Source organism: Empidonax traillii, unplaced genomic scaffold (assembly GCF_003031625.1).
Source record: "Empidonax traillii isolate 1590-97213 ecotype Southwest subspecies unplaced genomic scaffold, ASM303162v1 scaffold1583:size99017, whole genome shotgun sequence".
In the NCBI taxonomy this organism is placed as follows: domain Eukaryota; kingdom Metazoa; phylum Chordata; class Aves; order Passeriformes; family Tyrannidae; genus Empidonax; species Empidonax traillii.
The window spans coordinates 6,038-76,008 of NW_020956776.1; the positions used below are offsets into that span (position 1 = coordinate 6,038).

Below are 69,971 nucleotides of genomic sequence, written 5' to 3' on the forward strand. Positions count from 1 at the left end.
CCCTCTCTATACACCCTACTTATGTTGCCTGAAGGTTTTCAAGTCAGAGAGGCTTGCCTAAGCATGCTGCAATAAAAGCTGCTATAGCCAGCTGTCTTAGTAAAGGGGGTTCGCAGCAATCCTGTCGATTAACCCTGAGGCTAACCGCCACCAAGGAAAACAAAATATTAAGATAAAAAGATTCTTTAGGTTGTTTCCTTATTGCTTTAAGTAGGAAGTCTCAGAGGGCAGTTTGAACTGGTTGCTTGAGTGTTCAGACAATGATCACTCCCAGATGGCCTTGACAGGATGAACTGACTCTTAAGAAACTATTAGGTGGGACCTACTGGAAATGAATGCACAGGTAGCTTTCTGCTAAAAAGAATAAATTACTTGTTCTTCTTGCCATTAAAATCATCAATATTGACATCTGTTTTAAATATATGCTTCAGAACTGACACTTCACACCTTAAATCGATCAGCTATTTAGATGTTCTCAGTTTTAGTCACACAGATAGCCTCACGGACTATTTTTTTCCTGTTAAGAGACTGCCATTTATTTAGCTTCAGAACAACTCCTCCTTTTGACCGTGTTTCAGGTGACCTTTTTACTTTTACAACTCAAACACTATGTACAGCTGAGGTTGGAGGCAATTGCTCTTGATCCGAAGACTTTGCAAACTTCTACCTAAAACAAAGAAGAAAATCTTCCAACAGCAAGTTGCTGCCTGAGTTAGTACTTGTAAGATAACTGCTCAGCCAACTCTAGGCAATCTCACATAGTCTGTTTTTCACCAGCAGATTATTCTTTTTCCTCCCCCACACTTAAACCCCTTGAAGCCAGATTTCCCAAGCCACAATGCACCAGAGGCAACTGATTTCTCGACCCCAGATACTGTCTAAAGGCTATGCTTTGAAAAGTTATTTTTATTTATCTATTTAACCTAGAGTAGCAAAGAAAATACAAAGCAAAAGCCTGAGAAGAAATCAAGCTACTTAATATATAATTTTAATTATTATAGCTATCATTTAAATGTATAGTATAGTTAAATACAATAGCTATTATATTTATTTTTAAAAGTGATCTAAAAATGTTTTCAACTTGAGGATTTCAAAGTTTCAGGTTCTACATTTCCCTTTACCATTCACAAAGAATTTGAAGAGCATCAGTTTAAAAAGCATTCAGAGGCCCACTGTAAAATAAGTAAAGGAAAGTAAAACTAACTTTGAATTCAAATTTCATTGCATGTTTCAGAAGTTATCAACTAGAAATATTCATTTATATTTTGTTTTATTATTAAGAATTTGGGTATTCACAGAATCTGTAAGTTTGGAAGGGATCACTGGAGGTCATCCAGTCCAACCTCTGCTCAAACAAGTAACACAGTAGTACAGGAAGTACAGGATGGAACAGAAACTAAAAGTTTGACTGTGAAATCATCATCAGCAAAACAAACTACCTTCTTTATAGAAACAATTAAAGTTTTAAGTTATTTCATTAAATCATCATAATAAATACCAACAGTTTAGCATTTCTGTATTTGATTTGCAGTAATTTAATTAGCTTTCTGAGTATCTTTTGGTATGGAGGGAATTAGAAATAATGATTATAAAATGTGTTAAGCACATGATGATATTTAAAAGCATATGACTTAAATAACTAACAGTTCTTAAAGTACTAACAGTTTAGTCAAAACAGATCACAAAGCAAAAATCACAAATTTACAAATTTCACTAAATTTCAGCAGGAGATTTATAATTAGAGTTGGAGTTCCAAAGAAATCCTAAATAACTTAAAATTATCACCTTAACTTAGCATAAGTTAATTCCAAATTTATAGTCACTATTGTCTTCATCTACTAGCTATGAAAATCAGCATTCAGGCACTGGGGGAGGAGGGAGTGGTGAAGGGGCTATGCTGCTGCCATGAGAGATGGGGAAAAACATTACTTTTTGGCATACATTTTTAAAAAACACGTACTCATCAAATATATGTCTAGCATTTAAAATCATGCTTAGTAATCATACTAGTAACAGGCTGCCCTAAAGATAAGAGCATATCCTGTCCATACAAGAGATCAGACTACAGTTCACACACTACGCAGCACTAACATCTGTTCCAGAAGTCAGTTGTGTGTCTTTTTTAACGGCTAACATGATTATAATCAAACTTTTCTTCTAGCACAGTCCCTCCCCACTTTCTAACAGTATTGAGATTTCGCCAGCCCAAATTTTATGCTTGAATAGTATGGGATTTATTTTCTTTAGGAAGTGAGGTCAATTCTTAATACCCAAACTCCTTTACAGTGTTTGCTGACCATTAGTCAGCACTTCCCTATGACTCATCCCTTTCCTCCACTCCCTTTCAGTTCCAAATGCTGCCGCCATTATAAGCTTCCAGCTTTTCCTTTTCTCTTGCCTGCAAAATTCACAAACTATTTTAGAAACTCTCTTGAGGGTGAAGCAGCTTTTTTCCATGCGTATTAAGTCACTTTGAGCTCTCGGACAAACTGAGTTCCTTTAATCTTTGCATAATATAGAGGTTTCCTATAGCCAAATCTTCTTATCACCATCCTACAGGACTACTTTTTCCCAACAACTAGGCAGCCAAAATTGTTTTAAAACTTTCAATTCAAACAAAATTGTAAGTGCAAGCTCTGAAGGTTGTCTAGATTTTGCCTATTTGCTTGGGTTTAACTCATTCACAGTAGCTAACATACAAAATTCCAAAGACAAAACATATTTGTTTCCTAACCCATATTTGGAAAATATAATGTTACTGATCTCCGAAGAGCCAATATGCGCTATCACATATCAGTAATTTCAACATCTGAGTAACAAGACAAAGCTTTTCTGAAATTTAAGCATTAAATTAGTAAACACAGCTAATGGAACAATATTCATCCTAGTTCCATGTCAACTTCTCACTAAGCAAGCTTTTATATAGGCTACCTGATACACACCTGCTGGTGCACGGTGCCCAAACTGCACAAGAACACACAGTTACAACATGGTTCCTTCACACTGACTCACTGTCACTGCAAACTTCAGAATATATCCACTCTTGCCCTTTAAATTCTGTAATCTAGACTGTAATCTTCAGATCAGAAGATGTAAATCAGTATCTGCAGGCAAAAAAAGAAGGATATACCGAGAGAAGAATGAAACTCCCCATACCTTTTTTAATTAATAACCCTTGATAGTCACCCACAATTAGGTTGCTAAAACGGAACACTGAGTTAATATAATCCTTCTGGTCTGGCCCCCTCCAGTAATTTTCAACATTCCCATAAAATGTCTGATCTGTATTTAGCCATCTAAATCAATTGTTTCTAGTCACCATGTACAGAAAGCCTTTGTAGCAGATGTCTTTTTTTCACATCAGTTTTACATTCGGAATTATGGAAGAAGGAAAGAAACAAACCACTCTGTTCTTCAGCTGAATTTCTTAGTTTTACATTAAGATGCTTGAATAAACCAAAAAAGTAAACATTTCCTTGGTTAATGCTTTCTAAGTTGTGGTTTAACACTTTGTAGTTCCAGGTACTTACTCAGCAACTTCCTTCCAGAATTTATCACTCAAAATTCAGTAGCAAACATGCACTGTTTAGTGTTATCTTAAAATTTATTCTGCAATCACGTCATATCACTACACAGGTTATAATTTTAAACTTTATCTCAAAACATTTTAAAAGTAAACTGTACATTTAAAAAGAAATAAATCTATTCCTAGATACCATGACTGTAGTTGTATAAACTGGGACATTAAACCTCCTAGTCACGCTTCTCTGATATCTTGTTATCCTTTAAGTATATTTTCAAAAATCTACTTCTTCAGAAAATTGTTGCAAAATATTTATGTTCAAAAGAGAACTGAAAAGGACTGTTACAGGTCTGACAATGTAATGTGCTTCTCTACAAGAAATCTATTTACATTTTCATGTATATCAAGAAAAACAAAATTTAAGAGTATAACAAGGGCAAAAAATATGCTGCAGAAGACAGTCAAAATATCTAATATGAAACAAAGAAGCTCGACAAGGCCCTGGAGTTGAGTGGCTCTATTTCACAGTGCCCATTTCTTTGTGCTACATTTCTCCTCACCATTGACTTGACTACTTATGTGCTGAGCTCGTCAGGACTGCAGTCTTACTTAACTAACTTGCAGTAGGTCGGAAGTCTAGCAGTCTATCTGATAACTCTCCTACTCTACTACAGGGAACAGCTGCTTGGACAGCAAGCATCATCCAAGCAGCCAAATACCACCTTCTGTGCTAGAGCATGCACAGAGTTGACTGGAAGCTGCTGCTGCTGCCAACACTGCTTCCACATGGGAGAGGAGGGCCTGGAGGCATCACTCCTCCAGCTTACAGAGCAGGCCAGAACTGCTCTTTGCTGATTTTGTTGATGCAATCGATGGGGGAGGCGGTAGGCAGATGTTGGATTTATCTCTTAAATACAGTAATTGCATTGAGACCATATCACACTGTTAATGCACACAAGACAAGTGAATCTGCTGATGGAATCACTATACTATAATATGCTTAGAAAATCATTGGTGATGAGGGACTTCAAACAAATCTGTTTCCTGGATATCTTCATCAAATGCTAAGTTAGTTATCTGGCATCTTATCTGAAAATCCCTGTATATGTTATAGTAACAGTGTCCTGCACATGAAAGCTGCTGAAGAAAAATTTGCACAAAAATAAATCTTGTCCATTGAAAATTAATTTGTATCCTATCCAGAACTGTGCAAAAATCTAATAAACTGTTTAATTACTGAACACCTGTAGCTATTTTGTGAGATAATGAAACGCATGTAAATTTCTGTACTTTCATAAAAGTGAACGGCGCTACACTTCAAAACTGCAGATGTGAAAACATGGTTTACCTGACTCCACAGTTTGTTTATTTTCAGTCAAGTAAAAAAAATAAAATCACTGTGAACCACTTCAGCACAGTACTAGGGGTGATTAATTAGGGAGTGGCAGAGGAAAGGATGAAACATCAAAAGAAAGTTAATAGTGTAAGTGTAAAAGAAGAAACATGTTTCAGAGGGATCTGGCAATCTTGTAATATCAACATCTCCCAAGGAGTCAAGCTGCATGAAGAGAAGTTGAAGTAGCGAAGGGGGAAGGTCGAAATCTGCAAATTTACAAAGCACAGGAAGCATTCTAGCCGAGAATGAACGAACTGTTGAGTTCACTGGACAGAAATATATTGGTCTGGGAGATTAAACTGGGAGGCAGACTCTCACTGGACTGGAAGGAAGTATGAATAAAAACATTATGAATCCTCTCCTACTCTCACGCAGAGGAAGAACACAGAGCACTTCAGCTCAGGGGGAGAACTAACTCAATCTGTTGAGCAGAGAACTATCACAGAGGAGGAACACAACTTATCAGAGACTAGCAATGGTAACAGAAGGATACAGGCATTTGTATATCAGCAGCTCAAGAACAGTAAAAGAACATAATGAAGGAGAAAATAAACTAAAAGCTGATATGTTAAGAACAGATTTTGTCTGGTTTTGAATCTGCACAAGCCAAAAAACCAACTTTACATACTTGCAAGGCAAAACTACTGTTCTTTCTTTAAGCATGCATCTGAAATGCACTGTAGACATCAACTGAGAAACAGAAAAAAATCATCAAAAACTGCAAAGCAATAAGTCTTACAGTAAAAAATACATGCCAGTTGGATACAAGAAATGACTACTTCTCAATGCTAGAATTATTTTTAAAGTGTTGTGCAATTCCTTCTCTTTTGAAAATCTTGCCCAAAAAAGTAAGAAAGGAAAAATCTCACTCTCACGTAGCAAATTATTAGATGAAACATTTTTACTTCACCCTAACTGGTAGCAACAAAGATTTTCCCTTAGTTTTGAACTGAAGGATTTTCTAAATGTGCAATAAATACCCCAGTACCCTATAGAAATGTACTCTATGTAAGGTGGTACCGCTGTTCTCAGCAGAGAAAATGCCAGCACTGACTTAGCAGTTTTGTGCACAAAGCTGCCCATTTGATCCTTGCTCTCCTTGTTTTTGCTTTGCTGATCAAAGGAGTTGCCAAGTTTTTTCTTTACCATTACAAGGCAGGAAAAATGGGTCTCCTCAGAGAGGACCCTTGTGAAGGTCACAAAGGTTAGCTCCACAAGCCCCAGAGTCTGCTCTGATGCTGGAGTGATTGGCTGGCTTCCCTGCAGTTACCCTGCATTTCCCCTCCTTCACAACAGTGCACTGGTTATGGAAACTAAATATGAAAGAACGTGGTGGGGGAGGAAAGAATTTCTATGGAGACATTCTAAAACCCTCAGAAGTTCTACTTGTTTGAGCAGCCTGAATATCTAGCATGATAAAATATCTGATTTCTTTCTGAAAAACTCCTAATAAAAATTTCAGCCTGTAATCCCTTCTTAACAAAAATTTGAAAGGCAAAAAAACCCCGAGTTTGCTTTCCCTTTGCAAACAAACAGATCGACACTGGTCTGCCCTGGTTTGAAAAAAGTTTAAGATCTTTATATGCCCCATCCCTGGACTTAATCAACTGGAACCTACAGGTCAGACCATCTTAATGAAGACTGAAATGAAGCCAACTAATCAGGATCCAGATTTGTAGCATCTTCCAGCTCCAAAGCACTATCACACCAGAGACATTTAAACAAAACTTACAGAGTATATGAAAGTTTATTTATAGGCATCAGACTCCTTATTTTCAGGTCTTAAAGTTAAGTAATAAAGATATCTTGGAATATCCAGCAAAACAATCATTGTACTTCAGATGGCTCTTTATATACACTAATTTAATTTTTTAAGTACACACATTTTCTATACATTCAAACCTACCAATCCACAGGCAGCCACAACTATTCAGATTTTTCTCATACATAAAAAAGTTAAGCTGTAGTGTATACACTGAAAGCTCTAGACACTTTGAAGCATCTACTCCTACAAAATGGATTCAATGTTGGTTCAAACAGGAGAAAGTAGCATAAATTTTGTACACTGAAGAAGAAATTTTTTGAGGCTTCATATTTAGGGGCCATAATTTCATATCACTTTACAAATAAAACGGATTCTCAGCATTGCTCAAAAAGCTTTCTTACCACCCTGAAAGTCAAGTCAGCTCTTTCTCTCAATATAACTGTAAGTGTCAAGTTCTGCCTCCAGTGCCATTACCCATATGTTTGGACAGATGAAGCCAATTAAAACTCAGCCATTGGTGCATTTGATGATGAACCCACCTGTACAGCTGTTCGAGTCAAAAGTACTTCCAGAATAGTTAATTGTACAGCCTTACTAACTAGGTATTTCAATCAGTTTAAGTACTCTCAAGATTTAATAATACCCAGTAAGAGAGAGGCTCATACTACAGCTTTTTCTTCCTAGGTAGAATCAACAGGCTTCCTCTTCTTAACCAGTTGCCTCTGATCACAAAACACTAAGGAGAACATACCCCCTGTATTGGCAGACAGCAATAAATTACTTAGAATGCCAGAACCTTAAATTGAAAACAATAAAATACATCATTAAAGAAGGAATATCATAGTTCATATAAAAGCACAGAAGTGCAAGTGGAATTTTGATCCAGTGACTTCGATGTATTCACCTGTAAAAAGATATAACTAAAAGTACAGACCTTTCAAGGGGCCTTCAAAACTACTTCACCTACAAGTCCAGATGCGAATACAGGGAGAAATCCACACAATAGCTAAATCGTAACAAAAAGCAAAGAGTATATAGAAAAGAGCTGCACCTGATAATGGTTAATATTTAATGGAGAAACTTGTAAAAAAGCACAAAAACACAATACCAAATTCCTCTTTTCTTCTTTTGCAGGAGAGCTTTTATCACCAACACTTGCCTTTTTTTTTTTTTTTTTAAGTTGGTATAATAAGGGAGAGCACTTCTGACTGAAAACCTTATCAAACTTCTCAAGCCCCTTTAGGGGTGGCCACAAAGGCCAGCACACGTAACATCTACCAAACCCAAGCCCTGCTCCACTCCAATACAAATGTTGGGTACACAATGTGCTGGCCAGCACAAAGCACAGACACCACATTACCTGAAACATTTACAACACCAACAGATCACTTATCTTTCAAATTTGCCATGACAATAAAACCCAAGAGGAGAAAGGACTCAGTCAAGACTCAATAACACATGCTGTTTTGCTACCAGGCACGTCTTTGCTCACCTTGGTATAGGACAGAAATTTTCATCCTTCTGGCTGATGTTGCTGCGCAGGCAAACAAGCCTCCCATATATGCTGTGATAACACTAAGGCATTTCTCCTGCTTTTGTTACTCAGATGATACTTCTTTATGCCAACACCTACCCAAACCACACTGAGGGGCTCTGCTGACGTAATCACATTTTCTGACAGGTACTTACTTTACGACTACATTAACCCACTTCTGTCTAAGGAATTAAATTCAGTATGTAAAATATGTGGAGCAACATCAGCTTACCACAGCTTCTGTATTCTTACAGACACCACAGTTAAAAGAAAGAAAAAAATCTCCAAAATACTTAAATACCCCAAAGTAACAAAACCAACAGTGGACATTAATAAATTAACAAAAAACTCTCCATAAGCAGCAGTAAGGCCAAGATACCACGCAAACCTGTAACACGAGAAAAGGCCAAAGTTTAGGACTACGGTTTTGTAAGTTTTTATGTTAAAGGTCCAGATTGCTGTAATGTTTTAAGGATGACACAACTGGGCCAAGGAATAGATGCACTGTAACCAGCCTCTTCTTTCTGCTGTACATAATGTAATGCAGGAAGAACATCCAAGACCGCTTAGGAAAGCAACACTCATTTTAAGAAAAAGCTAATTCCCTGATACAAAACTCAAGCAATGGAAGAATCTGTCCAGTGGATGTAGAACCAAATGCCCTATATCAATCCTGAAACTGTACAGAAGAAAGATGTTCAGAGCTATTGCCTTTTTTTGATCAAGTTACAGAAAAATTAGTAAAAACAGCCTAAACACCTATCTTCCTTAAAATGTGAATTGAAAAGAGTTTTATTTATGGCAAAACCTTAGACATTTCATTAGAACCTCAGTTAATCTCATTTTAGGACTTATGATGTAACCAACAGGTCAGTAAGTTTATAATTTCTAAATTAACAAAAAAATTATTAAATTAACAGAAAACATAAAAGGAGAAGCATATAAACAAAAACGAGGATGCAGATCAAAATAATTTAGCTTTCACACTTTCCATTTCAGCAATATGGATGGCTCATCAAATATCACATGACCTCCAAAGTTAAGTTTTTAGCTTAAACTGTGACAGGTTTTATTTTTTATATTTAGCCTATAAACACCAGTAAACCTAACACTATGTTATTTAAAAGTGTCCCACAGTTCTTGGAATTTTAAATTCTGACATCATATATAAGTGCAACTTCAAAAATTTTTACACCAGAGCAACTGAACCAAAACAATCTTACCAATCTTTACTTGTTCGTACCAGACAACCTCATATATGCACACAGAGGTAAACCTGATCTATTAAAAATAAACTGAAAAATGCTTCATTCCCACTGTTTTAAAGTTATAAGAGAATACAGAGGTTTTCCAATAGGAAAGGAGAGCAGGACAAAGAACTAAACAAAAACATACAGTTGACTAAAAAACCCTGCTAAAGTGGTAGGGGAAATTATGGCCCACTTACTAAGCTCACATTTGTTATGCGAGAGCGCTATTTATAATGTCACATGCTAGAACTTGTTCCCAAGCTAGCTAAACCTACATGCTTAATTGACTCAATAGACAATGCTGCATTGTCAAGACTAATCTTTTCCTACAGGCTACAGTTTCTAAACCATGAAAGCTTTCATACATTTTAATTTTTTCAGCAGTTCTGAAATCAGAAAACTTTAAAATACACATCCACATAACAGACACACATGTATTGGGGTAGCTACTAAAATACACATATCCACATGCAAATCGAGTCTTTAAGTCCAACTATTTTAAAGAACATATGAGCTAGAAGGTTCTTTAAGTTCCTATTTCAGACATCCTAGACAGAAGGGACTAAGGAAGAAAAAGCGTAGGAACAGGTTCATGTCACCAATGTACAGCACATGATGCATGGAGCAGCAGCTCTCACATCGTACTAGATTTTGACTAAGCCACCTTATAAAGTATTTGTTTCTAGTTACTTCCCAAGAGTAAGGTTTCGGGAACTTCTAATTAGTTTAAAGTCTGACAAGTTCACAATTAAGAACCAATTTAAATAAAAGTTACCCTGAATGCTGCAGAGAGACTGGATTGCCAATTCCTGCAGATTAACTTAGTTTTGCACAATAAACAAGTTTCATGAATTAATTCAACAGTGAAACAGAGGTTAAGTTTTTAAACATTTGCATACCAACTATCAAAATAACTGCTGAATTTTAGAAATTGAAGCGATTCAACTACTAATTATTTGAAACAGCAAATTGGTTCAATCTCTTCTATAACCAGATTCAGAAAGCTGACTTTTGGTACTTAGGATCCACCAAGCCATTTTGATTTTTTAATATTACCTCTGCTCCTCCCTCCCCTCAAATTGATGAAAAGAAACACCTTTGAGAACAACACTATTAAATGTCAAAAACTCTTGAGCAGCTTTAGGAAAAAATAACAAAGGAGAAAAATAATTAAACTATGCCTTCTCAAACTATTGCCAGATGTAAGCGATTAGCAGAACTGAAGTATTCATAATACCACCATGCAACTCTGACAGGAGCACTGGAGTTCCTTAAGTCAATCGTGATCAGCTGGTCTAAATGCCTATAAACCACAGAACTACATACTCCTAACAATTACTAAAATACAGAGACTAAAAGTCAAGATAAACATTAAAGACATTGGTGTACAGATGTGCATATATTTTTCTGTACAGACTTGCCATTTAATGAGCTTACCTTTCAAATTTTTATAGTTAATATAATGCAGATTGTATTTGAACTCACTCTTTTTGTAGCTAGTATCTCGACAAGATAGCAACTCATCTACAAGAACAATCATCCCCTTTAAACAGCAATGCTTCACGTAAACACAGCCTTCAGGAGGATATATTTACATACATGCAACATTTTTAGAATAACATGACAGCATGAATGACATTGCTGAGAATGCTGTATGCAGCACACTGCTGATAAAGCTGTTTTAGACAGTCTCCCATATCTCATGCTTCATTGACTCAAGCTGAAAACAGCCTTCTGAAACATAGGAGGATTAAATTAACAACCATCATGTCTTTCCTCTATAATGCATCTTCTTCTAATTTTCCCACACCAAGAAGCCACCAGGTTTATACTGTAGGAGGATAAAACAGCTTCGCAAAAACAATGTACGACTCCCTTTAATAACATGCTGAAGGGCATCTGGTCCCATTTGTTTCACTTTTTTCTGATCTTCACAAAACCACCATTATTCTACTCAACTGCAAAAATTAAAAGATGTAGATAGAACACTGCTAAATTACTTAAAGCATAAAAAATAGAGTCCAAAAAGTCATGCCATGTTGGAGAGACACTCTTTCAATTGCCACAGGGTCTAATGATATTTTGACAAGACTGCAATTATGTTTCTGTTATAAGAGCAGATCCTGTTCTCCATGTCTTGCCAGGATAATACTGCTTTTAATTAATGCTTTCGTTGTGAAGTGTTCCCTCAGGCAGTAATAAGTTTTATAACAATTTCAGTATGTAGCATGTATTTCCCCACACCATGAATTCAAAATTTCTCATCATTTGGCCTCACAGATAATGCCCAAGCCCTTGCTTCCCAGAAGGCTTCAAAACATGGCTAACTACTGCTGTGCTGAACAAGACACTGTTAAAACATGTCTTTATATGATTGTTTTCCTGTACTTCCCTTGAGAAGAAAGAAACATTACATGCCTATCAAACTGGCACAACTACAAGAGAACCAAATTTTCCTTTAAACATCAGTCCCAATTTCACTTTCAGGAAGTGGCACAGACCTCATTCTTCTTTTCATATAGTTGATACATGCTTTTAGTTTATTATCTTTTATACAAAGTTGCCAACATTGCCAAAGTCTCAATTACGTTTACTGATCACTAAACCTGGGTAAAACAATACGAGTGCAGCTTTACTTCCTACAAGCCACTTCCCACCCCACCTCTTGAACTTGTAAAGTTGCACTAAGGGAAGCTACAAACCAGAGCCTCAGCAAACAGGTCATTACTGAAGACATGGAACTATAGACACACACTTCTCCGAAGCCTGAGACAAGTACAGTACTGTGTGGGAAATGTTATGAAATCCCTGTCAAGAAAACTAGGCTTCACATTTAATCCACTCATTGCCTCTCTCTACCACAAACAGCTATGAAGTAACTAACTTGGTTTTGGTTTAAATGTTATTAATTAACTCCACAAGAAATTGGGAAGTCTCAAACTAATTCCTATATGCCGATTAAAATGGGCTTTACAAGGTGTTTAGATAGATTCATTTGACTTTGAAAAGCAAAGTCAATACACAAACTGCTGTCTTTACAGACTGCAGGGATTCATTTTTATCTGTCACATATTCTCTGATCATTTTCAATAAAATTAAATAAAATATTAAATCTCAATTTCATTTAAGTATTCAAGCTTTATGTTTCCTTTTTTTTTTCTTATTAAAGTGGTCTCTGTATTTTAGTAGACTTAGTTCTCCAAAGTTTGAGGACTAAAAGCAATATAGTATGTTTATACCTTCAAAAGAGGGAGGAGTTAATGTTAAACATTATTTCCAATTATTTTCCATTACTTTTTTATTTTTCTAATAAAACAAATACAATATTCTGTCTGATCTCTCAAAAGTTAAAATAATTTCAGAATTCTGTCCCCTCATGCATGGTCTTTGCATGACTTCATTGGAAGTAAATATTTAAATTGACCTGTATTTCTTAATAAGAAATGTACATACCATCAACAGCAAAATTCATGAATTACATTATCTGGCCTTTATCAAGAAGATCAAACTAGGTGATAGACATCTCCACTGTTTCCAAATTCTCTGGCTGCAGTTGGAAAGTGCATCTGTCTAAAAGAGCATCATTTAATTTTTTAGCCAGGTTGGATTTGTTTGTGCAGTCTAAAATCCGATGAACTAGTAAAAACAACAGTAGGTTGATCTCCAAGTTGTGTGATTGTGATTTGCAAAAGCAACCAGTAAAGAGTTCCAAGGCTTGCAATGTTAAAAAAAAAATTATTTAGTATGAACTCTATTTAAACAGTTTAACAGACGTGAGACCACTCACACACAGAACCAAACAATTGTGATTACTTAACTACTTTTAGAATCAAACCTACCACAACTTTGAGCTTTTGCAATCTTAACTGCCAATTTCTTCTACACTGCTGACATATTTGCCCAGAAAATAACTACTGATGAACTTAATAAGGGGTCAAACTCAAACCAATAATAAACTTAGGCTTTCTTTATAAGGGGTTGAATTCCCCCAATCAATTGAAATTCATTGGTTGCATCTAAACAGCATGCTGTAAGCATCGAATAAAGAAATTATCCTTTCGACCCTTCCCCTTTTCTTTCAGAGGAAGCATTACTGCATTATTATGTTCCCAATATGTTTCTCACAATGAAGCAAAACATTACCTTGGAATTAAAATGGATTCACCAAACGGGAGCAGATTGAATAAAGAGTTAAAATACTAGACTTCTGGTAACCAATCTTAATAGTATTAATAGCAAATCGTTCATTAAAGAAGGCAGTATTGAGTGTCTAAAAACCTGGAAACTGCCTTCATTGGACCATACAATCAAAAAGCCTGTATCCTGAAACAGAGAAGTATTACAAAAAAGGAAATTAATTTTTACTGTCTCTCTCTTACCATTACTGACTCACATTACCACTAATGGCATACGTATTGATACTAGAAACAAAAAATAGCTCAGAACCAAACGTAAAAAGTGCATAAAACTCATGACTGAGATTTATTCTCTCTCCTTCTGGTTTTGTCACACTGGTTAAGATGCATAGTTACTCTGTAAAAACTATTAAAAACCTGAAATAATTTTAAATTTAAAAAATTCCCTAAATTAGAACTACCACCTTTAGATTTCAGGCACATCTGATAATTTCTACTTTGAAAGAACAGAGATTTCATGCTATAAAAAGTCCTTGACTGGATTTACGCAAAATATCTAACACTGCTATGCTTTTTCATTCCAAGGATGTGTCAGCCATTGACATTCTGTATTGAACACTGCCCTGAGAATTTTAATGGCATTTGTTTCCTAAAGCGTGTTTGTGTGTTACAATTTTGACTTCTGGTTAAAATCAAATTGTGTATTCTTGATCTATGTATCTAATTATATACGTATGGGAGTATAAAAGGTTCACAGACAAGTTGAATACATCTTTCTATAATGAACACATACACTGAAACTATTTGCTATATCATCATATGGTAGGACAGTTAATTAAAGCATTCAAAGTTTACTTTAGTTTTACACAGCACAGCAGTCAAACCAAGCTGGTCAACTGGAAGAACAGGTCATAAATCAAAGAGAAGCCATGTGTAGCAAAAGGAACAACTTCATTTTTCATTCTAATGTTTGAGACAAACCACAACTGCAGAACTATTTAAATAAGGAACGAAAGAAGAGATTTTAGAAAAGTACTGAGCTTCAGAAAATTTAAAAAAATACTACTGTTTACTCACACTTTTAAATGTTTAGTAGAATACCTTAAGACAATGGTACAGGCTTGAATTCTTTGTTAGTATCAGTTCCTCCAAGAACAAACCATGAGAAATTCTTTTAGTAGCAGACCTGTAGAGACGTGTTTCTTGTTTCCCTACATCAACTCCTGCTGGTCAGACACTCAGTATTCTTCATTGCCCTGCTTTGCCTATGGCAAACAAAACATCCACCTGTATTTTCTGAGAAAAAAACACAGCAAAGAAACAGCCTATCCCTCCTCTTAGGCTTCCATATGAAGCCTAATTTACTATAGGACATAAGGCAGTAGCATGCTAATTTTGTCACTAAAAAGCATACTACACTGTATCGTATAGGCGTGCAATTATAATTTCAAACTGTCATTACTCTTTAAAACCAAGCTAAATCATTACTTGTTTTATTGCTCTTGTTGAACAACTTTTCTTCAACACAACAGAGAAACAAAGAAATGCCAATTCTGCATAATTTTTCAGATCTTTTCTATTTCAATCTTGCTCTAAGCCCTGACTCAAATTACCTGCTATATGAATTTGTACCTTGCTCTACACTAGAATTTTGCTGGTAGATGTGCTTCAAGAGATTGCAAGATGTTCAACAACAACAAAACTGCCCAAAAAAAACCCACCAAAAAAATAAGAGTGTGGTGTGGATACAGTTATGAACAAAATTACATGTTCACTTTTCTTAATAAAGCTTGCCCTTTCTGTGATTTATTCTACTGACACTGACCATCAGAACATCTGAGACTCTTGCTTGCACGTGTGTACTTACAAAACTTTGGAGAACAGAAAATAGTCATTCTGCTTTTACCTAGGCCAGGAGCAGTCAGAGTTGCAACAGACCTAAGTCTTGCTTAAGTACAATAGTTTCACTGTTAAATACTCCACTTAGCACTAGAACAACTCAAACTATTTATCAATACCTCACTTTAGATCTAAACCACTCTGCTTCTGTAGAAGCTTTTATTTCCCCCCACCATTTTATTTTTAGTATGTTTTGATCAAATTAGTAATGAATACGGTTTCATGCCAACAAGGCAGATATCATGGTGGGAGTCTGCCATAGACCACCCAACCAGGACGAAGACGCAAATGAAATATTCTGTAAGCAGCTGGGATTGGTCTCACCATCGCCGGCCCTTGTTCAACTTATGTCTGCTGGAAATACAACACAGCAGAGAGGAAACAGTCCAGGAGGTTCCTGGTGTATGTGGAAGAGACTTTCCTGACACAGCTGGTGAGGGAGCCAACTAGGCAAGGCTGGAGTGCTGTTTGTGAGCAGAGAAGGACTGATGTGGTAGTCAGGGGCTGTCTTGGGCACAGAAGTCACAAAATGCCAGCTTTCAGTTCTCATAGTAAGGATGGGCATCAGCAGAACCGCCACTTTGAACTTACACAAGGCAGACTTTGGCCTGTTTAGGAGCCTGCCTGAGAAAGTCCCTTGGAAGGCCATCCTGAAGTGCAAAGGAATACAGGAAAGCTGGACATTCTTCAGGAAAGAAATCTGAAAGGTATGGGAACAGGCCCTCCCCATGTGGTAAAAAGATGAGCCGCTGGGGAAAACCAGCCTGGCTGAATAGAGAAATTTGGCCAGAAGACATGATAAAAGGGAGTTTATAACCTTTAGAAGAAGGGGTAGGTAAATCATGAGGACTGCAAGGGTGTTGTGAGGTTATGCAGGGAGAAAATTAGGACTTAAGCACAATTAGAACTTAATTTGGCTACTGCTGCTAAAGACAATAAAAATGTTTCTATAAATGGATTAGCAACAAAAGGAGGACTAAGGAGAATGTCCATCCTTTACTGGAAACAGGGAGAAGCATAGTGACAAAGGATGAGGAAAAGGCACTTAATGCCTTCTTTGCCTCAATTACTCCAAATAGTAAGATCAATTGTTCTCTAGATACCCAGTCCCCCAGGATGGAAGACTGGGATGGGGAGCAGAATATAACTCCCATAATTCAAGGAGAAACAATCAGCAACCTGCTACGCCTCTTAGACAGACACAAATTTGTGGGGCCAAATGGGAACCATCCAAAGGTCCTGAAGGAGCCAGTGGAAGTGCTCCCCAAGCCACTTTCTATCATTTACCAGCAGCCCTGGCTAACCTGGGAGGTCCCAGTTGACTGGAGGTCAGCAAATTTGATGTCCATCTACAAGAAGGGATGAAAGACAATGCATGGAAGTACAGGCCTGTCAGCCTGACTTGGTGCTGAGAAGGAATGGAAGAGATCATCTTAAGTGCCAACACACCACATGCAGGACAAATAGGAGATCAGGCCCAGACAGCATGGGTTTTAGAAAGGCAGGTCCTGACTGACCAAACTGATCTCCTTCTGTGATAAAGTAACTCACTCAGTGGATGAGGAAAAGGCTGCAGATGTGTCTACCTGGACTTCAGTAAAGCCTTTAAAAGCCTTGCTGTATGTATCAGCAACAGTGTGGCCAGCAGGACCAGGGCAGTGATTGTCCCCCTGTACTTGGCACAGCTGAGGCTACACCTCAAATCCTGTGCTCAGTTTTGGGCCCCTCACTACAAGAAAGACGCTGAGGTGCTGGAGCATGTACAGAGAACAGCAACAGAGGTGGGGAAGGGTCTGGAACATAAAACTTATGAGGAGCAGCTGAGGAGACTGCGGTGGTTTAGCGTGGAGAAAAGGAGGCTCAGGGGGGACCATATCCCTCTCTAAAACTACTTGAAAAGATGTTTTAGACAGATGGGGGTCAGTCTCTTCTCCCAGGTGATAAGTAACAGGACAAGAGGAAATGGCCTCAAGTTGTGCCAGGTGAAGTTTATACTGGATATTAGGAAAAATTTATTCACTGAAAAAAGGGCTATCAAACATTAGAACGGACTGTCCAGGGAAGAGATGGAATTACCATCCCTGGAGGTATTTAAAAGACATATTAAAAGACATGTGGATATGGCACTTTGCGATAACCTGATACCACTGTGTTCACTCTAACAGTTAGACTTGATGACCTTAGAGGTCCTTTCCAACTTTAATGATTCCATGATTAAAAGTCACCTTTAGGTCAGTCATTAGTTCAGCTCATATGTTTTTCTTACACTAACTTTCTAATACCACATGTATAAAATTTACATGGTTAATAAAATAAAATTAATATTCTGATCTCTCACTGAAAGTTAACTACAGTAAAATGCTTGTTTTGTGAAGATTTTAGACTCTGTTAAAGGCTTGAATGGACTTTCAGTCTTGAACTATGTTAAACGCTTGTAGGCTTAAAGATTAACACTTATATGCAGTGACAAGAATCCAAGTTGTCTTCCTGCCAGCACTCCTCCCAAATCCCACAGTATTCCAGATCTTCCAGTTAAGCTCGAAGTTTTTCACTCTAATAAATTACAAGGAAACAGAAGATTCAATACAAAGGCAGCACTGTTTTATTTCAGAACAGCTTTATTAGCATATTAACTAAGATAGCATGACACATCATCGAGCTAACAGCTCAATTCAATGTGCAAGTTTTAAATAAAAAAACAAAAAAAACACAACCAAAAACCTCAAAACCACAAACCAAAAAAAAAAAAAAAAAAAAAATCCAACCACAAAACCACCACACACCCCTTGTTGATTTCAGCTGAATTAAGATCACACATCGAATCTGTAACTGCAGCAAAGCCAAGTTTACGCATACTGTTAGAATAAAACCGAGTTCAGACCTCAATGTATCAGCTACAGAATGCATCCTGGATGCCAGCCAAGTATAATACTTATCAAGCATTAAAGTATGTCTATTTTTCTGGATTGAGGGTTTTTTTGAGTTGCCAAAAGTAACTAAGTAACTAAGATGTGTATTTGTGGAAGAACCAATGTGTCACCCTAGTCCAGTTTCTTTGCAAAAGGGAGGTGGTAACTCTATACACAAGGCTACAAAAAAACTTGAAGTTTACAAACCAGACAAACACAAATGCTTTTTAGTTGGTTTTTCTTTTTCCATATGGCTTACTAAGAACTCCTTTTCCCCATTATTTTTTTGCTGCTTGTGAAGTTCATACTAAGCTACACATTAATGCATGGGTTTATTTACTAAAAAGAAACCAAACAAAAAACCCAACAACGACCAGCCCCCCAAAATCCCCATCTAAACCGAAGATTTGTTATACCAACCTATCTGTACTTTTTCCTCAAAAAATGTGCATGTACCACATATTCAGAGCAGAAGACTGGCAATTTCAGACCATCTTACACGTTTACTACTCCAATGAGATCTGTGCTTCCATAAAGAGCACAAGACTGTGCATTCCACAACAGAAGAAAATGCTGACCACATATCTACAGGAGCTCAAACACAGGAGTTTTTTTTGTTTTGTTTGGGGTTTTTTTTAACCAAATACCTCAAATTGTAATTTTAAGAGTGAAATTCTGTATACTTGTTAAGCCAACTTCTTGAGGACTGCAGTCAATCAGCTCTCTGAATTTTAGATTAAGAACTGTTATATTTGTTACGCATCTACATAGCTAATATGATATACATAAAGATTAACTGAAAAACCTCAAGGCCCTCTTTTCTGTAGGTTCCTAATAGAATCTGGATTCAGGAAAGACAAGAATGACTTATTAATGGTTTACTCTTGGAATGACTTTAATATTCACAGTGAACTGCTTAGAAAATTCAGTCAAGAATCAAAAAGTAACATTTCAATAAAGCTTTTAAAAAATGTTTATATTGTCTCTCCTTTAAATGTAGGTTTATCATTCAACTCAGTCACTATAAGATTCATCAAAATATTGTTTGAGTACATCACAGTATAAGAATAAAAACAGGCATCAGTTAAATCTAAAATATATTTATTGCAGACAAAACGAATAGGTCAAATCCTGTCTGAAGCTGCCCAGAACAGAGCAATACAAAATCCACCTATTTGTCTACAGGAAATGGCAACCATGTAATTTTGAACTAAAGAGAATGGTATTGACAGTAAATGTAAAAAATAAACAAATTATACAAATTATACAAAAAACACGCAACAGACACTCTCCCCCAAAAACCTCTAACCAAAAACCACAGCCTACCACACAACCTATAAGCCACTCCTCTAAATCCCCAATCCCCTTCAGTATATCCCAAGTATAAATGAAAAAGGAAATTAAAAGAGCTCCAAAATTGTATTTGGTCTTCTAGTAAAATATTACTAAAAATGTGGAGGGATAAATAAATAATATTTATTAACTGATTGCATAATTTACTAGTTCTGCTCAAAGTCAGAAATGTTGTACAAATTATTTTAAAGGTTCTAAGAACATAAAATATTTGATTTATGATTATATTGAATTTTAGATAAGCAATACTAAAACCCATCAGAAATGCTTCATAGAATAGTGGCTTGTTTTGACAAAAAAGTAAAAACAGATTCTGACGTCAGATGGAATAACATGCAACTCTCTTTAGTGGCATCACTGAATTAAGGTTTAATTAATTCCCAGAAAGTGTCTATCTCTACTTCCTCCTCTGAGCAGTCACACCATGACCTGGATCAGAGAACAAATCCATTGGAAAACATACTCACAGAAAAAAAACTGATGTGTGGCTTATGACATAACTACATCAGGAACTATGCCAGCGAAGCTTCAGCTACAAAACCAAGAGAGGCTGCCTCAAAGTCTATAAACAAAGCTTGCTTTTACTCTTCAAATGCAACTTATTCTAACATCTTTACCCTCATCATGCTCTGCTGCCTTCCCATGACTTTACTTATTCACATTCCATGTGCCATGACAAGTTCTCCAACAACTGACTTACAGGGAAAAATTAAGAATAACTGCAGCAATAAGAGCCAGGGAGTACCACTGCTGACAAAAGTATCTGTGTATCAGCTCATGTTATAGGCACGAAAATACTGGAAATCAGCTGGGAAGTCAGCCCTGTAAGACTTCTTTTCAAAACCACACTACATTAAAAGACACACTTTCCCAATGGAAATATGTTTTCCTCTGTTCTATCTAGCTCTCTCCTTTCATTCTATCCTGTTCAGAAACCTGTAATTACAGTACACTGAGAGTACAAATATGGAGGATGACTTCATAGACAAGCAGCAATTTCTTCTATTTTGAATAGGATTCCCTCCTATTACAACTTAACACAGTGTACAGATCATTTAAGGAACCATGTCACGTGCTAGCTGAAAAGTAGTTACTGTACTGCACATCCAGTAGCCTGTCAGAGCTTCATGCAAGTTAAAAGAAATTGCATAAATATGATCACAACTGCAAGCAAGCAATAATCTAGAAAACTAATATACATCAACTAGGTATTCCAGGAAGGCAAATCCTTGGATGAATTACTGAATACATGCAAGACTGAAGAGTACAGCACAGTCATTTGGAGAACTTACTCAGTGTAACATGGATCACGGGATGTCACAACACAGGACTAACTTATGCATATGAAACAGATGGAGAAACTCTGGTAGGTTGACCCTGGCTGGCTGCCAGGTGCCCACCAAAGTCACTCTATCACTCCCCTCCTTAGCTGGGAGTGGGAGAGAAAACATAACAAAACGCTCATGGGTTGAGGAGAGATCACTCACCAGTTACTGCCACAGGCAAAACACACTTGACGCCGGGAAACAAGTTTAATTTACTGCCGATCAAATCAGAGTGGGACAACGAGAAATAAAAACAAAATCTAAAAAACACCTTTCCCTCATCCTTCCTTCTTCCTGGGCTCAACTTCACTTCCGATTTCTCTGCTTCCTCCTTGACAGTAGTGCAAGGGCACAGGGAGTGGAGGCTGCAGTCAGTTTATCACATACTGTCTCTGCTGCTCCTTCTTCCTCAGGCGGAGAACTCCTGCTCCAGTGTGAGGTCCTTCCCATGGAACACAGTCCTTCACTCACTCCTCCCATGTGAGTCCTTTCCATAGGCTGCAGTTCTTCATGAACTGCTCCAGTGTGAGTCCTTCCCACAGTTCTCCAGGAATAGGCTGCTCCAGCATGAGTCCCCCACATGGTCTCAAGTCCTGCCAGAAGCCTGCTCCAGCACAGGCTTCCCACAGGGCCACAGCCTCATTCAGGCATCCACTTGCTCTGGTGTGAGATCCTGCAGGGGCTGCAGGTCGGTCTCTGCTCCACCACTGACTTCCTTGGGCTGCAGGGGCACAGTTGCCTCACCATGGTCCACACCATGCGCTGCAGGGGAATCTCAGCTCCAGTGCTTGAGGCACCTCCAACCCCTCCTTCTTCACTGACCTTTGGGTCAGCGTAGTTGTTTCTGTCACATAGTCTCACTCCTCTCTCCACCTACTGTTTTCTGCAGCAGTTTTTCCCCTCTTCTAAAATACATTACCAAGAAGCGCTACCACTGTCACTGACGAGCTCAGCCTTTGCCAGCAGCAGGTCCACCTTAGAGCCGGCTGGCATTGGCTCTGTGAGACATGGGGAAAGTTTCTTGTAACTTCTCATGGAAGCCACCCCTGTAGTCCCCCCATGCAACCAAAATCTTGACATGCAAACCAATACAGCAAGTTTCTTCACTGCTCTTTTTTTTTTTTAATCCTAAAAAACCTTTATCTAAAGTATGACATTCCTTTTTTTTTTTTGTCTAGTAGAGAAATTTCAGCCCATTTACAAAATCAGTAGGTGTGAGCTGTCCATCAGGAGCAACACTAGATATTTTGCTCTGCTGCAGAGAAACCAGCTTCTAAAGGAGTATATTAATAGGAAGGGAGGGTGTGGTTATCTTCATCCTTGGATGTTTTCCAGACTTGGCTCAACAGTCAATTCTGTCTTGATTTAGCTTTAGCAACATTTGTGCTTTCAGCAGAAGGTTGCATGGATAACCAACCTTCCCTAAGTATTATGACAGCTAGATAATAAGAAAGACACCAATGGCTGTGTTTATGAAAACACGTATCTAGATCACCAGGTAAATTCATGCTCCTTTGAACTTCCAGTCAACTGAAGATCCTAACAATCCTGAAGCTCCTATGCACAATTAATTAATCAGCCTTCACTGGTGGGAGAAGAAAGCCTGCACTGAGCTAACCACTCAGGTGTTTTTCAGACTTAGACGACTGCCCCTTATTATCCAGTAGCTAATTGCCATATTTGAAATAATATATTCAATATCACAAATTCAGTTATAGCTGGTTGACAATCTTTCAAAAAACTCTGGAGAGCCAAATGCTTTTCTTTTGGTTACTAAACTGTTGTGATACGAAGACATGCTGCACAACACAGAAAAATATGATACCCAGATACTAGGAAGTAAACCATGGTATTGGCAGAAAAAAATTTGTAACAAAAGTTAGTAAATATGAAATTACAGTCCCAAAACATGGTTGAGATGGACATTCTTTCAGCATCACTGGAACTGAGTATATGAAGACACAAACCATCTTCCAAATATGCTGGCACTGCTTACTTCTGTAATCATATATCCATTCAATTAAAGATCTGTGTATACTTGTAGTGTATCATCCACAACATATTTTGTTCTAGAAATTATTCTCCCTTGGATTTTTTTTAAAGCACGTACACATCACTTTACCACACCAGCATACTTCCATGTTGTTGGAGCAGTTGCCAAGTATAAGCAGTAAGCAAATGCAAATGCCCTCTCTCTTTCAAGGTGAAAGCACCAGCAGAAGTATTTGCATCCCGAAGTTCATACAGAAGGCTCAACTTCTGAAGACACAGCAATCATAGTAGACATTAAGTTCCAGAAACCAAAGACTACAAGGTCTGATTAGGAACAGCAAATATTGTTGTTTTTTACAAAAGCAAACAAACAAAAGGCAGCTACAAGATGAAGATAGGTCCTGATATGACATGAACAGTTACCAACTAGAAACTATAAATTAGAAAATATACAGACACCACTAGGACGGAGGAATTAGCAGCTTTTGCACCTGAGGTAGGACTCTGGTCAGCTTCCACAGGAGTCTATACACTAGGATCTATCCAAAAAGAAGGAGCAGCAGCATCACAGTTTCTCAATGATACAAATTTGCTCTCAGTGAACTGCTAGCTTCAAAAAACTGGAGGAGGCAGGGGGGTGAGGGCAAAGCTATATAGAGTAAAAGGACAAGCAGCAGAAGGAATAATTTGAGTATTTTTTAGGTGAAAGGTTCAGAATGGCAAATGCTGTAAAAAATTCCTAACATTTCATTTGAAAAGTAACAGAAACTGGAAGAGGCATGAGTTCATGACATGAAAACGAAGGGTTGCAAGGATACTTGAAAAAAGTTTCTATCCCAGGAAGACCCAGCAGGTTAGGATTCCTCAAGTTTCAAAAGAATTAATTTCCCAAGGAAAAGATATCAATCTTGAGCAGAACAAATATGCATCAACTGTTTATTGTCACTTCCAAAGTAAGAACTGGGCACCACTGAATACAAATGCTGAGAGCCAAGCTTAGAACAGATCAAAGTTGCTTCTTCACACAGCAGATAGACAACTAGTGAGATTTCCTGTCAAAGCATGCAGCAGATGCTAAAAGTTTCTATAGTCTAAAGGGGAGACAGCACATGTCTTGGAGGACAGTTGGAAGAGTTCTCAGAGAAGAGTATCACGTATGCTTGCCCTGTTCTTGTCTTTCCAAGAAATTTGCTCATGCCCACTATTAGCAAGCAACAAGATACTGATCTGGACAGGCACATGGTTTGAACCAGTAAGGGCAGTTTAAAGCAATGCTGCTAACAAGCTCTCTTACAAAAACAAAGCTGGCACTGCCCAGTAGTTGTTAGGTTTTAAAACTGAACAACTTATCAAGAACAGTAGATGAAGACTGATGGAGAACAATACAGCTACTCCTACTGGCTCCATTCCTATTTTTTCATCTCCACATCAACTTCACATCATCATCTGATTTTTTTCCTTCAACTGATCATTTTAAGTATACCTTAGACGTGTTATTTAGAAAGACAACTATATGAAACAACACAACACTATCATCTGATCCTGCAGTTCAGCTTTGCTGTAGGATCCACTAGAGTTGATCTAGAACGCTGGGCAGGAGCATGACCTAAACAGCCTAATAGCTTTGACAAATAAACATTTTTCCTTTGGCAGAATGTTGCCTCAAATGGTATGCAAGATTTATACCAACCTAACTGGAAAGCTACTAATCCTAATGAAGTGCAAATGAAAGAACTGTTTCATGAAGCACAGTGTGACAGCATCAGTTGACACTGCACTGCAGTCTGTATATATTAGTTTAGCAGAACTTTTTGGAGTAATCAGTTTGATTAAGTAATTAAGTAATTGCTTACAAGAATTTGCATCTTAGTTATTTTTCTGCAACTTGCATAACACAGATTTTTAGCTGGAAGTCAAGAGCTGAACTGCATCATATATAATAAAAGAACACCTTTTACTAAAGGTGTATCTTGCAGTTTGACTAAATGAAGAGAGACAATATGTGCATATTCACCTACATATGGTAGGTAGGTGGAGCTGGAAAAATTTAGTTGACAGTGGGTATGTAACGGAATGACTACATTTCAGTTCATATGTACTTCATATCACAGCTGCTGGTAAGGGCAACAAGGATCAAATATATTTATCTGTAGAAATCAGAGATAAGTTAGGTATTTCGAGTAGTTAGGAAGTAAAAGCACCATGCATTAGCAAAATTGTACATTTGCTTATATCTTTCATTAAAAAAAATTTACAAAGTTAAATTATGCACAGATCCTGGCAAAGCAAGAAGCATCAACACCAGAATCTCCTTATTTCACATAAAATTAATACAAACGTATGCATGTTTGCATGCACAAAACAAGAACTCAATAGTTTCTTGTGAGGTTAAAAAAAGACTTCTTCCATAAACCGATTTACATAAAATTTATCCATTCCATTTTTCACTTCATTGCAACTCCTTTAACTATTTGGTAAGTTAGCTGTTACCTTGGTGTGGAAACTATTAAAAACCCTCCCCCTTAAGTTTCAGAGAGCAAGCATTTGAGGCCATTTCAAAAGGGCAAAGCTTGGCACAGACCAGAGCCTACACTCCTACTCCAAAAGGACTGCAGAGCAAAGGAATCAATTAAAGTTCACACACAATCTCTGAGTTGCCCACCATCACAGCATAAACAGGGTTCAAACTGTAGCCCTCAGCAAAAGCCACACAAATAGTTGCACCAGAAGAAAAAAACAAACAACCAAGTCTCCCTTATGTTCCCTGCTCCCTATTCCAACGCAACCTTAAAAACAAAAGTTGGAAAATGGGTACCACAACTATGAAACTGAATTAAGATTCTGTTTTCCTGAAGACATTACCACATACAACTGAAATTTAATTCATTAAGAAAACAATGAACTGTCCAAGTTCCTCAGCAAATTTGTATAATACAAAGCTGATCATGTCAGGATCCATCTGACAGCATAATAAAAAATGGGGACAAATTTGAATTGCAAACTATTTTTCAAAAGTATGTAATTAAGACTTCCTTTGACTTTGCTAACAAGGATGCTAAAATGTTAATTCTTAACTAATTGTTTATGCTAAGGTCTGTTTCACATTTTCTCTTCCTTATGCATAACCAATGCCTAAGTTATCAAGATATTGTGAAATATCTAACAGGGGTTTTTTCCCCAGTTATTAGTCCTTACGGGAAGAAAAAGGGGGAAAACAAAACAAAAACCACACAATAACAAACAAAAAGCCCAACAACAAACCCCCACATGCATAAATATTAACAGTTCTCCCAGTACTACAAATCTGAAAGTTCCTGCCCTCTGTTACCTAGTAATTATTTGCTTCTAAAAATCTTAGGTCTGCTTTAGAATACTTTTAAAATTAGAATCTCATAAAAAGTGAAAGCCTGAAATACCCATTATGAAAGGGCCAGAAGTGATACACACAGATAGAAATTAGGCGTGCATGTGTTTAGGGACAGGAGGTATGAAAATGAAACATGGCTCCACACTGTTGGTAACATAATTATGTCAACAGCAGCATAGCAAAAAGCTCTCAAAAATCTATCCATACAGGAAGTAGAACACAGGCAGTTTTAGCTTTGTCAGGCCCTTGTGTACAACGCCCTGTAACTGTGGAATGTGCTATTAAGTGTTTTCACTGAAGACTGGAAGGATCTAAAATATTTTATTGTTAAATGAGTGTAATTCATCCTGACCCAAAGACCATCACAGAAGTCAACAGAGACCTAAACTCCAAAACTCCAATTAAACCACGTTTTTCTACAAACATGTTTTATATATATATATATATATATATATATGTATGTATTTTTCAAATATATATACAAATATGGTCTATAAAGTTGGGCATAGAACAATCTTCCAAGCAACTTTGTAACAGCCTTTTATACTTCAGATTACATCTTTTTAAATACACATAACTTCAAACCCTTAACTCATGCAAAGTTGCTCTCAGAACAACAAAGATTTTGTAAATAAAAATCACTACTGAATTACAAGTTCATTGGACATTTAGGTCTATCAACTATATTAACTATATCATCAACGTAGTTAGAAAGTACAGGAAGAAATTTCTCTTTTACTCTATTTCACCATTCTAAAGAGACTTCATAAAATGCTGGAATCAAAAAAATTGCAGAAGACTTTCCAACCAAACTTTTCAAGTAGGTACAACAAATTAGAAAAAAAATAACTGAGAAGTGAGAGCCACTTCAGTTGCATTTCAATTGCAACAGTTAATCAGAAAAAGAAAGGCATCCTCAAAGCAGTAACACTATTTAAACAAATCTGCGTAGCGCAGACAGACTTCCAACAAAGTTCTCAATAAATTAGAACTCACTGGAGATAAACCAGCAATAGTAAACGACCTTTAGCTGACTTTCCTATAAAACAGTTCAGCAGAGAAAAAACTGGCTTCGCAACCTCCATGCAATAATCAGTAACTACACTGAGCCACTAACACCGATCTAAGTTACCAAACAGCATGTCAGAGACTCAACAAAAGGGATCTAGTCTTTCACTATGATGCAGCAAAGTCTCATTAGCCAAATTAAAGCAAAGTCCAAGACTGTTTTCAAGACAGCTTTGTTTCCTTGGCAACTGGCATGACTGACAGGCAGTATATTGGTAAAAGTCTTACTTTACAAGGCAACTTTATATTATTAGCTTGATTTAGCCAGCAATTTAGAAAAGCTAACTATACTTGCCTGAAACACAGCCTGAAGTAACTTAGTTAAAAGCCACATAAAACACCGGCAGAGTGAATCTCAGAAAACAGACTCCAATAAGCACTTCAGGAGGCCATGAAACAGCGACACAGCTTAGTCATGCCTAACAAAAACTTCTGTTCTCCAAGTAATACTCCAAGGTTTTTTTAACAAAAAATAGCTATGTGGTACCATTTTCATATCAAAGACAAATCTCCCCCACGTTGTAGATTCCTATTCAAATTCTTAACAAAAAATACAGTTTATCTGGTAAACTTCCCAATAGAGACTGACATTAAAATGAGGTTTAACAAGCTGTTTGGGAGAGTATGTCCATCAAGTACATGCCATCTACCTGTTAAAATTCCACTATAGTCTTCTCCCAAGAATTCGTTTCCCATTACGGTAACCCCCATGCTGTCAAATTCCCCCTATGGACAATTCTGTCTTTCTCTTGGGTAAACTGCATGGTACCCTGACCACATCCCAGGGGCACCTGCCAGAGAACTGATACTCATGGAAATCTCCTGTAAATTTCCTGCATTCAAGGAAGTGAAATTTTCTTTGGAATTCACATGAGAAACTGAGTCATGTAAATACTGGCTTTAATATAATCATTCACAGCTTGTTGGGGGCAAGAAGGAAGAAAAGAAAAAAAAAAAGGAAAAATAAAACCCACACTTTATAAAAGTGAACAATGTTTACTCAAAAACTGACAGTTCCACGGCTAATCAGTTTACTCTATAGGGATATGTGAATTGTACAAATAAATGCAAATATGTTGGAACGTATGAAAACACAAGGGCACAAATTAATAGGGAAACTGAGGAGCTATCAGTTTTGAAAGGTTAAACTAAATCTAATTACATCATCTGAATTTGTTCCCAGCTACGAAGATAAACACATGCAGTGGTCTGGCCACATTTAAAAAGAAGACAAACATCCCTAGTTTTGGCTGGCAGTTCTCTATTGCTGTTTACCTCATTTTTGGTTTTTTACTTTGGTTGGTTGCAGAGGGGAGGTGTCAAGAGCCTGAAAGAAGTTGCTTGTAACTCAGACTAGTTATAACAGTTAATTTTCTACCTCAACTGTGAACAAAACATCTTGGTCTCCTGGGCATCATCCCCTAAGTGCTTATGTCTGATTTGTGAAAATGTTTCTTTGAGAGCAAACTAAGAACTCTGCTTTAATTTTATATGTGATTCAATTTAGGTCCTGCAATTATATATTTCGGCATTATCAGTGCTAATAAGTTACTTTCTCTGAGAGACTAGTCTAAAAATTGATAAACTGAGTGAAAAATTCACTTTACTTGCTGCGTCAGCTTTTAAAACTTTGTAGCTGTTGTGCCACAACTGCAGGGGGAAACTGAGCAAACTGTAAATGGAAGCTTTATATTTAGAATTTTAAAGCTACTGCTTTTTTTTTTTCATTTCCAGAAAGAAAAGACAGTAAGAGATTAATCTTGTAAAAGTGAGTATGATTTTATCTACATATGCCACCGAATAGTTTAATTGCATTTATCCATTAGAAGTTGTTTTGCAAAAAACAAAATGGTGGGGTAGTACCTGGTCTTACTTTCACGGGAACTTTCAAATTAACATAGTTTTATTATTTTGCTGCTTTTTATTGAGTAAGAGTCTCCATTATGTGACTGACAGGTTACAGTTCACCCTATGCTACAAACCAGAGGACTACTAAGAAACCCACAGTTCTTTGCCATCTTCAGCACACAGAAGAAGAAAGGCAAAAGGGTAAGAGTCCAGAAGACGCTCATCTTGAAATATCAAATTCTTGTTTGTCTTTAGAAGAAAACAAAAGTGGTTCCAGAGCAGTGTAATTGCACCCACAGACCTTGATGCTAATACTTTAAACAAATATAACCTGACAAAATATTAAATATGCAGAATGGCAAAAACATCTCTTTATAAACATGAAATTGTGATCAAACTTGTATCAAAGACTCTTATTTACTGATGAGAGACTTCGAGATCTTTTGTCATAAAAGACAAGTTAATAGATCTTGATCACAGTTATTGCTTTCAACATAATACAAAGTTTTCAGACCACTGGTAAGATAAAATTAATCTCAAATTTGATTCAGGAGATAGGAAAGCATTGCTATAAAACAGAATGAAGCATTTACAGCACATAAACTAAAAATCAGACACTATAAAGCACAGAGAGTATTTTTATGAGAGATATGTGAAATACAAAATTTGTGGGAAGAAGAAAGGTACAGATCAACAGCTAATTAAAAAAAAAAAGTCCTCAGAGATAATTTAATTATTCCAACTAAGTGCCAGAGATTCTGTATTTTCCTCAGTTCTAATTTCTTCTGAAGATAATAAATGTCAATATGCTTATAAATAAGAGAAAAAAATACATTAGTGAAAGCCACAAGATAATTTTGGTTTACCTGAAATCACATTATTAAACTGCTTTTGGAATTAGCCTTATAAAATCACCTTGTACGGTAGGGTATTGAATGCATGGATATCATCATTTACAATTTTTCTTAAGCAAAACAAAACCAAATCCAAGCAGAGCACTGTATGCAATTGTTTTCACTGATGCCCACCAACTAAGCTGAAGCTGCAACTTCTCCGAATTCATACAGGGCTCAGTGTGTACTTTCATCCTCCTCTGAACTCAATCTCAAAGCTAACACAAATAAGGCAGGTTTGCCCTTTTTCTTCCTTGGCCCTTTTAAAAATGAAGAAATCTTTAGTACAACTGCAAATTCCAAATAGCTTGTGTTACTGTTCTTTCATAGAACTTTTCAAAGTAAGAGACAGAAGGAAAAATATATACTTGGTAGTGCTATGACTGTCTTCCAAGACAAAACTCCCCCCTTAAATTGTCAAAACTATACTAGAGCAAGCTTTACTTAAAAAGTGGTTTAATTAATATTTTTCTTAAGCTGAAACTGAAGCTGAAACATTTTTTTCATGGGTTTTTTTGGGTAGATCTTTTATCTTACATTAAACAGTCAAAGTAATACAAAAATGCAACTAACTTGACATATTACAAATAAAATTTAGCAAACAGACATCTTTAACTGCTTTTTAGTACAAAAAGCATGAAAAAGTGGAGAAATCCATCAAAAGCAGTGGTTGCAGTTTTGGTTTCCAACAACACTATTTTACTGACCAACTAGACTGAGCTATAAACACATTAACTGATGAATCTGAATATACATTTCCTCAGTAAATTAGGGTATTCAATAAAATAAGTAACTGTGGCTGCAGTTTTTCCAGTAAACATCTTCTGCCCTTGAAGACTAAGATTACTTTGGTGAGGTGGGGAGGAGGAAGGGAGCAGATGATATTGGTGTAGTGGGTGGCTCCAGTCAGGTGCAAAAACGGGATGAAAGAGAAATTTAACAACGGTGCTGGGTATTTTTCATGTGTGACATGAGGAAATTAGGAAAAAAAAAAAAAAGTAAAAGCACAGCAACAAACTTCCCAGTTGTCTTAAAACGATCTGCTTTCATAATGTTCAAAGCCATACCTCTGTACAGAGCACATAAGAAATGTGTAACAGAAATCTATTTCTAAGGTTTCTGCCAGATGGGTAAACACCTCAAACACACCCACAGATACTAATGAAAACCACCTTGGCCTCCTTCAGGAAGTCATTCAACACTTCATAGGAAAAAAAAATAGGAAGTTGTTGATAAACTGCTTGCAAGAACTACTTCCTGTAGGAAAAATAATTACAAGACTTGTTTGCTGAACAATCAGTTAACTTTTCCTCACACTACAACATGAGAAAAGGTATTACACAACCTTTGTAAGAATAAAAAGCATAACTCTAAGCTAAAACAGTACAAGAGTAACTCCAAAATTGATCAAAACTTATTTTCTCTTTCTGCAAGTTGTTGCCTGCTACTCCCATGATATACTATCTTTTGCCTAGAGAGCGATCCCCCAATCTTTCTCCATAGTTCACCAAAATGTCAAGCAGCAGCTGGCTAACAGGAAGCGGTTAAAAAGCAATGCAATTGACATCACCACACAAACCAAGCATGGCTTTAACACTGCATGTTTAAGAAAGGGCACAGCAATGCTGGGATGAGTCAGACCTGACCACTTACTAACCAGGCAAGTCTTAACTGATGAGTTCAATTTAAGGAGCAGTATCAGTAAAAAAATAGGATTAGTTTCACCAGCTGTATAGTAGTTGCCTTAACTCACTGCTCAAAATCATCACTAATGGAAAATTATACTCAGCAGAACTGCTCATAACAGTGAGATTAACATTAATGAGTGGAATTCTGGCAAATCATACGTTGGGCTTTCGTACATAAGGAGGTCTATTTATCTAGCTGACTGACTAATTTATAAGAGTAGCTCTGGTTCAGACCCTACACCACCACTCTCACCCTCTTTTAATATTTATGGATATGTGGGGTGTATACAATAAATACATGGCCAAATAACTCTGTGCATGTATCTGTATAATATATATATATATATACATACACACACAGGCAATTAAATATTTGCTCTCCCACATACACTACTTTCATTTCTTTGCACAAACTACTATGCTTGCAGTACTTGACCCATCGATTAGTGGAAGTGACTGTAACTCCAAAGTGTATTAAGTACAGTACTCAATTTTATTTTATTCTGTTTGCACCGTAGTATATTATGATAACTATAAACATAAGGCTTACTGACATCTGGAAAAAATACAACATTGTTACCTATTCTGCAAAGATTTTTCTAGAGCCTGGTTACCAGACTGTTCATGGAGCGGCTACAGAACAGAGCAAATGGAAACAAAAAGCAGTGCAGCCAACTCAAAAAAAAAAAAAAAAAAAAAAAAAAAAAAAAAAAAAAAAAAAAAGCGCTGAATACTTGGAAGAGACACCAAAAATCTGCATATGGTAGAAGGAACCACTCTAAATGTATTTAGAATCAGAAATCTTAGTATTCACATTTCAAACAAATGTTTAAGGTATAACTAAGGAAGATGTTAGTCTCTAACAGGCTTGTAGATGCGAGATAGAACTTATCACTCAACACTGAAGAAACCTTTTAATATACAAACTTGTTACTCAAAGCTAATTCTTACATTTCTTTGGACTTCCTACACATACAGAGCAAACATTTTGCTAATACTTGAAATGCTTTTTACAAATCTTCATGAACTCAAATTAACTCCGTGGATCTCACCTGTAGATAGTATTAAGCAACCTTTTAGGAACAACATGTGTTCTTCAAGTGTGAACAGAGCCTTCTGAACTGTCCTCATTAGACTCTCCCATACCACAGCATCACCCAAGGAATGCCAAAATAAAGCAGACCATTACGCTGTTTAAAATCTCCCAAGGTCAGCATGTGACCCAACAGGGAGAGGTTCAAAAAGTACAGCCTTTATTTTTCTTCCTAACAACATGGTTTGTTTCCACTCCTTTCCCCTTCAAGACACATCCTTCACAGCTAGCAGCTCTTTCAATCATTTACTTTGGATGTCTGCTTGAGAACAAACGATCTTGCTCATGCAGATGAGTTTGCCAGACTTGTGTGTACTTTCCACTCTCAGGCTCTTTATTGTTCTTGCTGAAACCTGACCCTTTGAAATGGATACCAGGACACCAAGAAAGGACAAAAAAACTTGCAGAAAAAAGGAAAAGATTTTTTGTGGTAACAATCAAACTGCAAAAAAAGCTTTTCAAGAACACATCTTTTACTCTGCTTTCACCTGAATGAGTATAATTAAAAAACTTTATTATAATAGCACGAAGACACTTTTTCATCTTCTAAACTGTTCCATTTTTCTGTAAATTTGACAATCAAAAGCAAACACTTGTGGCAGTAAAACTTAAAAACCAAATATCTATTTTTCGTGCTTCATAAGCTGCTCTTTAAGAGGTCTCACTAACACAGTCAAAACAAAGCTTGCTTTTCATTTCAAAACACAGTCTGTTCTTTCCTCAAGGTCCAATGAACTACAGTTCCCAAACAGCATAAACTTACACAGCTCAAAAAAAACTTCTACTTGTGCCTGCTGAAAAGTTCACATTCTAGAACACACTGATTTTTTACAAAATATCCCATCTTCAGGCTCTATAGATAATGCTTATTTCCATGCTCCTAATAGAGAATTATTATTTTCAAAAAACAACCTTCAGGCTCAAACATCAGACAACTACTGCAACCTCTTTTTGGTTTAAAAAAAAAAAAAGCTAATTTCTCTGTATGGAAACACCACTACTACAGGAACAAAACACATTTTTAAGAAGTTCTGCAAGTTCCACTTTCATTGCAGACAATGTAAATTTGTTTTTCAAGCTACAGACTCGACTACTTCAATCGGATGCACATATTAATGACAACGTCTAAGCAAGAAAGGTAGGGATAAAGATGTTTTCCTTGGCTGAAACAAGTTTTACATAAGTAACACAGTGTTGCCTCTCCTGACCCTGAAAATGACATACAGTGGGTTACTTAAGAGACTTGCAGTAAAATAAAAAGTTCAAAATACAGTCAAAATATTTGAGGGCCAATCACGGTCTTAGTGGGCACACTTTCTGAAAGAGAAGGACAAGCTCCTGCTGTTTTAGAAAACTGCACAGAATAAAAGAAAATGCTCCCTGATGGATTAGGTGTCAGATGGCTGGCATGTGTAGCCTCTCTTCAGTTATAGAAAAGGTGATACTAATTTCACTGTGTGAAAAAGCTACAGCTTTAGGAACATGAAACAATGTTACAAGTTCTGTAATTTCCCTTTCACTGCAGGGTATGTAGAGAAGTTACAGATCCAAAACACTGCACTCAATCACATATATTAATTTCCTCATGAACAGAGAGTAGGCAAAAACGTTTTGATTGTGTATTTACACAACTGTTCTAAATCAAGAGAGAAGAAGTCTTGACATATAGTCACTAGAATAGTTTCTAAAGTTACTCTATATTTTAACATCTGTACTATAAAAATGAGGTAAAATATATCTTGACCTTCATGACAACTCTGACAAGATTCAGCAAATCCAAAAGTCATATTGTTTAAAAATCACTATGTGCGCTTCACTGATTTTTAGTAGACAATATAACCGATAACATTCTTCAGCTAAGATTAAGGTAGGATGAATATTCACAGAGCATCATACAGTTCTAGAAACAGCAGAGAGCTGATACGGGAGAAGTACAGAAGTGGCAAGCTATCCTAATTAAAATTAGGAGTATGTTTTTATTTTATTATTTATTTTTTATTTTTATTTTAAATACGTATTTTATACACAATGAAATTTACTAAAATTCAAAGACTGTAAAAAAAGTATAAAATATATCCCCACAAGCACCAGAGACACAGCTAACTGAAAAGAAATTTTACTTACTTAAGAAAGTATCTCTGTCCAGATGGTGTCTTAGCCATCTCCCAGCCTGGTGGCAGAGGTACATCATCAGGGATCTCAAAGGAAGACTGGCGGAGATGTTGAGAAGATGGAGCTCCAGGTCCAGTCACTACTCCAGAGGGTGTAAGCGTCCCTGGAGAAACAGCTCCCAGCTGCAGTGATGCTGGAGAGGAATGAGCTCGGACATGCTGTGGGGTCAGGGCTCCTGCTGTCCCTGCATCAGTGCTGGCCTGCCAGGAGTGAAATTATTCCCATTAAGATTCTTATATTTCAGCAGAAATGCAGCTGTCAAACGACGTTTCACTTTAAATGAACCTTTCAGGAGAAATTCTTAAGTCAGTCATTCTAAATTCTGCTTATTTTTCAACTGATGCTGTTCATGAGAGCCTCCAAGTAATTTGGTTAATTAGCATCACAAAAGCCCTAGTGTAAGTGAAGACACATTAACACTAAGTATGTGCTAAGCGCCCTTAGTTTAACTTTGAAAACTACAGTTCTTAATCCGTGGTGAAGGTTTAAAAAAAAAAAATTCCCCCAGTCAGCAGACCTCGTACAGTACTGAGTGGTTCATTACTGGACTGTACCCACTCACTGCCATCACACCCACTTTCTGCTGGAGGAGGTAATTTCCCACTCTCCTTTTGAAATAGGGGTGTGGGGGTTCAAGTACACCCACACACACACCCTCTGTAGGGGTTTAAAAGATTACACAAAGAGAAAAGCAACAGAGAAATGCCAACTGGCAGCAGTGAGTTCCAAAGGAGGAAGACTCACGAATTCAAACATAAAGAAAACATATGTGAAAAGACTGAACACAGAATTTCTCAGCAAACCACACTTTCGAGAGTTTAAAGAGTCTGTCCATCTTTATCCAAAGCAAAGCTTCAGGAAATGGTTGAACCAGTCAATCAGAAACGAATCACAAAACCATTCACTGGAGCCATCAGTTACAAGTACAAAGAATGTCCTTGGCAGTAGTAAATACAGATCCACCATGGAACAGAAAAGGCAGCTCAGAAGACTTGATTGAAGTAAAAATGGCTTTTTGAAATATATTTGCCAATTAACCGGTTTTAAAGATATAGCAGAACGTGGATACCCATAATGAGATGCAAGTATCAGCCCTTGTCACACCTCTCTACACAAGGTATTGCACCATATGTGAGGCCCCACTTACACACTCTTAAAGAGACTGACAATTCTGCTTCACTCCATCTGTATGCAAACACAGGTGAAGTTCCACGTATTCAATTGGAAACGAATTGGCTTGCATTTACATTTAAACAAAACAGGCAAGTAGCAAATCAACCGAATTTGTGGCATTTTGATTCCTGAGAATCAGGGGAAACTGCAGAAAACCAAAGACTTTTTCTTTAAACGGAATGTTTTTGTGGTAGAACTGAACAAAAAGCAAAGTTATAATAGTCTTATTTTAAAAGTTCACAGTGAAGCAAATGATTCTCTGGCTTTATCTGGATTTCAGGTTTATATTTTAACAACCACCGAGTGGTACAAGGAACAGCGATCCAACTAAATATGCATTACAGATGAAGAGTAACATATACAAGGAAGATAAGGCTAAGCTTAAAAGTACAAGCTGTAGGAACATCACAGACGTTAAGTGCATTTCAAACACGATAGCTATTTAACTGTAGTTACTGTATTTAACAAGACACAGCACCAAGTGTTAGGTGAATGTCTATCTATTCAGATGTGTACACAATGGAACCTGCGATAAGATTTGCACAAGTTGGAAAAAGACTATACATAAAAACCTTATTCCTTGCTGGAATCTGGTATGTTATTAAAGGTCTGCAACTCAGAAGCTAGCAAAATTACAGAAGCAACTCAGCTCCAGTCCTTTCAATTTTCTTTTCAGTCTTGCTATATGAAAGCCAGACTGATTTTTCGAGTATTTGGAAAATGAATTAACTCCCAGGCTGCGAGAGTACGTGCCAAGGTTCAGCCTGGAATGAACTTCAGAAGTCAAGTTATAAATCCTTCAAAACAAAAGTTTAATAATGGAAATGTTGACAGACCCTTAACAGTAAGGGTACTAAGCACTAGTCCACACACTGAGTTTCACTTTTATTGGCTACACAGATAAAGTGACAATAGCCAAAAATAAAACCTATTTTATAGCATAGCAACAAAGTTCATTACTTAATAACACTCGAGTAGGTAGGCACAGCCTCCTGCCAAAAAGTTGGTAACAGCGGCCTAAACACTAACTTTCAGCCGTATTTGCACCAGCACTTATATCTTGGCACAAAAGTCCCTCCACTTGAAGGCGAAACGCTCCCGGAAGCCGAGCGACGACCCTGCTTCGCATCCCCACCCCGCTCCTCCTCGGCCCTGCCCCTGCATCGCCCCTTCCCCCAGGCCTTGCCCCGCCTCCCCCTTCCCGGCCCTGCCCCGCATCCCTCCCCCGCTCCGTCGTCGGCCCTGCCCCGCATCCCTCCCTCCCCCGGGCCAGCAGGGCTGAAGCCCCACAGCTCCGAGTCCATCGACTTCCAGGATGCGAGAGGTGCGCCCGGCCGGACCCTCGACGCCGTCAGACCTGATGTCTGGCTCAGTTTGGAATTAACTTCGGATGTGCGTGCGTCTATACGTGGGAGGGTTAATCGTACTCTACCCAGCGAAGTGCCGAAATGGTGGAAAAGCTACATCCATATTGTCTGACGGGGCGGGGGGGGAGTAGGTTTGGCACCGCCTCATCAGCCCCTCCACAGAAGGCAGGGAATTGGACCGCAGAGAGAAATTCTCCCCGTCTTCCAAGCAAAGCGTTTTCACCCAAGTTTTAGGGGCTCACCCCCACCGCCGCGGTCCCGGCAAAGCCGAGACAGCCAAGGAGCGGATGTGGAGTCCGAGGCCACGCCGGACACCGGGACGAGGCCAGCGCCCGCCCGCCCGCCCGCCCGCCCGCCGCGGTCCCGGTCCGGATTCCCGTCCGCGTCCAAGCGCGAGAGGCGCGACAGGGGCCGCGCGGCGCCCCCGTTCCTGGGGAAGAACAAATGAAGGGATGCGGGGATAGACTCCCCCAGCGGGCGGCACAGAGCGCCCTGGCAGCCCCGGTCGGGCGCCCCCCGCCCCGCTCGGCCCCGCGGATTCCCGCCCCGGCCCCATCCCCCACACGCCTCCCCCGGGAAGAGGTCGGTGGCGGCGGGGAAAGGGAGCTCGGCCGAGCCGAGCCGGGCCGGGCCGCCCCCCGCTCGCCCGCCCGCGGCGCGGCCCCTCCTCCGCTCCCCCTCACCTGGCGGGAGTGGGCCTTGGGTTCGGGCGGCTTGAAGAAGGAGTCGGGCAGTTTCCGCAGCCGCATGGGCAGCGTGTGCGGCACGTTGGCGCCCTTGGGGTTCATCACGGCGTTGAAGAGCGCCTCCAAGTCGGTCTCCGAGTCGCCCCGCACATGGACGATCTGGTGCCCCGCCGGAGGGGGCCCCCCGCCCGGGGGCTGCGCCGCGCCGGCCGCGGCCCCCGACACCGCGCCCGGGGGCTGCGGCGGCTGCTGCTGCTGCTGCGGGGCCGGGGGCTGCGCTGCCTGCGACGGCTGCTGCGCTTGAGGCTGCCCGGGATCCATGGCTCCGTCAGGACCCCCCGGCGTTTCCCTGGCGGGGCTCGACGGCTCAGAGCCCGGATTCCCAGCCCCGCATGCCCCGCTCCCCGGGCCGCGGCTCGTCCTTCTGTCGCCGGTACTTTCTCACCCTTCGGTCGAGAAACCGACCCGGCCGCAGCAACTGGCAAAACAACTTTGACCGTGCGGCGCTTCCCCGAGCCCGGCCCAGCCCGGCCGGCGCCTCTGTCCCGGCGGCGGAAACTAACTCACACAACACACCAAACAAAAGTTCGCAGTTACGCCCGCCCGAATCACTCACTCTCCGCCGCCGGCCCCGCCCCTCCTGAGCCCGCCCGCACCGTATCCGACCGAGGCAGCTTGGTGCTTCGCCGCCCTCCTGCGCGCGCCCGCCCGCACCGCCTCCCGCACGGGGCGCTCCCGGCGCGGGGGCCGCTGCCCGCACCCCCGAACCCCGCGCCGGGACCGCACCGCGCCCGCCTCGGACCGCGCTCAGCCCGCTCCCCGCCGCCTCTCCTTGTGCGCCCGCCCGCACCTCTCCCGGCTGCCGCCCGCCCGCCCGCCCGCGGCCGACACGGAGCGGCGCCGCCAACCAGAACTTTTTTTTCTCCCTAACTTCTATCCCAACTTCCAGGAGGCCGCTCCGCGAGGGGGTGGGGAGGGGCGGTCCCCTCCCCCCCGGCCCGAAACGGGGCATCGGCCTGGGACCCCCCGCTCCGGTCGGCCCCCTCCCTTCGCTTTCTCCCGGTCCCGCAGAGCCTGCCCCGCAGTTACGCACCGTGGGTCTGTGAAACTGGCTCATGAAAGGGACGGGACCTCTAGGGAAACACTTTTTATTAGAAAAAACGGATGAGGGGAGGGGGGAACTGCCCAGAAAACAGCGTCAAGAACTAAAAATACAGGAAAACTTTTGTCACTAACCCCGTAGTAACATCTGAGTAAATGTGAAGCACTTCCGAGCCTGTAATCAAGGAGCACATCGTTCCTCGTCAGAAAAGTATGCACTTTCTGCCTGAATCCGTGCAGAGAGAAGGCCACCTCCATTGTAAAACTGGGATCTATAACTAGTTAGCAAATACGCCCCCACCGAAACAGTGATACAGAGTATTCACGTGTCGCTTGCAGGGATCCACAATCAAATAGGCAAAAGTCTGTTCGTGGCTTTTGCTTGAAGGGTAACATAGGCCATTAGCATCCTGCGAGGAAGTAAAAAAAGAAAAAAGAAAGCAGTATTAGGGACAATATGGATACCCATGAGAAAATTAATAAAATCTGAATGAAACTGATAGTTTGTTCCAATTGTAATAGTTTATTGCATAGCAAACCAGAACAAATACACCGTAGTTTATTGAAACAGCATTATGGTTCCATGAGAATCCCAACACTACAAAATGCACATTAGTTCTGGCTGAATGTTTCAAGTAACCTTGAGGTAAATGTGATATTAATACAAAATGTAAAAATAAACATGTAAGCATGTGTTTACACAGTTAGAGCCCAAAATACAAATGATTAAATTTACAACAGCCCCATCATGTTTCCTGTGAAAGAGAAAAAAATCACAGACTCTATATTAAAACATAAAGCTGTTCCATCATTAATTTTTTCTTTCATTTAACATTTGCTAATGCATCTGTTCAGGTTCAAATATTTGCATTTAAGCAAAACCCTCATTACAGCTCTTATTAACAATTTAGGACTGTTATTGAAAACATTTTGTGTGCCAGTCCTCAGAAAGGGCTTGAAGGGAGTCTAGGCACCTAGCTCTAAAATACTCATTCTGAAAAAACACTCTTGGCTGACAGTCAGCACGGGAACTGGGCTCCTCATCCTGTGTCTGCACATGTCAATAAAAGCCTCAGTGCTGACAGAGCAGCACAGTTTGACACATACTTCAAACCCAGTAGGGAACCAGAAGCTAGATGGGGGGATTTTTGAAGAGTTGATTTTTTTTTTTTTTATTCAGTCAGTGTGGTAATTGAACATCTGAAAGATCAATAAATTCATAGTGACACCTCTTTTAAAATGTAACAGTTCCCTCCTGCTTCCCAACACCTTTATGGAAGAGTTGAAGAGATGTAAGTTCTGTTCCACTTTTTTGCCTGCGGGAAATTGCTATATTGCATATATTGCCCATTTTCTCCAGGAAAATTTTAAACTTCCAGACTATTTCAGATTAGGGTCACATGTCTCACATTCTTTTGTTGAAGCTGTCTTCCTTTGCATAAAATAATCCATCTCAGTGGTTAAGGCAGTCGGGTTAGAAGGAAAAGTTTTGGGTCCCTGTTTCTGCTCCAAGGACCATTTGTGAATTTTATCCATTAGCTGTTACTGGCACCCCATTTTCTCCTTGTATTTCAAAGTGGATGAACCCCCTACTAAGTGCTCTGGTGTCTTCTTTTGGGGGATTATTCAAACTCCTGAACCTTAAGTTAAGCTAAGCACCACCATGAAAGCACTGTTTAAGACAGGTAGAGATTTGATAACATTTATTCACAGCATTTTCCAATGGTAGTCAAATGGCACAAGCTAAAAATAGCATTCTATTTTTAAGCCAACAGCATACAAACTCTGAAGCTCCAATTGTAAGATGCCTAGCTCTCTTCAGGTGTTGTTTAGAGATATATATGTAACAAACACTGGCCTCTCAACTGCAGTAAGGGAGAAAGTTGTAAGATTTTACACTGTTCATCACAATGCCTTTGGAGCTCGATCCAAAAATAATCTAAGCTCTTGCACAGAACTGAAGAAAAAAGAGTAAGGAAGATGTGATTGCTAGTTAAACTCTTTTCCCACTGCTACCAAGGATCCCTCCTTCAATCCTTATGGAATCGACCGATGCCAGTTGACGTTTTGGCTGTTTAAAGGCAGTGTTAGCCCACTAAAAATCTTTTCAACAAGAACAAAAACTAATTAAGTTCTGGTGATGAGGCGTTTCAAGAAACTGCAGAATATACCAAACTGGTATGAGGAAAATAATAAATATAACCTAATTAAATGAAAAGGGGTTTAAAATTTATTTTAATTAGTAAAAGAGGTCATAAAAACCCTAAAATACTTAAGCATAAAGACTCTGAAATTTACATTCATGCATGTTCACAAATTAAGAACCATACCAATTCCATCTGCAGTGTGGACTTTAGTTCAGACATCCAGGGGGTGTAATGATTGATTTACTGATGTACTGTATTTTTTTCTTTGTAGCAACACAGATAATCAGCTGATGATTTAAGAGTACATATGTACAGCATAATACAGAAATAAAAATACTGCTGAACATTCTCAAAACTGCATTTAAAAACAGCATTTAAAAAAATACTTCTTGAATAAATTCTGCATTATGCTGATTTCTAACACTGCTACAGTTTGGGTTCAGGTAAAAAAAGTTCAAAAATATCAGTGAGCATCCCAATACTTTAGCTGTAACAGTATTTCATTATTTGCAAAACCCCAAAGCTTTCAAGGGTATTTAGAGTTCAACAGAGTACTTTGTCACAAGATCTAAAATTATTCCTCTTGTGATGCCCAGGTCTGTCAGGTTTTGATGCTAAACATCCCAGCTGTTCATCACAGCTCTACAGACATTTATAACTACACCTTAATACCTTGAACTATTTACACCTCTAATAGTGTGCTTTTTTAGATATCGTTTCCAAAACAAGGGCTTCTTAGCCACATCTTAAAAACCAAAGAAAGAGGAAGGGACGGTGTCAGGATGGTGTTACGTAAAGTTCTTAATTCCTCATTCCATTTGCACTTGTGCAAATACACATGTATACTTATTTGTTCATTTTTTAATCCAGCTAGCAAAAATATGTGTTCTTCTAACTTATTATCTGCAGAAGTCAGTCTTACCAGAACAGCTTTTCAAAAGTGATTTATTTATTTATTTATATCAGTCTAAGAAGGTAAGTCCCCTTCTTCCAGATACAAAACAAGAAAACATGGCTTAAAACCTGTCAGCTCAGCATAAGGATTATAATAACACACTCTACAGTTACTTATCAAATGAACTCAAACTAAATCTACTGCAGAAATGTAGTTATCTCCTTGAGAGAAACTTTTCATCACAAGCACAAGACATTTGTACTCCAGTAAGTGTCCTTCTTGTAAGTGCCAAGTTGAATAGTTTTGATCCGCACAGCCATCAGTCTAGACATACTGTTTAAGCCTTTCTGTATTCCAAGAGAAAATTCTTCAGTATGTTCTTTAATACAAAGCATAATTTCAGAATTCTCCTTCACCTCAAATTTTCAGAATGCCCAGCGATGCCCAATTTTCCTCTAAGGCTATAAGGAGGATAGCCTGCTCTGCATTTACACTGGATTTTCTTCTGTCCATCCACATTTTTGTTAACAAAAAGTTACTTTTTTTTTTCCCCTAATGATATTTAATGCATGGCTAAGACAGTTAGGGGAGCTCTTTAATGTCATCCATCTACCTAAACATAGAAATCTGCGAAGTTCACATCAATGATTGATTCAGAGGTGGGTAAAAACCAGTAATAACAGAAGAACATTAAGTTATCAGGGATTTGGAGTTTTATTTTATTTTTATTACAGTATGCAACCTAGTAGAAAGATGAATTTTAATACACTCATAAAGTGTTTTGTTTGTTTTCAAAAGCCTTTATGAATCATACATAGTACTTAAAGCTGATGACCCACAGATGAACAACTGGGCTATTGGCAACCTACAGGGAAGTTTGTGCAGTCTGAAATGACATCAGCTACTGCTGTTGAAAGGGGGTACATTATCTGACATTTAATTATTACATATTCTGGTTACTCAAGAAGAATTTGGAGTAGTTAATTCTACTGTACCAAATGACAGATATGCTGAAACTGGTAAACATGCAGCCAGTTCTCAAACTTATCTTGATGGTAAATGTATGATTTTGCAAGGGAAACAAAAAGGAATGAGACTTGACAAGGAAGGGGAAAACAGGTTAGCAGTCATGTCCAGCCTTTTTGTATACTATACTTCCTTGCAGTCTTTACAGAAACAGAAGCAATGCAAGCCATTCAGAAAGCTCTAGCAACATTTCTGAAAACAGAACTATATGAAGTCAGGAGTGTATTCTTAATCCTTACTGCTATCTCAAGTTTTATTATTATCTAAACCCAGAATTACTCAGATTTTTTTTTTTCCCATAAACTAGTTTCTGGATGACTATTATGACTTCAAGTGTAATCCAGTAAGCCTATTTTTAGTGAGCTACCAAATAAAATTTTAGTTGGTGGTTACTGATGAAGAATTAGTAGAGAGGATGAGAAAGCAGGATGAGAGTTCATGAAAAAAATTACAACTATGGGAAAATAACCCATTACAATGGAATATTATGTTTTCTTTGTGTAAAGTTCAATTCATTATTTTCATGTTGTGCATGAAACTTCCAGTAAAATCCTGTATCAAAACATTGTTAATACTTACATATGCAGACACCCTGAAGACTGTAGAAATAATACGTATTTCTTTTGTTTCAGGATTCTTTTGAACACTGAAATACAGGGAAATAGTATGGACTTAATATACACTGTAAATACTGATAATTAGAATCTTTCATTTATTACATTTTAAACACATGCACTGCATCCTCACTCAAATTTTATGAAGGTCAAATTCATAGTTAAAATCAACTTATGTCATATTGACCATGGAAAGGTATGTGGCCATTGCTAGATAATGTGGCTATTATGACATTTTACTGAAAAATACTGAGCATATCTAGTCTGAATCTGACTTGGTTTTATACATAGAATCACAGAATCACAGAATATGCCACGTTGGAAGGGACCCACCAGGATCATGAAGTCCAGCTCTTAACCCTGCACAGGACCAACCCCAAGAGTCACACAATGAGACTGAGAGTATCGTCCAAACACTTCTTGAACTCTGTCACGCTTGGTGCTGTGACCACTTCCCAAGGGAGCCTGTTCCAGTGTCCAACCACCCTCTGGGTGAAGAACCTTTTCTAATATTCAACCTAAACCTCCCCTGAGATAACTTCAGGCCTTTCCCTCAGGTCTCACTCCCTCCTCTTCCCCTCACGAGGAAGTTGTAGACTGCGATGAGGTTTCCCCGCAGTCTCTTCTCCAGGCTGAACAGACCAAGTGATCTCAGCCGCTCCTCATTTGGCTTCCCTTCAAGGCCCTTCACCATCTTTGTTGCCCTCCTCTGGACACTCTCTAAGAGCTCAACATATTTCTTACATTGCAGTGCCCAAAACTGCACACAGTATTCAAGGTGAGGCTGCCCCAGTGCAGAGCAGAGAGGGAGAATCCCCTCCCTTGACCTGCTGGTGATGCTTTGCCTGATGCCCCCCAGGACACAGTTGGCCCTCTTGGCTGCCAGAGCCCTGTGTGTGACTCATGTTCACTGTGAGTGACTCATGTTCACTCAGTGCCATCAACCGGGACCCCCAGGTCCCTCTCTGCGGCACTGCTTTCCAGTGTCTCACTCCCCAGTCTGTACATACGTACAGGGTTGCCCTGTCCCAGGTGCAGAATGTGGCACTTTCCCTTGTTAAACTTCATATAGTTGGTGATTGTCCAGTCCTCTAATTTGTCAAGGTCACTCTGCAGGGCCTCCCTGCCTTTGAGGGAGTCAACAGCTCCTTTGAATTTTGTGTCATCTGCAAACTTGCTCAGTATCCCTTCCAGTCTTGCATCCAAGTCATTTATGAAAAGGTTGAAGAACATGGGGTCCAAAATGCAGCCATGCAAAACCCCACTACTTTTCACAGTTTTCATCTAATAAATCACAGCAGTATTACCCAGATGTTGATGACTCCAGTATAATTTGCATTTTGATAGCTATGAAAAATTATGCAGCTAAATATTTTGTAAAAATCTTTTCGCATATTCTTTGAGAAAGAAACCTGCAAAATGAAATGCATCTTAGTACGGACCACAAGAAGTAGCAGCAGTACTGGTGAAGAAATGCAGTCTTTAGCTCATTTTTAACTAGTATATAATTATAGTTTAGGATCATTTTTCTTCCTTTGGAATTTTGTATACATAGCTATGCAACCTAGGAAGGGATTAGTTCTGAATTTTTATATTTCTAGACTGTGTTATGAAGACTGCTTTTCATTCATCATGTTTACTAAAAACATTGAGATATCGTTGCAAATAATCCAGGCACCTCAATATATTTTCAGTTTAAGTATTTTTAATATGTCATTTTTCCTCAGCTCTGCTTTAAGTGATGTTTACATTTCTTCAGAAATTAGGTCATGGAACTGCTATTAATTTATCTAATTTTACAGGTTCCTATTTACGTTAACTCACTATGGAACAGTTGAGGCTTATCACTTCCATACTTACACACTTCCAAGAAATACATAGCTCAATACCTGCCTTGTCACCAACAGGTTCCATCCCTGGGAAAGGTCCCAGTATAGACAAGTTACTAGAGGATACACATTAAACACAGGCCAGTTGAATCACCACACCAGGACCAAGCTGTGACAGCAGTCCCCTATTGCCAGTGCTTTGGCAAAGCTTTTTTTAATAAGAGCAAATGAATCCCAAATCAACCAACACCACCTTTGTTGATTCAACCTCTCCAGCCAATAAAAGAAATTTACTCTGGGATTAACTGACTTAGCCTGGAGTAATGACACAGTCATGTTTGAACCCATACTGTGAAGATCATCTTCCCTGTGGCGAGTCAGTAACAAGGCTTTCTCAGAACCTTTTGCTGCATCTGATACATTGATATACTCAAGAGTGAATTGAAAAGCATTGCTGAAATTGGTACTGACCCCAGCTGTCTGCCTTCCCAGCCCTCCAGAGATGACTGTCCCCAGCAGGGACAGCTCAGCTGGTTCATGACTCAGCTTCTGAACCACTGCCGTTTACGGACCAGCTTATTAAGACAAACTAACATAGATGTCAGTTTATACTGACATACTCAGCCGGAAACTACAGCACTTCAGAAACTGTTTAACAATCTCTGTGGAAAGAGTGACAATTTTCAGAACAAGATATAGAGTTAGTGGGGTTATTGCTTTCTACCATATATTACCATCCCCAAAAGCTACAGTTCTATGTTACTCTGTCTTCAGATTGTTCTCTGAAAATAATGCTACCACTTTCTGGTTTCATATATCTAGGACACCAAAGTAAGAGGTGACAAAGAGTAAGTTTTTCTATTTATTCCACTGCCTTGAGAAATTTTCCCCTTGTGGTTAGCTTCCTGTAAGTAATTTTTCAGAATGAGTGTTTATTTCTAGCACTTTGGTTATTTTTTTAAGGCAAAAAATTGTGTCTGTTAAAATCAGATGAAATTCTCCATTTGCTGACTTGAGAGAAACCAGGAGGTTGCCTTTGACAAGCACATTTGCCCCATTTCTTTTTTTTTTCCCTAAAAGGTTTTAGAAAAAACTATGTTGTCTTCTTGAAGAGGACAGTATTTCCTTAAAAAGAGCGTTAATAGCCCCATGTTCTTTTGAATTGTAGACTTCCAAACTATTCATTGAATATGGTAGTTCATAATTTTAATGTGCATATATTCTATTTTTATGAAGAGCAAACATCTTCATGGTCTCTTAATTCACTTTGGAATTTATTTATACCCTAAGCTTACCAGGAATATTTTAAGAGACTCTCCAAACAACGAAAAAGAACAACTTAATGCTTTCACATACATTCATTCATTATGGGGGCAAGGGCGTGCGGATGAAGATGAAGCAAGGAGAAGGAAACACTGACTACAAGATACCACAGAAGCTGTCACCATCAACAGACACTGTCAGAAAAATCTGGGGTTAAGTACAGAAGACAAGATTCATAGACTCTATTTTAATTAACAAGTTTTTGCCGTGTTAGTATATTCTTTAACCAAATCAAAATATTACAAGAAATTTTGAAATTATTTAGGTTACACAGGATATGACACTAAACACTAGAATTCTGGATGGATTCAATTGGTCACAGACTAATTATAAATGGATTAGTAACAGACTACAAGTTGTGCATTAATTCATTAGTAAGAAAATATCACTTTTTTTGCAAAGAAGAAAATGTCTGCCATTTAATAGTCGTATTTGGAAGTCCCTAGCTGTGCTTGTAAAATATCTAGATCTCTTAATTTCAAAAAGATTATTGCATTTTCTCATAATAAAACAGTACACATGGAAATGCTTTAATAAAATGAAATCTCAAACCTTTTGATACTATTTTGAATGATAGTGCCTTGAAGTTAGAACTTAGGAAAGGCCAGAAAAAACTGCTGTAATAAAGATAAGTAAGGAAAAGCTTATAATAGGCCTGCCGCTCCCAGCAGTAAAGACACTTTTGTGTAACTCTTCATGCCAAGGCTCTTTTCCATAAGGAATACTGTTACAGGACTGAACAGTGGTAGTTTATACCTCTATAAGCTTATTGTTATTAGTCTGAGTTCATCTGTGGCAGCTAATTTTTCAATGCACGTCACCTAGCAGATAATAATTATTTTAGTATCCATTTGTTTTTTACCAAGCCTTCTTAGCCCTCAAATATAAAAATTAAAAATTAAACCTTATGGAGAGTACAGTTCACAGAATTTTTAATACCATGAAAAGTTTTTAATATCACTTTACAAAGAGTAGAATATATCCAATGCGACTGTAATCCAAGACGACAAGAAACCACATAGAGGATAGCAATCTAAAAAAGAATTTAAAGGATAGTTAGTATTCAACAGGAATTTGAAGGTGAACTCTTCCGGAAAAAGAGTTAAAGCAATTATTACTGACATTAGCAATTGTTTACTGAAAATAAAAGGCTATGAGCAGGTAATTTCCTGGTGAATTTGTGCAAAAATGAAGTAACACAGTGCCTAGCATGGACTAGAAATTAGAAATTAAGTCAGGACTGTCATTAATAGTCCTCTTCAGAGCTTCTCAGTGGCTTTTTCTCTCTTAAGATGGTGGAAATAAAACAGCAGCAGCATTTTGGGGACCAGGGAAATAAGACAACCGTGATTGTGAAGGGGGAGGGAAAGTCTGAAATGTACAGATCAAAAACTTTTCTCATGGTACTGACAGAGAACTTAATACCAAAGGAGCAAGATAAAAGGTTTAGTTAAATTTTAAGTTTCTTTTTCAACTGGTATTGAGTGTTAACACCAGTTCCTCTGGCAGTGAGGAACCAGCAGACATTTACAGGCACACAAATGGAGAGACACATGGTAGATAAAAACTGAAGATCAGTTATGTCACATAAACTGAGTAGACGTACTTCAAAACTCTGGAGGATAGAACATAATCTGCCAACTGAGAAAAAAAAAATACCAAAACCAAACATCAGAGGAATGATCTTGAAATATTTTTTCCTGATGTTGTATAAAGGACAGAAGTAGCACACAAGAGGAAAGTCATGGAAATACATAAAGGGCCAATAGGTAGAGGATACAGAAAAAGTAAACCTTGAAAGCAGGATAAAACTGGGGGAAGATCTTGGCAGATGCTTTTTTTGTTTGTTTTAAGTAACAAGAACTACTTGACATTCTTATCAAATTTTACAGCATAAAAAGGAAAAAGAATGGGAAGATGTTTAAGGATATAGGAAGGTAAAGAAAGTGAGTGGCTTAGAAGAGAACTTGACCATGTTTAGGATAAAACAATTCAACAGCAAAGGGAAGCAGTAAAGGGAAGGAACTGATTGGATTTGCACTTTGTCCTAGATCAGTTCAACAACCCAAGAGCAGAAACAGCTGCAGTCAATGCAGAGTCAACTAAGGCCCAGGATTACAGTAACAAGGAGCTTGATTCAAGCAGAGTGAGCAATTTAAAAGAAAAGGGAGGGGAGCGCTGAAGCACTGATGGACCTTTTTCTGTCACATCCAGTATTTTTGAAGAACTCATTTGATTTCCATCTATGTATGATATGAAAATGCAGAAACTAATCATACTGATAAAAAAATTAGTAATATCTTTGACAATCTCTATATTCCCATTGCTTAACTAGGAATGAGTCTGCATAACCTATAACTACATTCTACATCCCATTAACCCAGGAATAAGAAGTTTTGTCCATTGGAAAAGTCAGCATATGAATATATTGAAACAGGGCAAAAAATCACCTTTTTATTCTGAATTTGAACGTCTAATCAATCACCCCTAATCTCAAGGAAGAGAAACCCTCACATAAAATTCCAAACAATTCCATACACCAGACCTGGCAAAAAATATGTGTTAGTCCACGGTGTCATGTTAATAGCCAGATTCTATCACCCTTAGCATTACACTGTGAGAAGTGTATTTGCAGAATTAGGAAGGCCAAAATCCAACTGTATTACCAAAAAATCAGCAGATGATTACAAAAAAAAAGTATGTTTAAAGTGGGAGTGAATTATAAACCCTCAATGTCCATAAATGTTATAAAAAAGGAGTTCTTATGTGGGATAGATGTGATTAAAATTACATATATTTTGCTGCTGAACTACTACTGTTGTTACATGGTACTCTGATAGTTGAAGCCAAATAAGCTTGCAGGTGGATTAAATAACAGCCCCATTTTTGAAGCAGCAATGCACAATAAATTTACACAAATTGACACAAAGCATCTATGCACAGTACATACATATACAGTTGTATAAAACAGAATAACACTTACCTCACCAAGTCTTTATAAAAAGCTTTCGTAGTTTCTAAGTATGGGTCAACTACATCTTCAAACTGGCAAAGAGTTCCTCCAATGCAAAAATGCTTAAAAAGACAGAACAGAAATTCCTCGCGATCCAATTGACTGAATAAGTCATAATGGTCAGAATCCTCCAGAAGCAAGACCTTGTAGAACAAGAAAAAATTAAGGCAGTCAAATTGATAAAAATTTCTTATTTGAGATTCAGTTTATAAACAATGCAACTACTTTGCTGTATGGCACACAGAAATTATGTCCATATAAAATATATGAACTAGGGACAGAAATAAATATTTCTCTCTAAATCCTTCTTCCAGGAATGCAATTATGTTCAAAATTCTTACATAAAATCTAAAACAGAATCACTGTCAGATTTGTGCCCAAAAGACATAAGGGAATATTTTTCACGTCTTGTTGTTTCACCGATTAATTATTTGTCACGCTAATGAAACAATCAATAATCTGAAAACAATCTAACTATATTTGGTATGTGAATCATTGCCAATCGGTTAGGTTTTGGTAACTTTGCCAACACTTGCTTTTGCACTCTTAGATTTACACCGTTATTTCACATTTGTAAAAGAATCCTGAGGATTTCCCAGAGGAGATCACTTAAACTCACATCATGCTTTATTGCAGACTCCAGTAAGCCTTAACCTGTAGGCTGGATTAACCAGACACGCTCTCCAGCTGCCTCCATGCATCTCACCTGCCTTTTGCTGAGATATTATGTGAACACAGAGGACTTGCTAAATTAACCCCAACACTGCACATTGTAAATGTGGACAGGACAATCCCAGTGGCTACAAGACATTTGAGTCACATCAGCCAAACTGCAGATGCCAGCCCAGGCAAACGGGTCAAAGCTAGACATGAGCCTACTGATCTCTAGCCCTCTTTATAGCACAGCCTGAGTAAAAACAGGTCAGGGCAACATGTTCTTGGTGGCCATTTCATAAATATCCCAATCCCCTTCTTGGCTGAAGCAAGAGAAGACATGGCAGGTAGGAAAGAAACATGGAGCCTTGCAGCTGAGGGCCACCCTCAGACACCAAGAGACAGTTTGGTGCCCTCTACAGTCTTCTGTCCTAGAGCCCTGACTAATTTAGTTTGAAGTTTTGATGTCATTCCTGGAAGATTTTGACTCTTATTCTTTCTGCTGTCTAGGAGAATGTGAAACCCTCAACTTGCAAATGCTGACACACATATCCCTTCCATGGGAAGGAAAATGGGAAGACACTGAAACCCCAATGATTTCTAATTTTAAATGTTGCCTCTAACTTTCCTACATACAATATACTTAATTTTCAGAAAACATTTCACATGTACCCAGCTTATAAATAAGTACAGAGTATTTTGAACTGCTAGGCTACAAACCACATCTGAAAGTTAAACATGAGCTTGAGTTCTCACCTTTTCCCAGAACTTCACAAGACAGACCAGTATTTCAGGCCACATCCTGTAACCAGTGTCACTGGTTCAAATACATTGCCTTCAAAGGATTTGCCAAGTGCAAATGAGTGCAACTCTATAATTATTAAGTACTTATGCTGATTATATATACAAGGAAGAGCAAAATCCAGTTCTCCCACACTATGCTTTGCTAATGCTAAACAAACTTAAGTTTAAAAATTGTATTAGCTTAGTTTATGAAGTCAAAAGAAACACAATAAAGACATACATTTATTAAGAAGGTGCCACTGTTAGAGAGATTCTTTTTCAGAATAATCTGCTTTCTGGTATCTCCACTACAGTATAACAAACAGTTTTTATATTGCAGGCCTGTTCAGGAGTTATATTTAGTCCTTTTCCAGTGTTACACTGAAAAATAATTTCCTTTTTCATAGTTTCCTCTTCTTTTTTTAAGCGAAAATTTACGAAGATGACTTCCTTTAAATGTCTTCACATATGATATGGTCAGCATCCCTGGCCATGAATGCTTCAGGATGTAGCTATCAAATACATTCAATTTTATCAACAACCTGGAGGGCCAGGTGAACCTACAGCTCTGAATATCACAGAACCATCCCTTTGGCACCCCTTGTTTCCCTCTCCTAAGCAAATGAGTAGCTGCATTTCCCCACATACACCCCCAAGCACTGACTACTTGAGACACAGGTGGGCTATCAATGCCCATTTTTACCACTGTCAGAAAACTGTATGTACTGTCAGGAAAAAACTCCAACAATCTGAAAAACATGTCCTTATGGTACCAAACAGAGTATGCAAAATTCTAATAAATTATTCATTACTATACAAACCTTCCTTAATTCATCAGAGACAAGAATATCATCGTAATAGTCATCATAACATTTCACAATATCTCCAGTTTCTCTAACAACTCCTTCACAGTATAGCCGATCAAAAAATGACATGGAAGTCTGTGTACAGGGTACCACTGTAGCTTCAATTTTTGTCACTTTGGAACCTGGAATATATAGGAAGCTGGTTGCGTGTTTTATATGCTTTAAAAAAAAACAGATCACATAAGTATGACTCAATCACACAGTCCCTCCAAAAAAGCCAAAGAAAGGTAAGAAAGAAACAAGTGTAAAGAAAACATTAAATTCATCTGAATACCACCTTCCAGTAAGGCTCATGTGTTTGCTCCCCCTGTCGGTAAATACTATCAACCGAAACTGGGAATAGATGGAACACTGTCTAACATCACGTTAGACCACACCCTTAGAAAAATCATATTCCACAGCTTAACCCTTAAAGAATCTGAGGACAGCTGCCAAATTTGGCACGATGAAGCACAAAAGTCAATAGCTGCTAACACCACTCCACCATGTAAAAACGAAAACAAACACAGCCCCAACAAATTTTTTATTTGTTAAGTATTATATCTGAACTTTTTGAAAAGCTTTATTAACTAGCTATTTCAGAAGATGAAAAAGGTACTATCAACCCTTCTCATATGAATCTGAAGTCTTATCTCTGTAATCATTAAATGCAGGGTATATTTTTCCGTATTTTTTTTTCCTCTGCTTGCAAGTCATCCAAGGCCAGTCCTGTTGCTCATAGACATCTGAACCATTTGAGATGCCCAACAGTATTTTCCCTAATGAGGCATCAGTCCATAAGGGCACATATCTTCTCTATATAAAGTGTTACATCTACAAATCTGTATGCACGGTGTTGGATAACTTATAGCACCTTAAATAGATTAAGACCCCATGTCTGAGAAGCTTTGGACTCAGTCCAGTTCTGTGTGCTCTCTACAGTCCAAGTGTTCAGAACATACTCTCTATCCATCTCGTAAGTCCACCTGAACACCCTGCAAAGTGCTTCTGAACAGGAGAGGGGAGGAGTGCATGAGTGAGATGCAACACAAGGGCAGCGTGTCTGAGCAGAGAGAATATTCACAGCATTCCAGCTGTCCATGAGTTTACTCTTATCTATTCTCCTCTGTAGGTTCCCTTGATGGGAGACTGGTCAACAACATTGCAGTACCAAAAGGCTTTTTACCATACAGTTAAAGATAAAATTCATTTGTGTCCTGACAAACTGACCTAAAGGATCACTAAGGACTACTATTTGGGAAATGTCCATATTTTTCTCTAGATGACAGTATTTCAGGAACAGAAACATGCCAAAAAGGGGTGTATGAACCAGGATGCTTCCAAGAGCACCTATCATTTCATTCCAATCCTCATCTTCACAAGCATAGCATAACCTAAAATTTCTCTTGCCCACACACCTCTAGAAAGCCCTTGGGATTCCTGCCATATACTTACATGGAAACTATTTATTCATAGGTTAAGTAGGATTGGCATTTTAATATCTAAACACAGGTAAACTGTACATCAGGTAAACCTGATCAATACTAGAAAAAAAGGGAAGTTACAAGTTGATGGCTTGAAATCATGCCTACTTGAGCTAAAATACTGATAGGAAATTTTATAATTATTTTACTGGACCAATGCAATGTAAAGAAAATCAGCTATAGACATTTAATTGCTTGGCTTCACGTCTACAGATAATGGTTATGAAAAGGAGTACCTTTTATTAAAAAAAAGTTTAGGATGTTCTTCTGCCTGTCCATGTAGTGACTATCAAAATGAAATTATGTAACCAAAAACACAAGTCAGAAAAAAACATGAATTAAAGCCTCACAACCCAAGAAAAAAACCAACCTATTTATATTTACTCTATTATTATTATTATACTATTTATATTTATTCATCCTTCCTCCCATCCTCTCACTTCCAGCTTCTTTTCACAGGGATAGAATTTTTATTTTATAAGGGATTTAATATGAGCCAATATCTATGTGTAAATATCTATGAATTAAAAACTGAGTCAACTAGTATAAATCAGATGTTAAATTACTTGAGAAAAAGGAAAAATCTTACATTTTCCCAGTTATTGAGCTAAAAGTCTAAGAAACTGAGCCATTTACAGGCCTCAAATTATAAGGATTTTACTGGGGGAAGGGACACACTTGCAGGGAAGGGGACACACTTCTGCTCTGAAAAAAGATTTTATGAAAACTTTAATCAGGTAAAAAAAAATCCAGAGCTTTCTAATCTATTCAGTAGTTCAGAAAACTGAACTATAAATGGAAAAGTTTAAATACACTGGAAGCTCATAGTCTCCATTTGAGAGGTAAGATTTGAAATTGAAGATTCCAAATTTCCTGGAAAAGAGTGACCAGTTTTAATAACGCTGTAAAAGTGAGCAATAAAATAGGAAGAAGAAATGCCTTGACAACTCTGCAAGTGTAAAACAGAGCTGAGAAGTCCTGAAGCAGTTTAAACTTCTTATAACAGCCAGCTCCGGAGTATTTATAAAGTGCTGCCAATACACTTTTAAATGAACACGTTGCATATCTAGTAGGGGGCAGATAAACCCTGGACTAGGTATATTTAGAATTCCTCCAAAATCTAAGAAGGGTTTTTATGTCAGAAAAACATCTTGCAATTTACTATTTACAAAACAGGTTATATATACTGCAAGTTCAGTGCTCAGAATTAACCTACAGTTATAACCTACAGCTGTAGTCGAAAATATTGCCAATTTAAGATTTTAATACAGATTTTAAAATCCCATTCCCAAGAAAGAAACTGTTAAAGTTTCAAGTACGTATGGGAACTCAAGAACCTTTTTTTAGGCAAATACTAAATTTCTATTTACACAAAAAGACCACAACCCTACCCCTGTGAAGATAAGTTTTCAAGTGTTAATTGAGCTTAAGCAGATACAGTCTTGCCTCCCCAAGACTGCTGACAGGTGCAAGGCCAACAATGCATCCAAGGAAAAACTACTATTTAGTTCTCACTGCACCTATTTAGAAAACACAAGACATAAATTGGTATGCATCGAATTTGTTCCTTTAGCTGCTTCTATTTTTGAAATATCAGAGTAACCCATGAAGAGGTGGCTTAAAGCATATGTCAGAAATATCAGGTACTCTGCCATGCAGCCAGAAGGAGGGGAAAGATATCCCCACTATAAGAGGCAAAAAATGTGGTGTGAGGATAGGACAGTGTCTGTCTGATCAGATCAAGAAGGCTAGAGAATGTCCTTGCGTATAATTTACCTAAAATGCTTTATTTCAAGCAATGTTAAAGTTAGAGTCCTTGAGACAATGTATAATTGTGGATTCTACTAGGAAAAAATATGTTCTTAGTGAAAACTAAGTGCAAGGGGATCACATCCTCAAAAAAGACAAAGTTATTATGAAAACAAACACTACTGTTATATTATATTGATGATTTTTATAATGCTGACATCTTTCTGTGGGTGCATAAATACTTGCTGCTCACAGAGCAGAGAAGAAGGGAAGTTTCTAAGGATCTATCTAGATTTGACTTATATTATGCATCCAAACTATTTCCCCGCTGAAAAAAACCCTAACATTTCTGTTTGCAAGAGAATAAATGCAGTATCTGAACCAACACAGATTATGTAATTTTTCTTCAGATTTTCTAAAAAGCAAAATAAGCCCATTTCCAGTATTTTTTTAGGAACAGGAATGTGTTTTTAAAAGAGTTACTCCACAGTGATAAGTAAATGATATATCTGGATTAATGTATCAGCATGTCTGAAGAAGAAAATACTAGAAGATGATTTTTACCTCCTCCCACTCACAGCAAATTCTTACTATATTTTCAAAAAATGCACATGAAGACTAAGTATAGAAAAATGTGCCAACATTCCTCACCAAAAATAGGCAAAGAATGGGAAGATGAAATTTTAAGAGCAAATGGGGTATACCAGCTGTTCAGGATTTAGAAAGGGAACCCTTCCAGTCCTTAGAACAAAATGCATTACTTCTGTGCAGAGGAAGACTGAGCAGAATTGGGAGTTAAGCTGGGATACTTGGCAAGCGACCCTCCACTCAACATAAGGTATGTAACCTACTGACCTTCACTGCAGGGACTGGCAAGTCATAGGCTAGACAGATAGCCTAAAAAAATTCTTGCCTAAAGCAGGAAGAATATTAGGAAGAAAGTAGTTCAAAATATATCTATTTTCTTTCTGCTTGCCAAAGTGAGAAAGAGGTACCTGAAGGGTTACTTGAGATATTTTTTGCATCTTTTTATTTCACTGGATGTAGTGTTTGGGAAATGTATTTTAACTGAACAAAAGGGTGGCAATGTCTAGTGTCACTGTATATAGTGGGAAAAACCTATGCCAATTTCAGAGAGCTGAATTGAAAAAGTTAGAAAATTCCCAAAGCTCTATTAAATATTTACACACAGTAAAGTATTTGCAGACAAACCAAAAGAAATGAGGACTTCCCACTACCCCCTTTTAAAATATTCCTATTATGGAAAATCACTTCGGCAATATCAGAGATCACATTCTGCACAAAAGCCTGCCACATTATCACATGCAATTGTCATGAAATTTTGTGTGTCATTTACACACTGAAAAATACATTTCAAAGTGATGCCATAAATTTGCTTTTGGTTTTAGCCTTTCTGCTTTAGTGTCTCATCTACATCTACAGACGTAATCGAGTGTTATAAGTTGTTCCTGATATAGCAACAAACTAGAAGTCAACCTCATGGCATGACTGCACCTGGAGCAACCTATGACACGGGGCTCTTCTGTGCCTCGGTCACCTCTGTTGTGCAGACAGCAGATTTACAGGAGCTCTACCTAATCTGCTCCTCTCTCAACCTTAATTTGTAACAGAACAATACTCTCAGATCTGTCCCAAGTAAGGTTGTTGCATCTATAGAAGAATGCCTTTCTCCAAATGTTATCTGGCAAATTAATGCAGTTGATTTTGTCTGGATACGTGGTCAGGTCAACCAAATGTCACAGACCATTCAGAAACAGTTCTAGGTGCTTGGTTTATGAATGATGCAAGGATCAAGGGGAAAAAAGTGTAAAATGTGACAATTTAGTAACAGACAAGACAGGAATCTTTTCTTTTAGTAAAAAATTCATTCTTTAAGGTATTTCAGCCAGGTGAGAATACACATATATGAACTGTCATTATTAGAAAATGGCAAATTAGAGCAAAATTGTTACAACAGAGACTTTTTTATTTAAGACTAATTTATTCTAAATTTACCCAATGTAGTCCACTGTCCTGAAGCTGACAGCAACTTTAAACTGGAGTTCACATTTTGATCATTAAAAAATGCCTATAATATTCAAATAAGAGAATACCAGTTAATGAAATGAAACATAAAATCATCATTTATACTGTCTTGGATATTTTCAAAGCAAATTATAAGGCTCCAATTCCAATAGCAGATTCTGTATGATCTTTCAGTTTGGATACCACCAAATCCATGCTTCTGTAACTTTATGTAGCCAGTATCTTTTATACATTCAAGATACCTTCAGGTGCATGTTTATATATGCAGTATTAAAGTTTTACAGTAAAGCACTTTTAGTCCAGGAATACACAGTAAAGCTGTATTAAATTCTTGGAGGTACAGAAAATTGAGACAGTTCTACCTCTTTATGCAATGTCGTTGAAGTTAAAAATGAAATGCTAAGTAGGATTTTAAAATTTGCATTTTTCAAATAAATTCAAAGCTTGGAGAAGTGTAGAGACACAAAAATTATTAAACTGATACAGAAGAGACCTATAAGTTATTGACAGAATGGAGAAGATGTTCCACATTAAGATTTGAAGTATTCAATCCTATTGATTTATCAATTAAAAAAAGGAGACATGCATAGAAATGTTGGTAGCTGGCAAGTTTAAATGATAGATAAGACAACTGAGAAAACCCACACTCACGTACATGTATACAAGCAGAGTGAACAATCATTGAAAAAGCTGCTACAAAAATCATGGATTTTTCAGTCTCTGCATCACCAAATCCCTTTAACACCCCTTGGGGATACAGAGAGATCAGACAATATAATGTAATGGTCCTTTTTTCCCCCAATTACTTCACAGTTATTCAGATTTCATCAATTCATAGCAGTATCTTTACATTTTCGATTCAAAGGATTCAAGCATTGAGGAGGCAAATGTGTGTTTTGAAAACTTCAGTAGTTTGAGGTTCAATAAACTGAAATTTTTATCACTGGAAGATGAAATATTGGTGCATTTCTGTGTGAATTTCTTTAAAATACAAAGAGGCTAAATTCTTTATCCAGGATAACAATATAAAAAAAGACATATAACAAATTAAAACCACAGTTGCTTTAGGTTTTTTCTGTCTGCAAATAGATGAACAGATTTGACTTTGCAGACAAGAGAGGCAAAGGACACAAAATCAGCAAGAGACTTGAGTCTCAAAAAAGCTGAGAGTCCAAACTTCTAGTATAAAGCGATAGTATCTGTTAATTTTCAAAAAATTTTATTTCCAGATATGTGGTGCACATGCATGTCTAGTTGCATGATGTATTTACTGTGACAAAGCCATAGCAGCTGTGAGCGAGGGTACCACCTGTGTGTATGCTGTTTAAAGTCTCACCCTGGGTGGACTTCCCACTATTAAATGCTGTGGCCAAGATCAGCTCCAGTTCAAATTTCCATCCTCTGGAAACCCAAAGGACTAAATAGTTTCCTCTTATAGCAGAGTAACATTAGCACAGAATAAAATATTTTTACTGGACAATACAGTTAACCCACAAAATAAGACTTGAGCACCACACCTAAATCACCTATTTTCAAGGAGAAAGTGAGCAGGCCAACAGCATGCAACACTGTGTTTGCTGTTATGCAGTTTTCCATTAGCTCTAATTTCATGAGGGGGAAAAAAGTCAACTTAAAATACAAAGGACTTAGAACTACCATAACAAATTCATCCTTTTGATAGGGCTTAAACTGCTGGTCAAAACCGAATGCTTGTGCTGTGATCCTGCCTTGCATGGACCTGAAATGGAAAAATTAGATTAAACATTCTGCAGACATACTAAGAACTTATTCACTCCGCAAATTTGCCCAAGTACACTACAAAAAGCGCTATTCTGACCAATAATTGTAGGGGTTGTTTGTTTTGTTTGTTTTGTTTTTGTTTCTCATTGTCAGTTATAGGAGCTTCCCATCCCCTCCCCGCTCCCCCCACTTCGGAGGGCTCAGGCTGCATCGGAGCAACGCTGCGAAGCTGAAATAGATCTCGGCTCGCTCTGGAAGGCGAGGACAGATGCCTCGCACCTCAGAAAGAGAGGTTTGCGTGCCTGGAAAATATTAAGCAGACTTCAGATTAAGAAGTGGGGGAGTAAATGGGGGGAAAAAAAATTTAAAAATTAAAAAGGAAAGGAGAGAGGCACGGACCCGCCGCCACCGGAGCGGGAGCCTTGAGGACGCGGTGAGGACTCCAGCCCTCAGCACCGCCTGCCCGTTCCCCGCCGCCCACCGCTCCCCGCCGCCTCTAGCCAGACGCCTCTCGCAGCCGGCTTTCCCCCTCCCACCATTTGAGGAGGCGGTCCCCGATGTCCCTGTCCTGCAGGCAGGAGAAGGATTTCTGTGGCAGGGCCCGGAACACGAAACCGGCCCCGCCGCGCCGAGCCGCGGCCGACATCTTTGCCGCGGCCCGGCGGTTGCCGTGGAGACGGCGCCGCTCCGGCGCGGAGCTCGACCCCGCTCACAAGCGTTCCGCCGCCCGCCAGGGCCCCCAGACACGGCTCTAGCCCTTTTTCTTTGGCTTTTACCTATAACATCCCCTAATTCAACACCAGCCTTCTCTCCCCTCCGTTCTGTTCCTGTCTTTGCGCCAGGAAAGGCTTGCTAAGGGAGAGCCCAACAGGCAGGGGCGGGGGCTGCCCTTGTTGCCTCTGCCAAGGCCACCCCAGTAACGTGAGACCAAAACCTATTAGGAAAAGCCCAACGTTATGAATTATGAACCTCTGATGAATCAGAGTTGCTTCTTGCTTCCCAGGATGCTGAGCCACTTAGGAATAGCAGAGCCGTGCTCTTGAACTTTTCTCGGTAGAAATTAAAGGAGAGCACATTCTTACTTAAGGAAGATATTTTTTAAAGTCTAGTAAAGCAAGGAAACATGCAAAGTTTGGGCAATTTCCTGGCCTTTTTAGGGAAAGCAGTGAGAGTTTAAGGTTGCTGTACATCTCATGTGCTCCTTCAGCAGCCCATCCCCTCCAAAACGCACCCTCGCTTTGCCACAGATTTCCAAAAAATGGCATTTTCGCAATAATCTACTGCTCAGGCTGAACAGCAGCCTCATTTCTAAGGAAAAAAAAATGAAAAAGCAAAATAGAGAGAAATACAGACCAGCCACCACCAGAGCAGGAGCCTTGAGGGCATGGTGATGACTCCAACCCTCAGCACTTCCACCTGTTCCCCCACCACCCCTAGGAGTGGTTCTGTTGATTTCTAATAAAAGAAAATTAATCAAATTCCATTTGATTAGAAAGCAGAAGAGGAAGGTGCAGCATGCCACGACAGCGGGGAGCCAAGGTGAAACTGCTGGCATGCACCCTGGTCTCATTGGCCTCTAATGGATGTCCCACAGATTTAATTTGTAAGACACATTCATCAAACAGGCTTGCACCAAAGGAATCCGGAAGAAATTGATATCATAAGCCTATTAGGAAGCCCTATTTTAACATAGTTTCAGTAGAATTCATTGCTCGCTACATACTCACTGCATTTTCTAACAGTGCAGCGAGCTGCAGTTCAGCAGATCAAATTGCTGTATAGCAGTTATGTATGTGAGATTTAAGGATCCATTCCCCTGTATCTTCTCCATTCTGTTTCTTCCAAGTTCCCACACACTTCAATTTTTTTTGCCAAATAAATTTTGCTTACTCCTAAGCAATGATAGAACATAAAGCTACTCTATACTTCAAGATGTTTAAAAGGTAGAGACAGTTCAAGAGGGGATAAAGAAAAAGTATGCCTTTCTTCTCAGTTTTTAAATATGACGTAGAGTGGTGGCACCGGAAAGAAATTACTATAACCTTATTCTCCACACATCTCCACCTACTCCAGCACTATCCCATCTGTTAAATTCCTCTTACCACTAGTACTGCTAGCCATAGATTAAATAACCAAAGCAAAGGAACTGGTTTGGGCAGGGAGTGATGCGTAGCAACAACCACCAAACACATAAATTCTTATTTCAAGCTGTGGAGACTCAAATACAGATTTAAAACAAAACAAAACAAACAACAAACAAACAAACAAACAAAACCCCCCAAACAAAAACAAACAAACAAAAAACCAAATAAAACTTTAGGTCTTTGTGGGCAAAAAATTCTCCTGAACTTAGTGGGGATTTGCTCTGGTTAAAGTGTTGAATCAACTAGCATATGCTTAAACCTCACTGAAATCTAGAGTGTTTAAACACTTTGGTGAATCAGGAGTAAGGAAATGAGCATGGACTTCAGGATTGGCCCAGAGGGATCAGGACAGGAAACTCTAAATTGTGGAATTAATTTCTTTAATGTTGTGCCATTTACCTGTCATAGTTTATGATTCAATAGTTCCAATTTAAGCAGTACACAACAATAAAAGTTAAATTGGGACTTTCAGTTTAAACACTGACCTCATTATCCTCTGATGTCATGAACAACAGCCTGAAGTAGAAAGTCAGGCACAGTACTCTCTTAAACACAGTCACTGAACTTGTTTTTTAAAACGTTAAGGATTTTATCTTTTCACAGAAGACATTTGAAGGGTGGAAAATATATTTTTCTGTCATATAATGAAGTCTGGTAGGTATATATTATTAAGCAATAGTAGTCCCTCCCTTTCGAGCAGACTGATTTTCAGCATTGTTTGTTTTTCACATATTTACTTATGTGTGATTTTCAAGAGTTTTACAGTCCTGAATAATCTGTAGGCCTTAAGTGCAAAGCAAACAAACCAGCCTTTCCATGGCAAACAAAAATCAAATTACAGAGGACCGGCCCTGTTGCACCTTTTCGAAGTGCATCAGTCTTTAAGGCAAAGGTCAGCTGGTGACAGAGCAGCAGCCCATTCCAGTCGGGGAGGTAGTGAAGAACCTGAACGGCAGCTCCTCCCTCCCTCCCTCCCTCCTGCAGAAGTGTTCAGCATCGCTGAGGTATAGTTAAGCCACGTGAATTAGCCAAATGGAAGAGAAAAGGGATCATTATCACTATATGTATATTCATCTGTGATGTAAATTAGTCTTTCCAGTGTTAAAATTCTGTAGGATAAGTCTGATGGAGAGTAAATTAAAGTTCAGATCCTGCATCTTATCTGTAGTGAAGGCTAGAACTGCCCAGTATAGAAGGCATTGTGAAGTTTAGCTCCTGAAGAAGATTCATGGGGTATCAATGTCCAAGTCTAGGCACTTGTGCTGATAAAAGACTCCAGGCTCAAGTCTGAGAAAGACAGAAGCCGAGTAGAAGCCAAATACAAATATATCAAAGTCAGTAAATAGAAAAGTCTGAATATATCTGAATTTCTCCCTTTCTCCACTGCCAGCCACCTCTAGCTTTACTCTTCAGTAATTGAAGGCTGCAAAGCAGAAGTCATTGTCTGCTCTGGAGCCAGGCTCTGGATCCTCAGGCGAGGGCAGGCATTAACACCTCTGCTAGCAGAGAACTTTTTTTCTTTTAAAACACAGCCAAAGGGCTTTTAATGGCCACTTTCCTACCATGCAACTGGAGGCCTCACCCAGGAAGAGGAAAATCTGGATTTTAGCATTTTTAGGCATGCGGAAGTCCAAGCTTTTACATCTAAAGTGCCTCAATTACTAGGGCTGTTGTCACATCCTCTGAGTTAACCTGCCACTGTCCTAGCAAGTGTGTTTCTGGATCACAGTGTCAGGATCCTGCAGAGACTCAGCAACCACTTTAGAAGTGATAGGGCTGCTGTACTTGAGGCCAGCTCTACTGTGACCTTGGATCAGACAGAAGGGTGGGACAGAGCTGCAAGGCAGCTCAATGGGACCCTCATCCTCTCGGCTTGGGAGCTGCATTTCAGACCCAGCTGTTGTCCCAGCTTCTTATTGTAGCTGTGTGGATGGCATGCTCGTGCCTGGCCATGAACCTACCAGTCCTGAGTCTGACCTTAGACTCAACCTGTCTCATCTGTTTGGACTGGTTTGGTGATCTGGACTTGTGGTTGAATGTGGTCACTGTCACCAGACCTGCTTTGCTGGTTAGGGTGCTGCAGGACGGGGCTGTGTCAGGGAGGGCACTGCTCTACCAAGTTTGCTGTCACCCCTGGCTGCCAGCTCAGCCATTTTACAGAGCAGCCCTAGCTTGCAATTGCCTGACACACAGTATCTGGTTAACAGCTGGTTATGTTCATGTCAGATTTGTCCATATTGTCTAAGTGTAATCAACTTTATATATATGAGTGACTGTTCCATTAATAATCTCTGCTTCCAAAGGAAGTGTGGTATATTGCACTATTATGAGGCTTAATTCAAAAAGTGAGGCAAACACAGGTAATTTACAATTTGCAAGTTTTTAAAAGTATTTAGAGATAAGCAGTAAGGAAAATATGTGAGGATAAATTACAGAAATGAGCTTAGGTATCAAAGAAACAAATTTTGCAATGCCTAGATTTCAAAAAAGAAACATGAAATGCTGGAGATGCACAGCTGGAATTATAGTGAGGCCTAGGAAACTCAACACAGTGTATGTGTATGAAAACATCCAGCCCCATCTAAGAGGGAAAAAAAGAGGATTCATACACCAAAGTCTCATCTCACCATTACAATTTACATGCTCCCCTGGAGATTCACTGCCTTAAAGCTCTCCTTCAAAGACTGGTGGCTAAACACACTTTCTCTAAATCAGAAATGAGTTACTGTTACTTTTAAATGCAGCAGAAGAAAAAAAGGGTTTCTGAGCTATTAATCCTCTTTTCAAGAAATATAGGAGTTTTTAAAGTACATATACAGCATTTGAGATACCCATTTTCAAAGTTAAGCTTTTCACCTTATGCTTTGAGAGTTCAGTGCTATACCCCCTTTGTTAAAGGACCACAACCCAAACATGCACTTGCATACATAGTTTTCCTACACAGTTTACCTACAAAAGCTTACAAGGTGTCTGGGTAGCTGTGCCTCAGAAACTGTTTCCCTGTGTAGAAAATAAAGTTTTACTGTAATAGTTGGAGAACATAAACATGAATTTTTAGCTCTAACTTCTTGATTAGGGACTTTAGGAAGGCGGGGACAACTCTGGGCCTGTTCAAGTTCCAAAAGACTGTTTATTACTTTTATCCAGTGACTGCCTGGCTAATATGAAATACTAAAGTAATATTGGATTTAGGCATGCAAAATCTTCAGAAATCTTATTTTAAATGTTTTTTACTTATTCCGGTTAGATTTTTTTTTTTCCTTATTATTTGTAGACAACTGTGTAGCCATACTGCAAGGTGTTTTTTACAAATTTTTCTTTAAAGTGTAACAGTTCCTCTCCCTCTGTGTGCGTGAATACAGCTCTACCCATCCACTGGTTATGCTGTTTTTCTCTGAACAATGATCTGGGTACTTGTAGGAGTGACTGAAGGTCTAGGTGCCAGAAGCTTGATTTAGTTGCTCGAACTTGGTGTCTGCTACCATTTAAAATCCCTCAGGGGGCTGGAACATCTCCATGGGGCTGTCAGATATGGCACAGGACCTAGAGGAGATCTATGCTCCTCCAGACTGGTGGCTGGAGGTCACGTGGGTGTTTCAAATGGCACTAGACATAGAGGTGAGAGCTGAGACCTGGGGGTGTGTTTCGGCTTCAGAGACTTAATTTTAGGAGTCTGCTTGTAGGTCTTTACAGGTCAGCCAAATTCCATTGTCATCAAGTGAGATCAAGATGTAAATTTATTTGCATAGGAAGGCATGTCAGATGCCCAAGGTATCTTTCAGATTGTCCCAGATACCTCTTTTCTGTTTTTCTGGAATGACAGCTAGAGGCTGAGCCTACTATTAAGTAGTGATATATCTGCCAGCTCCACAAAGGCCATACTCTACTTTGTCTTAGATGGATCTAGGTGGCCACGTAGAAGTATCTGAGGAATTTACTGATTTAGATATACTTGTACTTGACTTCTAATTGGCTTCTATATCTCTCTCAGGCTTGAACCTGGAGTCTTTAATCAGTGCAAGTGTCTAGAATTGAACACTGATACACCATAAATCTTCTGCAGGAGCTGAACTTCACTGTAGTGCACAGTGCCTTCTATGCTGGGTAGTTCTAGTCCTCATTACAGAAAAGGTGCAGGATGTGGACTTTAATATGCTCTCCATCAGACTTATCTTACAGTATTTTAACAGTGGAAACACTAATGAGTCCCAAGATAGTACTGTCCTTAGAGTCAACAGATTTATTCAGCTGATGAGATGTCTACCGTAAGGTGAGCTCAAAACACCCTAAGCTCCATAATTGAACTCCATTGAATGTATGATTGCATGTGTCCCTGAAGTATATGTTACATATTACATGAAGTACGTGTTACATCTACCCATAAAGCTCCTAAAGTTAGGAAAACAGGGATGAATTCCAGCTGTGGAGGTGCTGACTGAGTGGCTGAAAAAGCACAACTGTTCCTTCTATTGTAAATCTGCTATCTAAAACTTACTATCCCTCTCAGCTTTGTACACATTACTCTCTTGACTTTTTAGACTCCTGACTATTACCTTCCCAGCAGTATTTTGTACATCCCAGTTTAGCCCCACTCCCCCATACCTACGAGCAGATTACAGCTATCTACAGGATCCCGTCTTCCTCCCTCTCTCCCAGCTCTGGCACATTGTATCCAGACGTCAGTTGCTTTGTCCCTTCCGCTGCACTGACCCTCAGGGTTCTTTGCATCCTGTGGTGTTCCCTGTGCCATGGCGTTTATGTCTCACTCACAAGTCCTTCACTCTACATACCAAAGCCACTTTCATTACAAAGAGAGGGCAGAAATATCACCACTATCTTTTTCTTCTCTGCAAAGGGCTAGATACTATTCCTGTATTTAAACAGCTTCTTTTTTGCTTATTTTGTATCAGTCTGCTGAAATACAGATGAGTTCTAAGCAGATCACTAATGTATACTCCTTGTGTGCTTATTCTGTTAATTATTCACCTTGATTTTTCTTGGCTCTTCTTATTACTGCATGGGATTTTACAGAGTTTCCATTTTAGGAGTTTATTAAAGGTTTCAGGGAAGGAAAAGGAAAGCTTCATTTCAGAAGGAAACTGGGTGTGGTTATCCAGCATGATATATTTACCAATAATATTGTTAAGGAGACTTTGGAGAAACATGTTGAAATTAGCAAGCAACAAGCAAAGACTTGCCTGCAGTATTGATTTTACATTGAGAGGGATACAGCAGTGACAAATCTCAGTGTAGCTTGATACACATGGTTTGAAATTAGGATATTTAGAACCCACAGAGACCTTGATTTCCCTCCTGCCATGCATGTTTACTAATATGTGCCATATATGTGAACTACCCATCATTATACTTCCCTTCGAAAAATTTGTCTAGTGAAAAATCAAGGTGGTCACAGCTGCTGTAAAAGTTGAGAGCTATAGAGTTAAGCCTAACTCCACTGGGTTTTTTTCTCATCCAGAAGGGGAGGTTAAGGCAAGGAGGGAAGCTATAAACGTGTAAGATTTGGAATTTAGCACTGTCGCCTAACAAGACCTCTGTCTTTGACGTTAAATTCAGGTTTTTTTCAGGGCTGGCAGGCAAAGCAAGTTCTGTTGCTCTCTTAAATGCTGGGTAACCGGTCATGTGACTTTTGCTTTCATAAAAATAGCTTTTATTGCAAAATCAACTTTCCTTTGCCTGCTGTTTATACTGTTTAAACAAAGCTTATGAAGTGTTATAAAATAAGGTATCCAAATGTCTTCTATTCAGTCTGACAAGCATCCTTCATTGCATAATCATGAATCTTAATCTACACCTGAGAGACTGGCAATCTAAACCCTGATCCAGTCTGGGAGGGTGGAGAAACTGCTCTGGTTTGGGATTTTTTTTACTAAAATTATGAGGTTTTTGCTGAACTGCAACTGTTCTTTGACCTTTATAGAATGCCTTATTTGTTTGGGAGCTTATTTTAAACCATTAAACTGGTCTAAATTCCTATGCAGATTTTTTCTTGCTGTTGTTTTCAATCGTGTAAGGAAAACTAGTTTATTATATTCTTCCTAGAAAGGGGAAGAAAAGATGAACTCCACTGTGAATTGCTTGTTTTGGGCAGAACTGAAATCAGTTCCCAATGTGACCACAAAGCTTTTACTGCAATTTAAGCAAGTCATTTAACACTAGACCCACAAAGGGCTTAGAAGGTATTGTTGTTGGGCTGAGATGCCCATCAAGATCCAGATTCTAAGATACATGTCTGAGCTACCTCTTCAAAAAGCCCCACTTTAAGCAAAAAGATGCCTAAAATAACCATAAGGAACCAGTATCTGACAAAAGGAGAAGTTCCATATGAACTATGAGAACTATGGCATGCCTTTGAATTTAAGCTTCCCTGATTTCAATTAAATATTCTAGCTGTTAATTTTACAGTCATTTTTATGCTCTTCAGCCCAACAAGTATTACACTTCTACCCAGACAGAGACACTTTCAACAGTGAGACTGAAGGAGACCTGTCCTATACTGCCCTCTGATCTGGAAGTTATAAAAGGTGATATATGAATATGCATTTCCCCTATGGGTAAAATCCAGCTTTACCCACACAGACGAAAGGAGAAGGGTGATACAGCCACTGTCTCTCTTGTTTAATGGAGGATTCTATCTGCTGGGACACCTCAGTGAATGCTTACTGAATTGAGCTCCAGAAGTCACATGAAAGAGGAAAGTCTATGCTTTGAATCCTGATACTATTTAGGTGTAGGACAGATGTTCTATGAAGTCAAGTTCAAGGTTGTTGCAGGCTTGTTCACAAAAATAAAGAAAATACCAAGAAAAGGGGTCTTGGGGGAGATTTTTTTTTCTTTTAAATTGCCCAGCCAACTATTTTGCTGTTTTCCTCCACAATTATGATTTCCACAGCAGCCAATAGACTATCAGCCAAGACACTGATTTCTCAAGGTGAAGCCTATACCTCCTGCCATCGGAAAGGCAGAGATGTTTCATGCAATTTGACCTACTCAACACGAGATAAAGATTCTGCCAGTGAGCTGTCAATAATGAGTTCCTTGCTAAGCACCAGGCACTGTGGCTGTCCTAGTTCACCTCTACAAATTCAACTCTAGGACAGACAAACATCTCTAAGGACCTAGGGATAATAAGTACATGGGAGCAGAATGACACCCATGTAAATGTGTGAAGCAAAGGGTTCTTGTTACTCAGCCTAAGAGACAGACTATAGCAATCAGGACTAATTGAAGAGTGAGGGTAGCCTGTCAAGGATATCTATTTTGGGTGTATTAAAGCAGCACAGCCTGAAGTCAAATATAGGGTCAATTTAGGAAACACTGGTGGTGTCAAAACAAAACTGTTGCTCAGTTTGAACAAAAACTTGTCATTTCTACATTTTCTGCAGAAAAAACAGGAATTCTGTGGTGTTTGTCTGTGGGAAGCCCATTGGTGAATCTGTGGCTTTTTGTCAGTGTTGCAGAAGTCTACAGGGTTTCCAGAAGTTAGGAAAACCCAGTAGTGTCTCCCAGAGCTAAAAGTCTAAAACTTTGGTTCCAAAGGTTATGATGAAGGTCACCAAGTGCCCAGGTTTCGTCCTCAGCGCCAAGGTGAAGTTCTCATTAGAGTTAGAAATTTTAGGCTCTGCAAACAATATAGAGGTTTAGGAATCCAGATCTACCTGCACAGTAGATCTATTTTGAATATCTTGCATTCACAAACCCAGGAATACCAAGCTCCTCATTATTCTACCAAGCAGTAGGTTTTTTTGATGACAGGAAATGAGGAGGGCTTTTATTCAGAATTCTGCATGAGTTTTGGTGGAGTTGGTTTTGATTCATACAAATTGAGATTATCTAATGAAAACTTGCTTCTCCAAAATTTCCAGTTACACAACAGAACGAAATAACATATCAGAGAATGTGATTGCTACGTTATCTTTGCAAACTCTTCCTCCTGGATCAGCCGGTGATTTTCTTCTCTATTTTCTATTCTAAGCTTCTGTACTGTTTGCTGTATATAGTGTTAAATAGTGATCTCCTGACAGTAGTATGCCTCAGAATCCATGTTGAAGGAAGAAATTCCTCTCCCCAGATGAAGGTCCAAGACTGCAAGGAGAGTGTGGAGTTCCTGTTTATGGGCATGA

At 38.7% G+C, this 69,971-nt stretch overlaps 2 protein-coding genes across 3 annotated transcripts; both read right to left on the minus strand.

The window, feature by feature from the left end:
• Positions 1-29,359: 29,359 nt before the first annotated feature.
• LOC114070500 (transcriptional coactivator YAP1-like) lies at positions 29,360-39,039 on the minus strand. The gene is made up of 3 exons (XM_027907948.1): positions 38,435-39,039; positions 35,163-35,411; positions 29,360-29,632 (listed from the first exon to the last, which is right to left on the minus strand). The coding sequence occupies exons 1-3, from the start codon at positions 38,756-38,758 to the stop codon at positions 29,510-29,512; spliced, it is 696 nt and encodes a 231-aa protein (XP_027763749.1). The 5' UTR covers positions 38,759-39,039; the 3' UTR covers positions 29,360-29,509.
• A 530-nt stretch (positions 39,040-39,569) lies between these two features.
• CFAP300 (cilia and flagella associated protein 300) lies at positions 39,570-60,367 on the minus strand. Of its 2 annotated transcripts, XM_027907949.1 has the most exons (7): positions 60,223-60,367; positions 59,603-59,684; positions 57,917-57,989; positions 52,644-52,810; positions 50,356-50,528; positions 44,186-44,252; positions 39,570-39,948 (listed from the first exon to the last, which is right to left on the minus strand). In XM_027907949.1, exons 1-7 carry the CDS (start codon positions 60,330-60,332, stop codon positions 39,817-39,819), a joined length of 804 nt encoding a protein of 267 aa, XP_027763750.1. In that variant the 5' UTR covers positions 60,333-60,367; the 3' UTR covers positions 39,570-39,816. The 2 variants fall into 2 exon arrangements, with proteins under 2 accessions (XP_027763750.1, XP_027763751.1); XM_027907950.1 differs by lacking the exon at positions 44,186-44,252 and having other exon boundaries at positions 39,574-39,948; positions 60,223-60,358.
• Between the last annotated feature and the right edge of the window lie 9,604 nt (positions 60,368-69,971).

Excerpts from the sequence above, each read along its gene's own strand:
- CFAP300 (XM_027907949.1), bottom strand. The coding sequence starts at position 60,332 with ATGTCGGCCGCGGCTCGGCGCGGCGGGGCCGGTTTCGTGTTCCGGGCC. Across the intron at positions 57,990-59,602 it reads AAAAGGATGAATTTGTTATG|GCATTTTTTAATGATCAAAA; the intron begins GTAGTTCTAAGT and ends TGAATATTATAG. Across the intron at positions 39,949-44,185 it reads TCTTCAGGGTGTCTGCATAT|GATGCTAATGGCCTATGTTA; the intron begins GTAAGTATTAAC and ends ACTTCCTCGCAG.
- LOC114070500 (XM_027907948.1), bottom strand. The coding sequence starts at position 38,758 with ATGGATCCCGGGCAGCCTCAAGCGCAGCAGCCGTCGCAGGCAGCGCAG. Across the intron at positions 35,412-38,434 it reads CCAAGGCCCACTCCCGCCAG|GCCAGCACTGATGCAGGGAC; the intron begins GTGAGGGGGAGC and ends CACTCCTGGCAG. Across the intron at positions 29,633-35,162 it reads GACAGAGATACTTTCTTAAG|TTTTGTTTTCTTCTAAAGAC; the intron begins TAAGTAAAATTT and ends CTCTGGAACCAC.